General features: G+C 36.6%; 1 pseudogene; it reads right to left on the bottom strand.

Moving 5' to 3' along the window:
- Nucleotides 1-39,543: 39,543 nt before the first annotated feature.
- On the bottom strand, nucleotides 39,544-40,495 carry Pcbp2-ps9 (poly(rC) binding protein 2, pseudogene 9; annotated as a pseudogene).
- Nucleotides 40,496-72,089: the final 31,594 nt, after the last annotated feature.

Here is a 72,089-nt window from a genome sequence, read left to right as displayed (position 1 = left end):
AGGTAAAATTACCGAGATTATATCAAGGCACAGTTTGTTTACATAGGTATTCCAAGTTGTTCTCTGATGAATTAAAAAGTACAAATAAATCTCCTTTACTAAGATCAATTTTTAAAATATATACCATATGTTTTGGCTTACCCTGCAATGGGTTGCTACCCCTCTATATTTTCTCAATTAGGCAAAGATGTTTCCTGATTTTGTATTCAGTTGGGATCCCAGTGGAACAATTAGAGGGAAAGAGATTAACACTTTTCTACAAATTGTCATTTAACTAAGAAATTCACTTCTAAAAATAGGGAATGAATGGTGGGCATCTTTCTACTTTGTTTGAAATCTTCCTTATGACATTGCTTTGTACCATGGAATACACACAACTGTGATAATTTTAGTGGAGGTAAAAGGCAGTAATTTCTAGTATTTGCTAATTAACTCACAACATTGAACTTCAGCTGTCAACTAATTAGGCTATAGGGCTGACTGAGCTTTAGACCGCAGAGGAAGGATGGGGTGATCATAGGCTGAAAGGCATGAATGGCTTCTGTTACAGTAAGCCCTTTAGCCAGCTATAGCTATAGGATCTAATAGTCATTGTTTAATAAACACACTGTCAGGCCAGCAAACAGATAATTGATAACTTTTATCCTGTCTATTAACATATTTATTAAAAGGTGTTATTTTTGGATCACATTTTTTCTCTTCTGAATCTCTATGCAAGTCCTTTATAAGTTTTTCTTTCTATATTAGCTTTTTTCTCTATTGATATCTAGGGCTCATAAAAATTCATCTTCCTTGTGTGATTGCAAAAAAAAAAATTTGTCCTAGACTATTGCTTGTCTATTAACCATTTTTACGTTTTCTATTTACAAAGGCTTCAAATGTTGTTGTAGCTGAATTTATCTATTACTTCTATTATGGCACATTTATCCATACTCTGCATTAAGAAGGATATTACAGACTCATGCCCATAAATTTATTTTAAAGTTTTTTTACAGCAGTTCTAGCATTTTGATTTGTCCATTAACTATTTGGTTGAATTAGAGCTTCCCATTTTTAATGTATGCATTGAAAAATAGCAAACTTCAAAAAATTATACAATGTTAATAAAATCTTTAAAAGATGGTACAGAGTGAAGATGTAATTTTACAGCAGAAGACAACACAATGTGCTTAAGATTCTGTAGTTCTCTTTCTCTGTCTCTTTTTCTGTCTTTCTCTGTCTCTCTGCCTCTGTCTCTCTCTCTGTCACACACACACACACACACACACACACACACACACACACACACGTGTGTGTTCTTTTTTTCTCACAGATTTCAGCAAGAATCTCTAGACATAAGGGCCTAGGTTAGAATTTGATCAGATACCAACAATTACGTGGTTTGTTTAAGTTGACTCAGTAGAATTTTAAAGTTAAAAGTGTTTGGACCAAGAACAGACTCATGAGTTAATAAAACTTTTTTAGTCAATAAAAAAGCTCAGAGGAGTGTGTCTTGATTTTAGTCAAAGAATTCTTTGTCACTAGCTCAATGAGGCTATTAAAACTTGGAAATAAATACATCCTTAATTAATATGATGGATAATGTTAATTGTCAACTTCATTTTATTGAGAAGAGCATGTGATATTAATAAAACAAACCACCATGTGTGATGTCTTTTACAAAGAGAAATATGGGGAACAGATCACCAATGCCCACCACTTAGTAGGTAGGAGACCCATAAATAAAAGCAGAAGCCAAATGTACATCTTTAGGATAGCATTTTCTCTCCATGTTTCTTGGCCAGCATGATGTGAACTACATTGTCCCAGTCTAATTTTCTACCTTGATAGGCTAAAACCTTTGAATCCATGAACTTCATTATTTACTTGAGTTATATGCCTTGGGTATTTTGGTCACCAACAAACACACAAAAACCACATCTAAATGCATATACAAATATTTCATCAGTAACATATATGCTGTGCTTCTAATTAGAGTCTATACAGTAGTCATGACTGAACAAAAAGATATAAAAACATGATCCTAAAGAGTAATATGGCCTTGGTTGCCACAGGAGTGCATGTCCTGGAGAGCTAATTTGCCAGAAAATTAAATGGCATAAAAGACAATATAAGTCAGTATTTTCTGGCTCCTTTACCTTATAGGCTCAAAAATAATCATGGAAGGTGACTTCTAGAAATGAGTTTTATTATATGACAACAAAGATTGCTAAAAGAAAGAAAATAGAGTTCCTATAGAGCTGAGAGACATCCCAGAAATGAAGTTCCAAGTTGTGTGTCTACAGTGTACGTACATATTTGTTTAACATGACATTGGAGAGAAACTGGTTTGGTTCATATGAATGTGGGCTGATACATAGAGTTAGTCAGCCTGTCTTGTTGGTCCAACCATGAAGTGTCCAGGTATCTCTTGACTTTCTACTTTATCTTCACATACAAGGTTCAGAGAAGGATGATCATTGAAGACAATGAATATAGAGAAACTAGAGCAAGAACTACAACTCCCTTCTAACATTCTGACTCTCTCACTCAATCAGGAAAAAAGACCAGCTCCTGGACAAGGAGAAGGATTAGAATTGATTACAGTAGGGATCCCTGCTTTAAAATTGCATGATGTGTTTGTATCACTTGTTGTCTCTCCTTCACACACAGACAATAAACTTATTTTTTATCAATATGAGACTACCCAAGTAAACATAAATATAGAAGCTGATTTGAGATTATGTATTGGTGCTGAGAAGAAATTTAAAAGCATGGCGAATGGATAGTAGTTGATAAGGTAAGTGAGCTTTTAGTACAAGTGTATTTGAGGAATATTTTTTCTAGGAAGATGGTATTTGGAAAGAAATGTAATTTCATCTGTAGGATGGCACAGAATCAACGATATCCAGGCAAGCAAGTCCCTTGTGTCCTGATTAAGGAACATATGGCAGACACTGTTAGCTGGAGTGGTAAGCAAATCAGAGTAGAACTAAGCAAAGGAAAGGCTGGGCAAGAGAATTGTTGGCAATTGATGATGCAAAACCGAACATGGGCATCCGCCCCAGGTTAGTAGGACAGTGCAGGGAAGTTTGAGCTAAAAGAAATATGTGACCTGTTATATCCTTTACAGGACAAAGTAACTCTATATTTTTTGGTGGAAATTATACAACAATTAGAAAAAGAAATTGTACAAACTTATTTTTATAACTAGATTGTAAGTATCATATGCAAGATGTTTGATTTGGATAAATGTTTTCTGGATACATGTAAATTTACCCAGTGTATTTGACATCATTAAATAATTCATTCTTTTATCCATTCAGTTTTCAAAAATTATTGGATCTCTGCTTTGGTGTACCTTGCTAGATACTAAATGGTTAACAGAAAGCATGAGAAAAGATAGATAGGGAAATAACCAATATTTACCTTACTAGGAAATACTACCATATTAATACAAAACAAAAATATTGTGGAATTTCTAGAGAGCATAGAAAGTATATTTTATCAACTGACTTCTGTTTATTCCCATCAAGCTCATTCACACTCTTATTTAGAGTGGACTGTAGCTTCTCGCTCTCCCTCTTTGGCCAGCCACAATCCTGGGCATTTTGCCTTTATTTCACATTGACTGCTTTGTTGACTTCCATCTGTCTGGGCTTGCTCCAGCTGTTTGGTGGGCTTTGGAGAATTATTAAAGGGATTTAACTATCTGTTTACAGTTTATTAGAGAGAAAGTGTTAATTTGCTTCTTAGCATTTTTAATTAGCTTTGGAAACCTCTAAGCATCTTTGCAGTAATTCTGGGGAAACTCCTGTTTTGTACAGAGTGCAATGATCTAATTATCCTTTCAGACTTTCTGGCATAATCTGTTTCTTGTTGTATAAACTGAAGGAATATATAAAAATAATTTTTAAAAATCCCTTTATTTTTCTCAGTATTTTTCATGAATGACAATAGTTTAGTATTTATAGTTTGTCTAGGACTGTAGTTTTATAGTAAGGGTGTACAAACATACAACTTCATCACAAATTAACAACTTTGCTTTATTATAAACATTGCTGTTTCTGAAATACTGTTGATTATTGGATTTAATATATATATATATAAATCTTTAAAGATTTGTTTCTTATGAGATTGAACAAAGTGGAATTTCAATAGTAAAATGTCACTATGGAGTCAGACTTTAAATATAACTTGGAGTTTTGGTTTCAGATAAGTGAACAGTTATCGTGTTAAAAATAACTGTTACTTTGAAATATAATTTTTATTCTCATATATATATATATATATATATATATACCAAAAGAATAATATTTATGTATAATATATAATATGTATATTATGTGTATGTATTATACCTTCAAACTTTAGTTAATTTCTTTTTAATGAAGCTGTATATGATCTTATGCAGTTATTACAAAGATTATAAAGTACAGAGAGATGCTAAAAATAGGGAATTGTGAAATGACTTTAAAATGGATTTAAATTAGATACTCATGGGACAAGTATTAATTGCATTCCAGAGCATACAATTCATCCAAGAATATATTGGAATATCAGCTTTCTAAGATCTGTAATTATTTAGAAACTTATGATCGTGAAACACAATAATAAAAACATAAGCTAACTTTTAAAAAAGTTGGTCAAACATTACTATAAGTAGGCCATTTTGAAGAAGGTGGTCAATTGAGGACTATCAAGTTATTTAATTATAATATAACATAAAACCAATACAAAACAGATTCCTCCTGAACACAAATAACTGTTGTCTATGTGACACAGACCACAGACACACAGACACACAGACACACACACACACACACACACAGAGACAGAGAGAGAGAGACAGAGAGAGACAGAGAGAGAGAGAGAGAGAGAGAGAGAGAGAGAGAGAGAGAGAGAGAGAGAGAGAGAGAAACAGACACAGTTTGGAGGTTGCTTTCCCTGTTCTACATACATATATACACATGATGTAATTGCATCTGCACACACATATTAAAAACTCTTACATTTGTTTTTAAGGGAAGGAGGGTATTTTATTACAGAGTGAATAATTAAATTTTATGAATTAAAATATAAGATAAACAGAAGTTTCTTTAAAATATGGGAATTAAAATAGTAAACTGCCATAATAAAATTTCAAATTAAAAGAAGAGGAAATCTGCTGGTTAGCCCATTCAGTCAGTCTTATATAATTAATTTAAGTTCCATTTTCTTCAGTTAAAAATCCATCCTGTATGCAGTCATCAAACCCAGTCATGCAAGAAGTGCTTGCTGACAGGAGCCTGATATGGATGTCTTCTGATAGGCTCTTTCAGAGTCTTACTGATACAGAATAAGATGCTTGCAGCTAACCATCAGACAGAGCACAGAGATCCCCAGTGGAGGAGTTAGAGAAAGGATTGTAGGAGCCGAAGGGGTTTGCAACCCAACCACAGAAGAACAACAATACCAAACAACCAGAGCTCCCAGGGACTACACCACCAAAGAAAGAGTAGACATAGAGGGACCCCTGTCTCCAGCTCCATGGATGTTCTTCAGTAGCAGAGGATGGCCTTGTCAGGCATCAATGGGAGGAGAGGCCCTTCGTCCTGTGAAGGCTTGATTCCCCAAGTAGAGGAATGCTAAGGCAGGGAGGTAGGAGGGAGTGTGTGAGTTGGGGAACACACTCATAGAAGCAGGGGAGGAGGGATGAATAGGGGTGTGTCTGGCGGGGAAACCAGATAAGGGTATAACATTTGAAATGTAAATTTAAAAATCCAATAAAAGAAAAGAAAAAGAAGAGTACACAAGTTAAACCTTTGCTATCTTTTCAATATCAATTCTGTTATATAGTCAGAAAAGATAGAAAGCAACCCCTTTAAATAAAGAATCTGCTCTTAAGATTTCCAAGATAGTAAAGCCTAGGCACTTGTGCAATGAAATAACAAAAATACAAAAATATTTCATTTTATACTTCTAAGTACATTGCAAACATTTTATCATATTTTCAGCTTCTTTTATCTAACAGTTAATACAAATGAAGGGAGGTACACCTCATTACCCAAATGTCCTTCACTGGTCTTTTCCATGCTCTTGGACAAACACTAAGTTGAAGACCATGTTTAGCCATACCTGCCTGGCAATTAGCACCAAAGAATCATATTACTGTCAGTACTTCTATGATTGTTGTCTTGTTTCTGTCTGGGAAACAAACAGAAAAGAAAGACAGAATAAAGTTTGAGAAACGATTAGCTTGGGAGAGTTTTGGATGCAGAAGTATGTTTTTATTACTTGACAAAAGTATGCAAACAAAGTTATTTGCTGACGCTGTAAGTTACATATAATCTATGATTAAGTTTAGTAAAAGAAACACATGCATCAGAAAAAATGAGTTAAAAGACTAACTCTATACATATCAGAATCAGTTTTGGTGTTAAAAAAGTGATTTTCTGTATGCTAAAAATTTTCAAAACAAATGTATGTACTCTAAAATGTGAAAGTGTAGTGAAAACAACTATTTATTAACAACAACAATTATTTTTGTATTTAAAAATTATTTTTACCTATGGATACATGTGATATTCTCTGTTGCTGTTAGTACTTTAAGACTGTTAATACTTACAAAGATTATGTGAAACTGGTGTGTGTTTATGTCCTTGGTCTTGGGGGAGACTGAGCCAGAATCATTCTGTTTCACTTATGCTGATTTAAACATAGACTGTCTCTGTCATCTTAGCCACCCCACGAGAACTAGATTTAAGGTATAGATCTGATTTAGCTTTTAAAAATATTTATTTTATATTAATGCATGTGTGTGTTTGGTACATGCATGTGTCTCTCACCAAAGCCCTAAGAGGTTGTTGGATCCCAAGAGCTAGAGTTTCTGCAGGATAAATGAGTGCTGGGAACCAAGCAGTCTCCTGTGGTTTGCAAGAGAAGTATATCCTCTTGCCGTCAATTATATCTCTAGATCATGGCTTATCTTCTGACCATTTGTAAAAATTTTCCTATGTGGTGGTAGCAATGCCATTCAGTGATGGAGTTTTTGTCTAGCATATGCATGGCACTGGATTCCATACCCAACACTATCTTCCCTAATTACTTTTGCTGAATGTTAAATTTCTATTACATTTCAAAATAATAACTTAGCAAACAGTGGTAGAAAACTTTCACTCTAATAAGATAGAAAATTTGACGAGGTTGTATCCTATTGTTAAAAAGATAAACTAAGGGTTGGGGATGTGGCTCAGTGGTAGAGCGCTTGCCTAGCAAACGCAAGGCCCCAGCTCCGAAAAAAAAAAGATAAACTAAATAGATTATGATATATATTCCATGATATGTAAATGAGTATGACTGCATTTATTTTCATAGTATGTTCTAAACACTAAACCTAGTCGGGACAATTGAAAGTTTACTGAATTTAAAATAGTAATTAATAAAATATTATTTTTTTCAAATAAATCTCTCACGTCCAGGAAATGGGATTACTAAACAATAATAGAATTACAGTGTCATTAAAACATTTATATTTTTTTAGACATCATAGTATAGTAACACAAACAACGTATATAAAAGAATGCATATTGAAGATTTAATTTGCTAAGACAGTTCAAGGGGTTTTAAACTTCAGATTGCTAATGTCAGCACACCGTGTCCCTCATTTAGGAAACCCACATGGCTGTGACCTTGCACAGGTTCTAGAGATTAAATTATTAGGGTGAAAATATGGAATTCTGACTCTTTTCTTTTCATTACTGTTTACAATAAGTGATCCATCCGGTGTGACAGCTCTAACTTTGCAGAAAGTACAGTGGCATGGATAGAAGTATTCACTCTTTTTTGGGCACCTGTCAAAAATTTCAGCTAACAAGTTAAGAAATCCTATAATTATTTTCTTTTTAATTTTACTTTCTAAGTTCACTAAGAGTTCATAGTTTACTGTTTATGTGTCCAAAACTTGTATGTGCTAGGTAGGCCAGTACTTTTCACATCTATATGTTCTGACGTATATTTGAATAGAAGCTGTCTACAAAAAGAAACCTTTGATGGTTGTCCAGGCGATGATAAACTTATTCCATTTTTAGGAAAAGAGTACATATGTGACTCAATACACAAAGGATTCTAGGATTGTTAAGCGAAGTCTGGGTGCATAGGTTCTAGATTCCAATTTTTATTTTTTGTGAAGAGGTAAAGTTTTTGTTCTAAATTAGATTACCAGGAAGCTAAACTATACTTTATGATTGCCTGCTTCAGAACCACTTATGCTTTCCTTGATAATCTAGACACTCTTTTTAATAAAAAAACAAACAAACAAGATACACCTTTACAGTGTGCCAATGATGGTGTTCAGTGCTAATACACAGAGAACTCACAATATTAACACAGCAACAATAGAAATTTACATCAGTCAAAGTGAAGCTGGATCTGTTCTCCAGGCTCTCATGTACGCTGTTCTAACTGAATTTACTAAGCACTTCTAAATAAGCATATCAGCCTTTTACCTGCTAAAGAATGACAGAAATCCTCAAGGATTTGTTAGAACCTACAGCATGTGCCCTCTTGCAGAGGCTGGTACAGTAAGGCTGGTTTTATGTGTCCAATGTTAAGTAGAATAGAGAGTTCTGATGACTAAGAAAAATCAAAATAAAACAAGTCCTCTAATATTCCTGTGCGCAGCTATAGATCTGGTATCTTAGTCTATAAAATTAGAATTGGTCCTTGCCTAAATGTTGATGTGAACTCAGAAATATTATGCAGCTAAAGTAAAAACAGAAGCATAAATCCATTATGACTTGAAGTCTTTGGAACATAGATCTATGGATTACACCTAACATTCGTGGCTCTGTCTTTAAAAGGTGAATGAATTACTTACTTTTATCATTCTGTACTTTAGCTATCTGTGCAATCGCAGCATCTTTACTTCATTTTTTATGCTTTTGAAGTGAACATATGGAATCTACTAAATAAAAGCTCTAACTTTCTCTGGGTCACTAACACATCATAATAAGAAGCCCAAATATTTATTTTCACTTAATATTTAAAGCCAGTAAATGCTGGCTGCACTACCAAATGACACAATATTCTCATATTCTCCTCCCCCTCCCCCATCTAGTGTGTGTGTGTGTGTGTGTTCCTCCATAGAAAGCTCAGGATAGACTTTATGCTAAATAAATAAGGCAAAATCAAGAATGAAATTTAAATGACTAGCATTGCATCTGATTGGTGCCTCAGTTGACATTACATTCTCACCTGTCCAAATAGCTTCATTTCCATCTCCATGGTCATGCGCACCTTAAAATGATTCTGTATCTGGATTAATGGTAACACATCTTAATTAGTATGAACTATCAATCTTGGGTATTCTCCAATTAATTCTCTTCATAGTTGCCAGAGAAATCTTTCCCAAGAAGAAAATGCAGCAGCATGTTGCTTTCAGAGTGGTTAGTTCAGCACAACCTCCTGTAGCCTAAAGGATTGAAGTCCAGATTTGGAGTCATGCTAATATTTCTGGCTCTCATAGTGACCCCCAATCATCACTCTCTGATCTCCTTACACTCGATTCCTGAAGTTATTTAATAGCTCTCTGTTTTCCGGAATGTATATACTCCTCATTATTTATTTATTTTTTCCTTTTAACCTTCACACTTGCCTCCTCTACTGCATAAAAAGCTTTTTCCACTCTGGCCTTCCAATTTCATCTGTAATAACATTTCTTTTATTTCCAACTTTTATGTTTTTATCTTTATATTATGGTTATAGTTCTATCACATGTCTTATATAAATCAGTTTAATTAACTTGTTATTTTGATTAAATATCTTGGTTGGTGGAGGTTTTATTCTCTGCTTCAAGAAAGCCTGAGACTCATTTCATTTACAAATTTAGGGTTAATAAATAGAGGCATCCATACGCAGGGCCTCAGATCTGTGTTAAACCATGAAACGAAAGGAGCTGCCTACATGTCACATGCCTGACTTATGTGAATGTTAACATAGTGATTTAACAACTGTAATTCCTTAATTTTACTGTTGTTTCCAAGAAAAGTATGTTTTTCATAAAACATCTGGCTAAGGAAAGACATGAAACAGAAACATATTGCTTTAATGAACTGGAAAGTCATTGCCACACTATAAATCACATTTCATTTGAAAGAGTTTCATAAATTCATACCTACATGCAAATAAGGGACTTAGTCTTTAGTATGCATGGACAGCAAATATGGGTCTTCATACCAGATTCTTGATAAAAACCTAGATTGTTTCTATTCATTCTCTCATACATTCTTGGTTTGTAAATTATTTTTTGTTGGTCAATTATCACATCTCATTTAACAATTTCCATGCTTCCTATTTATCAATTATGAACTATTTTTTTACTATCTAATTCCCCTTACCTGTAGACAATAGGAAACACATTCTTTTTTCTTTAGTTATGATATGTTATGTTTCATGGAGCATAATTTGCCAGATTTTGTGATTTTAAAGGAAGTAAACTCCAATAAAACAATAAGTAATAATAATGATTATTATTGTCACCACCAATTCTAAGATTCCTGAATCATGTCTATATCAGGACCCTCCTTCACTTTCTAGCCCTATGATAAAAAATTTGCAAATAATTTTCTTACATTTGAACTTCGTTACCACTCTCATTTCTAAGGTCACAAACAAGAAATCCTAGTCATAAAATAAGTAATTCCTTTTCTCTAACACACCAATCATTCTAGTTTTCCTTTTAGGATCTGTATCCATAGAAACCTCCTTTGTATCAAAATGATTGATGCTGTAATAATATAAGGTTGTGTCAACAAAAATGGCATGCCCATGTCTTCCAGATTTTGTCATCTGAATTTAGAAATATGTCTCTAGCTCTGATTTTATTATTTGTAAGGGATAATGGAGACAGCAGTCATAATTAAAACTGCTCAGTGCCAGGAAGCATTTCCTAGAACAAATTTCTCTAGCTTTCATACTGAAAAACTTAGCATCTTAGGAAAACAAATAGCATATCAACAGAAAATTAACTGAAGACTTATGAAGGAATTTCAATAGAACTGAATTAACAAAATTGTTGTAGACATGATTTTTAAAGTTATATTCAGCAATCATGGAATAGTCATAGTCCAACAATTTTATAATTGCATACTCAGACACATGGCTTAATACTGTATAACAAGGCATTTTTGTTTTTTATATTATTTATTTTCATTTTAAATGTTGCCTTCTTCCCCTCTACAACTCCTCCAAGCCATAGCTTCCCTCTTTGCCTCTAAGAGGATACTTGTCCACCCAACCATCCATACCAACCCCATCACTCTAATGTCCCTCTGTGCTATCTGTTTGCTGGGGCTTCAAGCCTCTAAAGGACCAAGGGTCTCCAGTACCATTGATGCCAGATAAAGCAGTCCTTTGCTATATATGTATCTGTAACCATGGGTCACTCCATGAATACTCTAGTTGGTGGTTTAGTTCCTGGGAGCTCTGGGGGATCTGGTTAGTTGACATTGTTGTTCATCATATGGGGCTGCAATTCCCTTCAACTCCTTCAGTCCTTCCCCTAAAGTTCCCATTGGGATCCCCAGGCTCAGTCTCATGTTTGACTGTGTCTGCATCTGAATTAGTTGGGTGCTGGCAAGTCTCTCAGGGGACATCTATACCAGGCTCCTGTCAGAAAGCACTTCTTGGCTTCAGCAAGAATGCAAATTGTACAAAGCTTAAGTGAATGGATCAAGGACCTCCATATAAAACCAAATACATTTAATCTAATAGAAGAGAAAGTGAGGAAGAGCCTCAAACACAGCGTCACAGGGGAAATTTTCCTGAACAGAACACCAATGGCTCAGGTTCTAAGATCAACCATTGACAAATGGGACCTCATATAATTCAATAACTTCTGTAAGAAAAAAGACACTGTCAATCAGACAAAATGGCAACCTACAGATTGGGGAAAAAGACTTTTACCAACACATTATCATCTGATAAAGGGTTATTATCCCAAATATACAAAGAACTGAAGAAGTCAGATATCAGAGAATCAAATAATCCTGTTGTGAATTAGGTACAGTGTTAAGCAAGAATTCTCAACTGAGAAATCTCGAATAGCCTAGAAGAAACTAAAGAAATGTTCTCAGGTGACAGCAGATACTGGTAAGGTTGTGGAGAAAGAGGAACGCTCCTCCTTTATTCTTGGGATTGCAAGCTGGTACAATCACTATGGAAATCAGTCTGCCTGTTCCTCAGAAAATTGAAAATGGTTCTACACGAGGACCCAGCTATACCACTCCTGGGCATATACCGAAAAGATGTCCCAACATATAACAAGGACACATACTCCAATATATTCATGGCAGCCTTATTTATAATAGTCAGAAGCTGGAAAGAATCCAAATTTCCTTCAACAGAGGAACAACTTCATGAAATTCTTAGGCAAATATACAGAACTAGAAAATATCATCCTGAGTGAGGTAACCCAGTCACAAAAGAACACATGTGGTATGCTCTCGCTGATAAGTGAATATTAGCCAAAAAGAAGCTCAGAATATCCACAGTACAACTCACAGACCTTATGAAACTCAAGAAACAAGAAAATACACACCAAAGTGTGGATGCTATAGTCCTACTCAGAAGGGGGAAAAAGTAATCTCCTGGAAGTAGAGGGAAAGTGGGATCTAGGATGGAGAGAAGAGGGGAAGGAAAAAGAAGTGACCAGTTCAAATACGGGACAAGATGGGGGAAAAGTGCAGAGGGTCAGGAATTTGAAAGTAGGTGTATAGCTGTTGGGGGAGCGGGAACTGTGGGTAGCCACTAGAAATTCCTAGATGCCAACAAAGGAAAGACCATATCCAGTGGATTGTCAAGGCCTCTGGTTGAGGGATGGGTCCACCCACCCACTTTAAAAATACAAATCCAGAATTTCTCCTGTTAAAAAGTAATACGAGAATAGAGAACGGGGCAGAAACTGAAGGAAACCCGTCAGAGACTGCCACACCAAGGGATACATTCCATCTGTAGAAACAAAATCCATACACTTTGACTGATGCCAAGAAGTGCTTACTGAGAGAAGCCTGGTATAGCTGAACCCTGAGAGGCTCTGCCAAAGCTCAACCAATACAGATGCAGATATACAAAGCCAAACATCAGACTGAACAGGGGGACCCCAATGAATGAGTTAGGGAAAGGACTGAAGGAGCTGAAGGGGTTTGCAACTAGTAGGAAGAAAAAACAAGCAGAGCCCCCAGAGCCCCTAGGGACTAAACCACCTACCAAAGAATACAAGGGGGATGGGGCAGGGGTTGGGAGGTGACACATGGCTCCGTCTGGAAATGAACTAGAGGACTGACTTATCTGGCATCGCTAGGAGGAGAGCTCCTTGGTCCTATGGAGGCTAGATTACCCAGGATAGGCTAATGCTAAGGCTCTTAGGCAGGAGTGAATGGGTATGTGGGGGAGCACCCTCATACAAACAGAGGAAGGAGAATGGGATAGGTGGATTGCAGAGGGGAAACTGGGAAAGAGGATAACATTTGAAATTTAAATAAAAACTAAAAAAGAAATTTTCAACATATTTTGTCATCTAGGAAATGCATTTTCTTCATATCATTTAATCCACAGTATTTTGAGTTGTGTGTTCCTGCTAATGAAATATTTTAGATACATTTTCTTCTCTTTTTTTGCCACCAGGGTTAGTTGTACTGTTTCAGAGACCTTTTTGGTTGGGTCAGAGAAAATAATAGCTCTTTGAAAGTATAAAAATGTGATTTTTGTACTCCGTGTAGAAAAGGACACACTAGGGATACAGATACACAATGAAAAGTGTTTTATTCAGTGTAGATAAAAAAAGAACCTACATTGCAGTTATGAATAATTTAAGAAATGTAAAGACAAAGAATCAATTAAGCAAAGAGTTAGTTCTTTGTGAAAATCAACAAGACAAATAAAATCATATCCAACTAACTATAATACGGAGAAAGCAGATCCAGAGGATCAAAGGACATACTTTTAAAACATTTACTCCACTAAATTTGTAAACATAAAAAGAGTGAATAATTTTCTTGATAGTTACCACTTACCAAAAGTAAATCAATATCAGATAAATAATGGGTCTTGGAGGAATCAGGAATACAAGGTTAGACCTAAATATAATAATCACAATTTACAGCAAGCCTATCACCAACATCAAAGTAAATGGAGAGAAACTCAAAGCAATTCCACTAAAGTTAAGAATAAGAAAAAGTTGTCCACTCTCTCCATATCTACTTAATATAGTACTTGAGGTTTTATTCAGAGCAATAAGACAGCCAAGAGCATCATGTAGATACAAATTAGAAAGGAAAAAGTCACAATGTTCAGAGAAGGATTGAGTGAATCTAATGGGGATAGGAACTCCACAGGAAAACAAAGAGAGTCAACTTACCAGAGCATCTAAGGCTCTCAAAAACTGAGCCACCAACCAAAGAGTATACAATGGCTGGACCTAGGCCTCCAGCACATATGCAGCAGATGTACAACTCAGTATTTATGTAAGTCTCCCAACAACTGCAGTAGGGACTGTTCATAAAGCAGTTGCATGTCTGTGGAATCAGTTCCCCTAACTGGGCTGCCTTTTCTGGCCTCTGAGGGAGAAGATAAGCCTAACTCTACAGAGATTTGATGTACCAGGGTCGGAGAACACCCAAGGGTGCCCAACCCTCTCATAGAAGAAAGGGTAGAGACTTTATGAGGACTCTATAAGGAGGGATGGGGGCAGGGATCAGGATGTAAAATGAATAAATAAATCAAGTGATAAGGAAAGAATAAAGAGCTATGGAAATGAAAACTGCAATGCATTGGCATAAAAATAGACATATTAATCAGGGGCATCAAATTGGATACCAAGACATAAATTTAAAAATGCACAGATATGTGATTTTTTTATATACAGAGACTAGAAATATATACTGGATAATGACAACATCTTCAATAAATGGTGTCGGTCAAGCTGGATAAATGGGTATAGAAGAATGCACATACATCTATATTCATCACCCTGCTCAAAACTCAAGTCCTAGCTGATCAAAGACCTTACCATAGAACCAGATACACAAAGCGTGACAGACAAGAAAGTGGACAATAGTCTTAAATGCAATAGCACAGGAGACAGGTTTCTGAACACAAGTAATGTTGGCACTAAGATCAATTATAAATGGCACCTCATGAAACTAAAAAGCTTCTGTAAGACAAGGACACCATAAATAGGTTAAATGCCATCCCAAAGAAAAGAACAAAAAGTTTTCAGCAACTCCACATCTGTTATAGAGGGCTAATAACCAAATATATGTAAAGAATTCAAGAAATTAGATATCAAAATATCAAATAATTTAATTAAAGATCTAGTACAAATCTAAACAGATTTCTCAATAGAATTATCTCAAATGGCTGAGAATAACTTAAAGAACTGTTTAGCATCCTTAACCATCAGGAAAATACAGATCAAACCTACCTTGGAATTCCATTTTATACCTCTCAGAATGGTTAAGGTTAATAGAAAAAATTACAGCACATGATTGCAAGGATTTTCATATTGTACAAACACTGTAGAAGTCAATATGGTAGCTCCCCAGAATGTTGCGAATCATTTCCTGAAAACCAAACTTTATCTCTTTTGGGCATATATATCCCAAAACTTCTGTATCTTACAATTCACACAACCACAGAGGTTATGTAAAGAGGAGGTGTCTCAATGAGGAGGATGCAGGGATCTCATTGGGAAGGGGAAATAGAACAAATTCTAGGGGTTGATTTAAAGGTGAGGATTGTAGCAAGAGGTCTCATGTGGTGGGGGATGGGATGATAGCAAAATGTGTTTAGGGATAGGTGGCTCAAATTGAGGGGACTTGGAAGGAAATATGGAAACCTAGTGTAGTAAAAATCATTCTGGAATCTATGAAGATAATTTTACTAAGGACTTTTAGAAATTGGGGATATGGAGTTTAACTGCCTTTCTCTTCTAGCCAGTCAAAGTTTCCACTGGAATGAATGGGGTGAAAATCATTTGAATTGTTGGTCAAGGATACCTCATGGAAATCACAAAACAACTCAAGCTGATGCTGAGGCTGTTTTCTGCAAAATGATAATGTTGGAGGGGACATTGCTGGTCAGAACAGTCACAAAACTCATTGAATATGGGGAATTCAATTTGGCACCTACATGGAAGTTGGTTCCAACAGTCTAACCTCTTTGGTGTGGGAAGGGACTCATTCAGTTATGGAAAGAAAAATCTGGACACCAACATAGTCACAAAAGCTCTGTTCTACAGTCTTTCCTGATTGAAATTAAGCTATGTGACACTGTTGGTCTTCCTATGGAGTTACTATCCCTTTCAGGTGCCTGCAATCTTCCTCCTATTCTTCCATAACAGTCTCCAAGCTCCATCTACGGTTTAGCTGTGGATGTTTGCATGTGTCTGAGTCAACAACTGGGTGGAACCTCTCAGATGACATGTTCCAGTCTGCAAGCATAACAGAGTATCATTAGTAGTGTTAAGGACTGGTGCTTGCCCATGGGATGGTCTCAAGTTAGGCTAGTTATTGATTGGCCATTTCCTCAGTCTCTGTTCCCTCCACTGTGCCTGCATAAAATGTAAATAGGATAAATTTGGAGGTGAAAGTTTTGTGGTTACATCGGTGCATCTATAGTACCACTGGGGTTCCTATCTAGCTATACAAGGTGGCATCTTCAGGTTCCCTATCTCCAATGTAATAAGTGACAGCTAAGATCACCCCTATTGATTTTTCGGTGCCTCCCTTTTCCTGGAAATGCCATCCATCGCCTAACCTGGTCAGTTGTCAATTTCCATTCATTTTCATGGTCATCTAGCCATCTCTTCTGTCTTTACTCACCACAGATTATGAATCTCTCATTCCCTTGGACATCCTCCTTCCTCACAGTTCCCTTCCTCCATCTGCCTCTTATGACTATATTATTCCCCTTTCTACGAGAGATTCAAGCTTCTTTACTTGGGCCTTCCCTTAGTATGATATTCTCCCAAAGTATGATATTCTCAAGTTCCATTCATTTGCCTACAAAATTAGTGATGTCTTAGTATTTAAAAGTTGAATATTATTCTATAATGTAGATGTATCACCTGAACCATTGGAAGGGATGCTCTCCCAAAAGCTGTTGCCAATAAGTGGAATAGATATGTTTTATTAGCTGGGCTGCTTGTCTGTCCCCAGTGGGAAAGGAAGCATATAGCCCTACAGAAACTTAAAGTGCCAGGGTTGGGGGAAGGTAAGGGAGCCTCACTTGATCAGAGGAGAAGTGGAGGAGGAATGGGGGAAGGGTTATGGGAGAGGGTACCTGGAAGGGGAACCAGTGAGTTGGATGTAAAGTGAATAAGTAAAAGAAATAAAATTAACTAAAAAGAAAAGAAAACAATGCTAGGGCAATAGTGGGAGAGAACTTGTGAGAATAGACAACCAATGTCTTATTTGACTTTAAACCTACTCCATGAGAAGGAACTGATACCCAACACTGCTTGGGAAACCAAGAGTTAGAGACTATATAGCCCAAAGACCTAGGTAAAACTAAACATATATTGTAAACAAAACAAAACAAAAGCGAAAACAAAAACATCCAAACAAAGGAAAAACCAAAAGAAAAAATAGAACAACCTTATCCAATGATTCATAAATATACTGTGTTACACTCATAGATCAGTGCCTTAGGCAGTCATCATTAGAGAGGCTCCTTGTGGCAGCATATGCGAACAGCTACAGAGATCCACAGCCAGACATTACTTAGGAAGAGAGAGTAAATTGGAGGTCCCACCCATCAGAGCTCAGGGAATTCCTTAAAGGAGAAAATGGAAAGTTTCTCAGTGTCAGAGGGAATATAGGACACTAGAAGAAGATGGCCCACTGAATCATCTAACCTAGACATACATGTGCTCACAGAGATAGAGGTAGCAAGCCTCTAGCAAGATCTGTACCTTAGAGGGTCTACAGTTTATATCTGTTTATATCTTATATCTATTAGCTTAGTATTTTTATTGGACTCTCGATTATGTGAACCAGTATGTTTTGTGTTTTGTGTCTATTCTCAGATCTCTTTTTCTCCTGTTATTTTCCCATTTCCAACTTCACATGAAAGGTTTTGCTTCATCTTATGTACTTGCCATGTTTGATTATTGTCTTTTAGAAGCCTGTTCTTTTTTTAAGGAAGTAAAAAAAAAACAGTGTAGAACCAGAGGACAGGGGAAGTGGTGCAAAACGTGAAGGAGTAGACAGAGAGGAAACTATAAACGGGATATGTTGTTTAAGAACAGAATCTATCTTCAGAACTATAAGTAGAGAGTAAGTGAAGAACACAATTGTAAGTAGGTCTCTGGCCTCCAGGCACAAGTGTAAACACTTGCATGATATCTGTGTATATACATAGTCATGCACATATGCACACACACACACATACACACATACAGAAAAAAATTAAAGATACTGTTGACAGTGAGACATCAACAAACTTGGAAATCGATAGTCTGATAGCATATATTTTGAATCAAAATTTTAGTGACTTCCATTATGGGGTGCTACTTTGTAAATTGTCTTCATCTTACAACGTATTATGATAGAAGTACTTTATGATGTTAAAGGTTAACCTTATTTTCATAACTTAATATTAGAAGTAATTAACTATTTTCTTATAGGGACAGAAAACCACTTAAAACTACTAAAAAAATATGTTTTCTTTAGGCATCTAAATACATTTGGTCTTTGAGATATCCCAAAGCAAGTATGACAAAAATCATATAAAATAAAGACAAATGTTTAAATATGGAAGAGCACAGGTTATTTTACATGTTGATAAAAAACAAAAACATCTTTCCTTTACATAAACATGCTACAAAGGCAGTAAGAATTCATTCATCATCAAATATGCCTATACCAGGCAATGTAAAGTTTAAGAACTTCAGGTTTTTATCACTGAGTGTCCATGTCTGTGTATGGGGCTGGGTGGGTATAAGCATATGTTTGTGCTGCTTACAAATTTGGTAGGAATGGCCCCAGGGTCTATAAATATGCAAAAGGGTGTCCTGCTATTACATTCACCTGTGTGTATATGCCGAAATGCTTATTATGAGGTTTTTGCATGATAAATTAACGAATACACACATTATTTGTAGACATATGCACATAATTCCTTTGCTAGTTTTAATATTTATAACATTTTTGGCAAATTTTATCCTGGATTTGCATGACTGTGATAGGGAGATGCAATGATTTTTATCAGAAAGAAAATGCAACATGACAGCTACTGATTAAGTGATGTAAATATCATATCACTCTCTCTTTAAAAAGTATTATTTCACTATATATATCATATATTTTAAATACATGTATTTCACACACACACACACACACACACACACACACTAACCCACATTTCCTTCCCAAACATGCTTTTAAGAATTTTATTTGTAGTGCCCTGCATTTAATTAGGATTACTCGCAAAAGCATGAATGGATGGTATTGTTACTTAAGAAAGGGCAAAGTACCAGAAGTTATACTGGTGAGAAGCATGATTCTCGATTCGACTCCCACTCCAGGAACCATGAACTGTTTAGAGCCTCTCAGGAAGAGTGACAATGAGCCTTCTTCTTAGGATAACTGTTATGGTCTTGTGCATGTAGGTAGACACTACTGCTATGAGGCCATGACTGCAGCAGCTGTAGCATATCTACAAGACAGTGTTTAACCGAGTTCCTTCCCAATCTCTTCTTTCACATTTTTTGTAAGCTCCATCTTTTTTTTTTCTTCATTGAGAATTGAGCAGAGAGAGATATGCATGTGCTATATAGGGAAGTTTTCAACACATTGAATAGTTATGAATCTGCATAAACTGTTTACCCACTTCAGAAACTCTGATTAAAGCTAAAAGTAACACACATATTTGGGTATAAACATGAATATTTAGAAAGCAGTTTTAAAATGTCCATTTTTCATAGCACCAGAAGGGAGCTTCTTTTTCTGTATTATAATCCCCACCACATGCACTGGAATTTTATTGAGATTTATAGCACCAAGTATGCAATCTTTTCTGTGGATTGAGCCTACAATCTAATATGGAAGCTTTTATGACATTTATTAGACTATTGGACATAATTTTTTTGCTGGGCTGATATTGTAGCTTATTTGATTCACATCAGGGTAGGACTGTGTTGTCTGACACTATTCCTAGTGAGATAAAACTAAAGGTCTACTCTCTTAAAAAAAAGGAATTGACAACAGTCCAAAGTAAAGTTAGCCCTGAAGTCCAGTTGGTAAATTAATGAGTTTCTTGGAGTTGCTTTCAGGAATATCTGAAAGGTGTTACTTATAGAAGCAGAAATACCTGGAAAAAAACTGTATCACTACAGCTAAGACCACAACAGGTAGCAGGTATGAAAAGTTAGAAACATGGAATACACTGCACAAGCAGCAGTCAGATTAAGAGGCTAGAGAGTGCCCTTCCCAAGGAGCCCAGTTTCTCTGAGCCTCCTTCAGGCAGCTCAGCTTTTCTGAGAATCTCTTGAAGTCCTTATTGCTTCCATATGCTTGGGGAGTAAGGAATATGTTTAGTTTCCGATATTTTCTGAAGTTGTTGAGTTGTTTATATCTTGAACTTAAGTAGCTTAAGTGTGGAATACTTTTTTTAACCATACTTGGCATTTTTATTGGATATATTTTTCATTTACATTTCAAATGTTACCCCCTTTCCCTGTTTCTCCTCAAGAAACACACTATCTGATCTCCCCTCCCCCGATTGTATAAGAGTGCTCTCCCATCCACCCACTCCCTCTCACCTCCTGTTCTGACATTCCTCTACACTGGGGCATCCAGCCTTGACAGGACCAAGAGCTTTTCCTCCCATTCATGCCTGACAAAGCTATTCTCTGCTACATATGCTGCTGGAGCCATAGGTCAATCCCAGTGTATTCTTGGGATGGAGATTTAGTCCCAGGAGCTCTGGGGTGAGGGTGAGGAGTCTGGCTGGTATTATTGTCATTGTCATTAGCCCCCTTTAGATAACCATGTTCTTTTTAACTTCCTGAGTCTTTGGGAGATTTTCTCCAAGATGGAATGCTTCAAAAGAAACTGCTACAAAAACTAGCATTGAAGACTTTTCTCTCCTCTCCATAGCCTAAATTGTATCTTTAAACAATTATCCAAATTAGTTACAGCTTGATTTTTCTCTGTCTTACAACCAAAATGAATGGTCTTTTCAAGAGGAGTGTTTAATCATTTACTTCTTGTGGACATTAATGTGGTGATTTGAATGAAAACTGATTTCACAGGTTCATATATTTGAATACATGATTGCAAATTGGTAGAACTATTTGGGAAGGATTGGATGTGGCCATGATAGAGGAGATGTGCTACTCGGTTGAAGCTTTGCACTAGGTATATACTTGCACCATTCCACATGCAACTCTGTCTCCGACTCTGCCTTTGTTTGTCTCTGTCTCTTTCTGCTTCTCTTCTTCTGTCACTCTATTTTGCTCTTTGTCTCTCTGTCTTTTTGTCTCTATTTCTGTATCTGTCTCTCTAAGCATCACTCTGCTCTGTGTGTGTCTCTCTCTGTCTCCTCCCCCACCTCTCTCTCTCTCTCTCTCTCTCTCTCTCTCTCTCTCTCTCTCTCTATCTCTATCTCTTTCTCTCTCTCTTTCTCTCTCTCCTACTTGTAGATCAAGTTCTGAGCTCTTTGAAGTACTATCAGTCATGAATCATGGACTCAAAACCTTTGAAATCATAAGCCAAATTAAATACTTTCTTCTGTAGGTTGCCTTGGTCATAGTGTTTGGTTACAACAATATAAAAATAACTAGATAGAATTCATGAGCAATGTTCATATCCTATGTCATTTTGGTGGATTCGGTTTTGGTGGCTTCTTAGGCTTTCCTGATAAACAAATTATAAGTAAACATCCTATATCTGACATTGGGATTTTTATCTAATGGTACATATCCTCTGAAAGGAGCATTGTTTATCCATACAGGATTACCTGCAAACTCTTATTTTCTAACCTATACATTTTAGTTAGCTTACAAAATGTACTTTTCCACATAGGTTTTTGATCACTCTTCATTTTTAAACCATTTTCTCTCATCACTATTGTTCATAACCTAACCAAATAGTCACTCAAAACTTTCCACATACTGATTTCCATAATATTGACAGTATTCCAATCCTCCTTATTTTGTATCAAATAACTTCAAGTTAAAAATCAAAAATAATAATCTATAGCTAAATTCCACACGTGGAAGAAAAATACATGATTTTTTCAGATACTATACAACCCCACCCAGCATTGCTCCTTTGGTTCGTTCATTTGCCATTTCTATATATTTGTCTGTAAATCTCACTTCTGTGTTCTTCTCTTTATAACTGAACAAAATTCTATTGTTTAGATGTAACATATTTTAATTCAACTTCCCTCAGCTGATGGACATCTGTGCTGTTTCCATTTTCTGCTACTATGACTAGTGAAGCCAAGAACACAGATGAACACATATTGCTATAGTGGAATATGAGTCCTTTGGGTATACATCCTAAAACATGTACGTGGATTATATGGTAGGTTTTAGGCTTCTGAATGGCCTGCAGGCTGATTTCCATAAGATTGCCTCTCTCTCTCTCTCTCTCTCTCTCTCTCTCTCTCTCTCTCTCTCTCTCTCTCTTCATTTTCAGATGAATGGTGCCTTGTCTATCCTCAGGTCTAGTCATCTACTAACCTTGTTTTAATTCTTCCTGAGTTAAGTATTTGTCCAACTCTATTGTGGCCAGCATCCTCTTCCTTATGGACAGTTTTGTCCACACTCAGCATTGTTAAAATATGAGACTGAGAGAGCTTATAGTAAAGATTTTGCTATTTATAAATGTATAGCCAATAAATGCCCCAAGTACTGAATAAGTATAGTATAAAATGAAAATAAGTGAGATGAAGCATAAAGGTAAGTAAAAAAGTTACAATAGATATAAATAAATTATGCTGATATCAGAAAGAATATACTGCACACCAGTTAAAAAATAAACATGAAAGCGTTACACAGTGCTTTTGGTAGCTGGCTCAAAGAAATAACTCTGCTTACTGGAACAACAGATTGAATTTTACAAAGAGATAATTATTACTGATGGGAAATAACAGCTGTGCAGTAGCAGATTCAATCAGAATTTGCCCTCAAAAAAGAAAAGAAATGACTATATCAAAAACAATTTATATTACTTACTAAATCATCTTTAAAAGTCCTGGCCACAGTTATTTTAATCCCATCATTCTTTCTTTCTCATTAATTTCCACTTATCAAATAAAAGATGAAGAAAAAACTGAGTAATTGATGATTAAATTCTTAGATGCTATATTGAGAATTATTAGACTTTCATTCTCAACATTGCACACACACACACACACACACTCACACACACACACACACACACATGCCTGCATGCGTGCATACAGAGATGTTTGCATTGTTTTTATTTTATTACTTCAGCTTCCGCACAGCAGGTTTCTTAGCCCCTCTCCATTCTGTTCTCCTTTAAAAGGGTACTAACCCTAGTATTTGCACACTCTTAGGCATCTACAGGATTAGGCACATCCTCTCCTACTGAGGCCGTCAAAGATTACCTTTTGCTACATATCTGCCCGGAGACATGGACCAGGCCATGTGTACTCTCTTGGTTGGTTGCTTAGTTTATGGGAACACACAAGGAGTTCAGTTTAGTTGATACTGATGGTCTTCCTATGGAGCTGCCATCCCCTTCAGTTCCTTCAGTTCTTTCCCTAACCCCTTCACAGGGATCCCTGAGCTGCATCTGCCTCATTCAGCTGATGTTAAAGCCTTTCAGAGGATAGCCATGTTCACCTTTTGTTTGCAAGTATAACATAACATCAGTAATAGTGTCAGTGAATTGTGCTCACCCATGGGATGGATTCCAAGTGAGGCCTGCCATTGGTTAGCCATTCCTTAAGTCTGTGCCTATTTTTTTTAATTCTTCAATCATTTTTTACATTCCAGTCTTTGTTCCTTCCTGGTCTGTCCTCTGACTGTTCTCATACCTCCTCCTACCCCTATCTTCAAGAGGATAAACCCCAACTCCCAACTCCACTCCACCAGACTTCCCCTACTTCATGTGGTCTCAAGTTTTCCAAAGATTAAGTGCATCTTCTCTCACTGAGGTCAGATCGGGCAGTCTTCTGCGACACATGTGTCAGGGGCCTCATATTAGCTGGTGTATGCTGTCTGGTTGGTGGCTGAGTGTGTGAGGGATTACAGGTCTCCAGTTATTTGAGACTGCTGATCTTCCTATGGAGTCACCCTCCTCCTCAGCTTCTTCCAGCTTTTCCCTAATTGAACCACAGGGGTGAGCAGCTTCTGTCCATTGGTGGGGTATAAGTTTCTGCATTTGACTCTTTCAGCTGCTTGTTGGGCATCTCAGAGAGCAGCCATGCCAGGTTCCTGTCTGCAAGTATACCACAACATCAATAACAATGTCAGACATTGGGGCCTCCTGAGAGCAGGATCCCACCTTGGGCCTGTTACTGGACTTCCTTTCCTTCAGGCCTTTCTCCATGTTTGTTTCTGCAGTTTTTTCAGATAGGAGCAATTCTGGGTCAGAGTTTTTGACTGTGGGATAGAAATTCCATTATTTCACTTGATGTCCTGTCTTTTTACTGGAGACATACTCCCCAAGTTTCCTCTCCCCACTGTAGAGAATTTCATGTACGGTCCTTCCCTTTGAGTCCCGAGTCTTTCAAGTATCTAGTATATTCTAGAGGGTCCCCCTACTTCCTATCTACTGAAGTTTACTGTTTCTGTTATTTCTGCTGACCCTCAGTGCTTCAGTCCTGTTTGCCAAGCCGAATACCTGATCATGTTCCCTTTTTCCCTTCTCTGTCCCTTTGCCCACCCTGGTCCTCCCTCCCTCTTCCCTCAAGTGATTGCTTTCTTCTCCCTCCCAATTGGGATTGAGACAGCCTTATGTGGGGCCTTCAGATTGTTAACTTTTTTGAGTTCTATTAATGGTATCCTGGGTATTCTATACTGTAATTTTTATCTTTATTTTTCCTTTTATTTTAAAAATTCTTTTATTTATTTATATTCCAAATGTTCCCACTCCTAGTACCTCCTCCCAGAGTTCTTCACCTCACCCTCTTTGCCTTTGAATGTTTCCCCATCCTTCATCTCCTCCCCTCATGCCACATCCCTCTTCCCTATGGCATCCAGTCTCTACAGGATTAGGCACCCTGTCCCACTGAGGCTAGGCAAGGCACTCCTTCTCTGACATACGTGCCAGAGGCTACTGACTGGTCTCTACTCTTTTTTGTTCTGCATTTCTTTTAGACAGGAGAAATTTGGGGGCATTATATAAGTATCATATAAGAGTGAGTATTTGTCCCCTTCCTTCCAGGCTGGGTCCTTTCTGACTACTGGAGGTAGACACTTTAGGTTCCATATCCCCAGTGTTAGGCACTTCTGCTAAAGTCACCTACATTGAGTTCTTGAAGGCTCCCCTATCTCAGGCATCCAGGACTTACTAGAAGTTTCCCTCATATCCCACTCCCTACAGCTGTGTATTTCTTTTCATTTTCCTGGCCCTTTGGGCTTCTCTTCTGTCTTTCCCCATACCTAATCTGTCCCCCTGTTTCCTTTCCCCCTCTCTTCTTCCACCCAATTCCCTCCCTTTGCTTCCTGTGATTATTTTGTTCCTCTTTCTAAATGGACTTAATCATGTTCATTTGGGCCTTCCTTTCTGTTTAACTTCTTAGGGTCTGTGGTTGTATCATGAGTATTCTGTACTTTTTGGCTAATATTCAATTATTAATGGGCATATACATATTCTTTGGATCTTGATTACCTCACTCAGGATAATATTTTCTAGATCTATCCATTTGCCTGCAAAATTCATGTGGTCCTTGTTTTTAATAACTTAAAAGTATTCATTGTGCAAATGAACATTTTCTATATCTGTTCCTCAGTTGGGGGATATCTGTATGGTTTCGGTTTCTGGCTATTGAGAATGAATGAAGTGTTATGAGCATAGTGTATCAGGTGAGCTTGTGATATAGTAAAGCATCTTTTGGGTAAATGACTAGGAGGAGTATACTTGAGTCTTGGGGTCTTGAGGTAAAACAATTTCCAATTTGTTGAGAAACAAATTAATTTCCAGAATGGTTTTACAAATTTGCAATCTCATCAGCAATGAAGAATTGTTCCCTTTCTCCACATCTTTGACAGCATGTGCTACACTTGACTTTTTTATCTTAGCCATTCAGATTGGTATAAGGAGGAATCTCAGGGTCTTTTGACTTGCCTTTCCCTGATGACTAAGGATGTTGAACATTTCTTTAAGTGCTTCTTAGCCATTCGAGATTCCTGTGTTGAGAATTCTCTGTTTAGCTCTGTATAACTTTTTAAAATTGTATTACTTGATTCTCTGGAGTCTAACTTCTTGAGTTCTTAATATATTTTTGAATATTAGCCTTCTATTGAATGTAGAATGAGTGAAGATCTATTCCCAGTCTGTAGACTGCTGTTTTGTCCTATTGACAATGTCCTTTGCCTTATAGAAGCTTTTCTGTTTCAATTTATCAATTGTTGATCATAGAGGCTGAGCCATCAGTTTTCTCTACAGAAAAATTTCCCCTGTTACTATGTGTTCAAGGCTATTTCTCTTCTATTGGATTCACTGTATCCTGTTTTATCTTGAAGTCAAATACTATTGAATGTGGATTCTTCTACATACAGACAGTCACTTAGACCAGCGCCATTTGCTGAAGATGCCTTCCTTTTTCCACTATATGATTTTGGTTTCTTTGTCAAAAAACAAGGTTCATACATGTGTGGGTTTATTTCTGGATCTTTAATTCTATTTCACTGATAAACATGTGTGACTCTGTACCAGTACCATGCAGTTTTTATCACTATTATTCTGTAGTACAACTTGAAGTCAGGGATGGTGATTTCTCTAGAAGTACTTTTATTATTTAGAACTGTATGTGCTATCATGTGTTTTTTGGTTTTCCATATGAAGTTGAGAATTTCTCTTTCAATATCTCTAAAAATTGTTTTGTAATTTTTATGGGAATTTCATTCAATCTGTATAAATTCCTTTTGGTGAGATGGCCATTTTTACCCTTACCAATTCATGAACACGGGACACCTTTCCAATTTCTGAGGTCTTCTTAGATTTCTTTCTTTGGGGACTTGAAGTTGTTGTCATGCAGATCATTCATTTCCAAGTTATGGTTACACCAAGATACTTTATGTTATTTGTGACTATTGTGAAGAGTGTTGTTTTACTAATTTCTTTCTCTACCCATTTATCTTTTGTATAAGAGAGGATTACTGATGTGTATGCAGCCACATGGCTAAACTTAGTTATCAGCTGTAGAAGCTCTTTGGTAGAATTTTGGAAGTCACTTATGTATACTATCATATCTTCTGCAAATAGTGATACCTTGACTTTTCAATTTGTATCCTCTTGATTTGCTTTTGTTGCCTTATTTTTTTTTAATCTAGAACTTCAAGTCATCTATTGAATAGATAGAAGCAAGGATGTTGTATTGTATTGTGCCTAATTTTAGTTGGATGGCTTCCAGTTTCTCTCCATGTAATTTCATGTTGGCTGTATTTTGCTTTTGTTATGTTTACAAATGTGCCTTAAATTCCTGATCTTCAAGACTTTTAACATGAAGGATAGTTGGATTTACTGAATTCTTTTTAGCTTCTAATAAGAGGATCATGTGAATTTTTGAGTAATATAGTGAAATAAGTTGATGAATTTTCATATATGGAGCCAACCCTGCATCTCTTAGATGAACCTACTTGGTTGTGGTGAATGATGTTTTTGACATGTTCTCAAATTTTTTGTGAGAATTTTATTGTATATTTTGCTTCTATATTCATAAGTTAAATTGGTTTCAAGTTCTCTTTCTTTGTTGGGTATTTGTGTGGTTTATGTATCAGGTTAACTATGACTTTATAGGATGAATTAGGTAGTGTTGTTTCTGTTTTTATTTTTTGAATAGTTTGAAGAGTATTGGTATTAACTTTTCTTTGAAGGTCTGGTCAAACTGTACTAAAACCATTTGGCCCTGGCCTTTCTTTGTTTGTGAGTTTTTAATCACTGCTTCTAATTTTTAGGTGTTATGGGATGGTTTAGACAATCTACCAAATCTTGATATAACTTTGATACATGTAATCTGTATAGAAAATTATCCATTTCATTAGATTTTCCAGTTTTGTACATTATAGGCATTTGTATTAGGAACTGATGAATTTTTGAATTTCCTCAGCTTCTGTTGTTTTGTCTCCCTTTTCATTTTTGACTTTATTAACTTGGATACTGACTCTGTGTCCTTTAGTTAGTTTGGCTAAGGGTGTACCCATCTTTCTTATTTCCTCAATATATAAATAGCTCCTGCTTTTGATGGTTCTTTGTATTATTCCCTTTCTTTTTAATTGGTCAATTTTAGCTTAGAATTTGACCATTCCCTATCTTATATTTCTCTTGGGTGTATTTGCTTCTTTTAGTTCAAGAGCTTTCTGGTGTGATTTTAAGTTAGTAGCATAGGATCTCTTCAATTTCTTTATGTAGGTGTTTAGTGCTGTGAATTTTTCTGTTAGAACTGCTTTTATTTTGTCCAATAAATTTGGGTATGTTGTGGCTTCATTTTCATTAAATGATACAATGATTTTAATTTCTTTCTTATTTTTCCCCCAAGTCATCATAAAATAGAGAGTTGTCCAGTTTCCATGAGCATGTAGGCTTTCTGTTATTTCTGTTGTTATTGATGTCCAGCCTTAGTCCACTTTGATCTGATAGAATGCACATGGTTATTTCAGTCTTCTTGTATCTGTGGAAGCGTGTTTGGTATCCAATTATATGGCCAATTTAGGAGAGGTGTTATGAGGCCCTGAGAAGAAGGTATATTGTTTTGTTTTGGGGAGAAATGTTACATATCTGTTAAATCCATTTGGTTCATAACTTCTTTTAGTTTATCATGTCTCTGTTTAGTTTCTGTTTCAATGATCTATTGGATGTGTGTGTTGAGCTATAGTAAAAGTTTACTTTATGATTGTGGGTGGCCTTGCAATTGGAGCATAGATGATCAGAATTGAGAATTAATTTTGATTAAATTTTCATTTGATGTGTATTAAGTGTCCTTCCCCCTCTCTTTTAATTACTTTTGGTTGAAATTCTGTTTTATTGGGTATTACAATTGCTACTACAACCTTTTGCTTGGAAAACATTTTTTCAGATCTTTACTCTGTTGTAATGTCTATCTTTGTTTCTCTGGTCTGTGTCTTGTCTAGCAGAATTATGGATCCTGTTTGTATATCTAGTCTGTTATCCTGTGAATGTTTATTGGGGAATTTTGTACACTGATGTTGATATTAATGACTAATGATTGTTAGTTCTCAATGTTTGGCTGATACTACATATGTTATTATTTTTGGTTTTGGTTGTTGTTCTCACTGAGTTGCAAGGTGATTCATTTCCTGTGTTTTCTTGGGTGCCCTTTCTATCCTTATGTTGGAGTTTTTCCTCTAGTTTCCTTGTTGGTTGAGTAAAAAGATATTCCTGGAACTACTAATTCTCATTGGTTTGTTTATTTATCATTGTCTTAATAGATCTCTTTCACTCAATGATTGGTTGGTATTGTTGGTCTTATGGGGTTGAAAACCCCTTCAGCTCCTTCAATCCTTTCTATAACTCTTCCAATGGTTACTCCATTCTCAGTTCAATGGTTGGCTGTGAGCATTTGCCTCTGTATTTGTAATGCTCTGGCAGAGCCACTCAGGAGACAGCTATTTATGATCTGTTGATTGTATCATTGGGTAATCTGAGCTTTTGGGCTAATATCCAATTATCAGTGAGTACATACCATGTGTGTCTTTTTGTGATTGGGTTACTTTACTCAGGATCATATTTTCTAGTTCCATCCATTTGCCTATGGATTTCATGAAGTCCTTGTTTTTAGTAACTGAGTGATACTCTATTTTCTGGATGTATCATGTTGTCTGTATCCATTCCACTGTTGAAGGGTTCTTTCGAGCTTCTGGATATTATAAATAAGGCTGCTATGAACATAGTGGAGTAGTGTCTTTGCTATATGTTGGAGTATCTTTTGGGTATGCACCTAGAAGTGGTATAGCTGGGTCCTCAAGCAGTACTATATCCAATTTTCTGAGGAACGTCCAGACTGATTTCCAGAGTGATTGCACAAGCTTGAAATCTCATCAACAATGGAAGAGAGTTTCTCTTTCTCCATATCCTCTCCAGAATCTGTTATCACCTGAGTTTTTGATCTTAGCCATTCTGCCAAATATGAGGTGAAATCTCAGGGTTGTTTTGATTTACCTTTCCTTGGTGACTAAGGATGTTGATCATTTCTTTAGGTACTTATAAGCCATTCGATATTCCTCAGCTGAGAATTCTTTGTTTAGCTTTGTACCCCATTTTTAATACAGTTATTTGATTCTCTGAAGTCTACCTTCTTGAGCTCTTTGTATATTTTGGATATTAGCTCTCTATTTAATGCAGGATTGGAAAAGATCTTTTCCCATTCTGTTCGTTGTGGTTTTGTCCTAATGACAGTTTTCTGTTTCTTACTGAAGTTTTGCAATTGTACGAGGTCCATTTGTGGGTTGTTGATCTTAGAGAATAAGCCACTGCTGTTATGTTCAGGAAATTTTCTCCTGTGCTCACGTGTTCCCCACTTTTTCACTATTATTTTGAGTGTATTTGGATTTATGTGTAGGCCCTTGATTCACTTGGACTTTGCTCTGTACAGGGCATTAAAAATGGATCACTTTGCATTCTTCTACATCCTGACCTCCAGTTGAAGTAGCACCATTTATTGAAAATGCTACCCTTTTTCCACTGGACGGTTTTAGCTCCTCAACAAGCATTCTAAACGTTGGCTGGGACTTGGAATCATTTCTAAGTCTTTATAAGTCTTTTGAAACTTTTAGTATTTTATATAACCATAACTAATGAGATTAGTGTCTTTGAAGACAGGAACTCTAACTTGTATCTTCTATTACATTTTAAGGACTTTTTCAATTTTTTCATGTCCTGTCTTTGTCTGAGTTTTCCTAATACCTCTGTTATAAGGCATTGACTTTGGTTAAATTTCACTTACAAACACACATACACACACACACACACACACATTCACACACACACACACACACACACACGAACAAGATGGATTAAGGAAGCTGTGACTGATTATTGTTTAAAATACTGATATTTTTGACTCTTAATTTCAAGGCTTTAACCCAAAGATGTGAAAGGAAGTCATTTGCTACATACCTACCAGTTGCCATGTATTAGGAAATTGGCCTAGTCTGCAGTGGATCCAGTAAGTGAGGATTATTCTCACTACACCAGTTGCCTGCTCCTAATGACCCCAGGATAATGTACTGTTGTTAGAAAGAGCTCTTTCAGTTGTACATAGAGATTCTTTTCTCGACTCTTATCTGTTTCTACCTGTCTATGTCTCAGATCACCATCAGCATATATGCTATTTTTGTAAAGCTGTTTTAGAGGGTTTCTAGATCTCACATGAGTGAAAAAACTGTTAACCCTATGGCCTTCACTTCTGTATAAAGGCTTCCTATAATAATCGTCTAAGTTAACAGTTTTTCTCCTTGTTCTTTTCCCAAGAGTCATGGTCTCAGAGATGCTAGGCTCATTGCTAGCTTAAGGTAATCATTTTGTTTATTTTGCCAGATTGCATGAATGAGTTTATTCCCTGTAATTGATCTTATTTCTTGCTACAGACATAGATGAAGGTACTTAACCCCAGTATGAAAAGTTTTTTGGTACTTTTAGTTTTAGAATTCTGGATCCAAGTCAAAATCCTGTATTTGACCTTTCAGTTCTAACAAAGAGTGACAAAGCCCTTACCTGTCACTTCCACTGGGAAAAAACTGCCCTCTTCACACTCAGCTCTGCTCAACAATACTTTGTCTCTCCACTACTCTGAGGAATCTGCTCTTACACTCACATTCATTCCTACTTCAAATGCCTCACTTAAAAGACCTGTTTGATCAGCAGGTAAGATCAAAGGTGCTTTTCAGCTCAGTATTCCTCTCCTTCTTCCTGGGGACTTAACAAAAGACCTTTCTCTACTCTGGTTTGTAGAGCTTCCTTTCTTTATCTTCTTAACCCAAAAGTTACATAAACATTTAAAAAAGATTATATTATAATTGCTCTTATACAAAGGGATTTCAATCATGTTTAAGAAATTGAGAACCCCTATGCCAGCACTACAGATGATACTAAATAGAATACTTTCCCTTCACAGAAGAATAAACATGCCCCCAAAATGCACACTGAGCATATAACAGTTCTGTAGCATTGAATGAAAGAGATCTATTAATACCATGTTAAATAAACAGCCCAATGAGAATTAGTAGTTCCCCAAAACTTTCTAACAAAGAGAAAGAGACTATCAGATTGTATTAAAAAAATCCACTCTTTGCTACCTCTAAGTATTTCATCTCATGCTTTACAATAGATACTAACTTGGATGAATCGATAAAATAGAAGGTATTCCACGTAAATGGAGCTAATAAACATGCAAGCATGTTTATTATTCTACCACATCAGAAAACAAACTTCAAACAAAACTAGATAGAAGTGGTAATAAGGGACACTTTATACTTATTAATGGGAAAAATAATTCACCAACATAAATACACACTCTCTTACTTAGGGTTTACTTGCTGTGAAGAGACACCATGACCAACACAACTCTAATAAAGGCAAACATTTAATAGGGTTTGGCTTATGGTTTCAGGAGTTTAGCCATCATCAACAAGGTAGGAAGCTTAACAGTGTGGTGAAGGCAGTCATGGTACTATAGGAGCCAAGAGTTCTATATTTTGATCCAAAAGCAGCCAAAAAGATACTTGCTTCTGTACTGGGCAGAGCCTGAGCATAGGAGGCCTCAGAGCTCACCTACACAGTGATATACTTTCTCCAACAAGGCCACACCTCCTCTAATAAGGCCAGACATTCTAATAGTGACACTTCCTATGGCCAGGCATCCAAACACAAGAATCTATTGGTGCCAAACCTATTCTAACCACCACATTACACCAAACATAGAAACACGTAGTTTCATAAGTGAATTACCACTCAATTTAAGAACACAGCACAGTGAGAACTATTTCAGTAACCCACTGCATTAGTTTGAATAAGAATGGTCTTCCTAGGCTTGTGTATCTGGATGCTTGGTTCCCAGTTAATGGAACTGTTGTGAAAGGTTAGAAGATGTAGAAGATATGCTATTGTTGGAATAGAAGGGCTTTTACGGAGTACCTGTATCCCTGGATGTGGGCTTTGAGGTTTTAAAAGCCCATGTAGTGCCAGTGTTGCATTTCCTCCTGGCTGGTTGGGGATCATGTTGTAAACTCTTAGCCCCCTGCCTGCCGTCTTGCTGCCATGCTCTTATCATTATGGTCATAGAGTAAAGTGCAGATATTGTAAGCAAGCACCCATTAAATGGTTTCGTTTATATATGTTGCCTTCATCCTGCTCTTCACACCAATAAAGCAGTAACTAAGATACCCACTACTAACAATAGGCAGGTCATCCGGAAAAAAATTATACTAAAAAACTCTGGAGCAAAATGATAGCGTAGATCAAATGGCTCTAGCATATCTACCAACTATTCTAATCAGATGATAACGAGTCCCTGTTCTTCTCAGTAAACCACGACTTTTTCTTCAATATTGACCAGATAATAGGTTACAAAGCTAGTGTCAACAAATACAGGATAACTGAATTTACATCCAAATGTGGAATCTAACCAACATGAAATAATGCTGTATTTAAAACTATAGATGGTACACAAGCCCCCAGGGACTTGGAAACACATTGCACAAAGACATTCTGCCCAAAGAAAAATTTAAGAAAGAAAATTTAATATAGTACTTAATGAAAATAAGATCACATCTTACAAAAAACATCTATGGAAAATAAGAGATATCAAAGAGAAATAGTCTTAGCTCTAAGTGCTTAAATTAAAAACTTGAGAGAACTAAAATTACTAGCTCTACCACTTGCCTAGATTTATCAGTCTTTAGTATTTATGCAAATATTTTGCATCTTATTACAAAAGTATATTTTTATGCTCATTAATGCTTCCTTCTGAAGAGTTAGAGGATGAAAACAGCCTAGGCATCCAGCAGTTGATAGGTGAAAGATAAATGTGCTACATCCATACAGTAGAATGTTATTCAGATATAAAAACATAATTATAAAACTCGCAGGAAAGTAGATAGAATGCTTCTGATTGTGATAACCTAGACCCAGAAGGACAAATGTCACATATTTTCACTCATTGTTAGATGTTTTCTTTAAATTGTCAGTTGCGCACTTCATTTAGAATGTCCGTAGAGGTAAGAAAGGAGCTTTGTAAATGATCTTTAAGTAATTTCAATTAAGGGTAGATGAAATGCAGATTATGAAGGGTAAATGGGGAACACTAAAATATGAAGGACTATTGGAGTGAGGTCAGGAGAGAGGAGGGAACATGGGGAGGTATAAAATAATCCTGAAAAACTTTTGAAAATTATTATATAGAAATCATTACCATTGAAGCACCTTTAACTTCTCTCTCCTATATATATCCCAATACTTAAGGTGTTAAAATGGAGTTCCCCATAAAGAATATTTTACCTCTTTTAGATATTCTTGCTAGTGATGTCCCAGAAACTCCCAAATATTAAAACATTTTGTAATTTATATTTTTTCCAAAACTTAATGATATGACTGTCTTGCTGAATGCTACACATACTTATCTTATAGAACATGGCAAGATCAAATTGATACTAAGCTTGATGCTTCATTTTTAGTGGCTAACATTCATAGTGTTGTAAAGTGTTATACATACTACAGGAAGAAGAAATTAATCATCACACTTTGCCAACTATGAACCTTTAAGGTATAATAGTGGCTGGTCTGGAAATATACTGAAAGAAGTGTAACAGTGACATAGAGTCTCTGTAAGCAACTAACCAGCTCTGATTGGACTTAAGTCCTACCTCAGAAGGTGAAATCTATACCTGACATCATTATTGGGCCCAGAATACATAGCTCAGTATGTCATAGGCATATGAAAAACTCACTACTGTTTTGTTCCTACATGGACATATTATTAGACCAGCTGATAATGACTTAAAATTATACCCATAGATTAATACAGCATCTGGTTTTTACTCATCTGAAAAGCTTCTATTTTCCAGTAAATGGTGGTCAGCAGAGTGACTCACAATTGGCTAGTGTGAAGGAAATAAGAAACTTTGAATGATCATATCCAAATGAGGAATCAATCTGTATCACACCTGGTGGTAGTTTAAATGAGAAAGGCCTCCGTAGATTCATATATTTGAATATTTGGTCTCCAGTTGGTAGATTTTTTTTGGAGATAAGTAGAAGATTTGAGTTTGTTAGAGACAGCATGTCACTGGGAGAGAAATTTTGAGTTTTCAAAAGCTGATTATATTTCTAGATAGCTGTTTATGGTTTCTGCTTATGAATCTAGACATATGTTTTTTCTAGTGCTTCATTACTATGCCTGCCTGATGACATTTTTTCTGTCATTAGGACTGCGGAATTTAACTCTCAGAAACAGCTCAAATCACAAAAACTCTTTATGTTATAGGCTGACTTGTCAAAGTGTTATATCACAGCAATAGAAAAGTAAGTTAGATTCCCTCCTCCAAAGACTCAGAGAACATTGATGGAAACAAAGAACTCAGATGACTCAGAGAACAAAGGTGATGGATAAGTATAAGGAAGCATTATTTTCTTAATTGAACAAGGAAGCTCCATGTTTGAAATCACAGCCATGATTTGATATATTGTAAAACATATCAAATATTAGTAACATGAAAAATAAACATTCCCAGAAGTGTTCAACCAATTCACTCTGGTCCAAGACATATTTTTAGTTTTGGAGACAAACCTAGCTGATATATATTAGGTTTCAAAAGCTTTTTTGTACAGCTTTTATATCTCTTGGGGCTATAATTTTCCCCTCCCTCCTCCCTCTCCCTCTCCCCCCACCTCTCTCTGTCTCTCTCTGTCTCTCTCTGTCTCTGTCTCTGTCTTTCTCTCTCTCTCTCTCTCTCTCACACACACACACACACACACACACACACACAAATAAGACTATCAAGGATAACATCTAAGTATTTTTTTCATTTAGTCTCTCAGACATTACTTCCCATGTGCAGTTTTGCCTCCATCCCTCTGCCCTCTACCTCCTCTACTCCACCACCTTTTGCCTCCTCATCTACTCCTCTCCTGGTTCCCTTCAGAAAATGACAGGACTCCCAGGGATATCAACCAAACATAGTATATCAATATGAGGTTAGGCATCTCTCCTCATAGTAATGCTGGATTAGGGAATCAAGTAGGAGGATGGGGCTCTCAAAATTGGGCAAGAGTAAGAAACAGCCCATTCTTCCTCTGCTGAAAGTCCAGCAAAATACCAAGCCGCACAACCATATCATGTATCCTGAGGGCCTAGGTTAGACTCGTACAGGCTCCATGATTAACTCTTCAGTCTTGGTGAGCCTCTATGAATCCTGGTTTGTTGATTCTGTGAATTTTCTTGTGTCGTTAACCCATCTAGCTCTTAAATACCTTTACATAGACTGGATGTTTTCACATATTTTAAAGATAAAAGTTATCTCTCATGGGACCACCATTTCTAATCTATCATCAATGCTAATGTTAAGTTATGTTTATGTCTATTATAAGCACCTCAATGCAATTAAAAATCATCAGGCATGGTGTTTCATACTTGTGAAAATAATTCTATCAATCCATAATTTTCTCTGTCTGAAGAGCTATGATGCTAGAGTTTAATTATTGGCATAGTCCAATGGCTACCAAGAAGGGGCAGAGCACAGAGCTGAACTTGGGTCAGACTAATTTAGAGACTGAGCATTTCAGGTCACCTAAGACATGTAAGGTAGAGAGAAAATGATGCACGATTGACATCTGTCTCTGAATATTCACTTGGCAAGCTATGTTTCATCAACTGGTCCTTCAGATTCCAGAGAGAGAAATGTTTTTTTTTTTTTGTTTTTTTTGGGGGGGGGTTCTTTTTTTTTTTTTTTCGGAGCTGGGGACCGAACCCAGGGCCTTGAGAGAAATGTTTTAATGTGTTTACCAGACAGAGGGTATTCATCCAGTTGTTTATAGTTATGTCCTGCCTGATTTCTTTTCCTGTCAATTACTAAACAAATTAACAAACAGAAACAAACAAGCAAACGATCCTCAACTCCCTATGATAGTATGAAAAACACCTCATTGGTTTTAAAAAGCAAAAATTAGTTTTAAAATCTAGCCTTGATGTTGATTTACATTTATTACTTGCCCCTTATCTATTGAAAATTTTCAAAAATTAGATGAATTTGCTTTTAAATATAAGGTTTACTTTATAAATATTTCAATACACATTTGCAGCATAAACATATATAGGTGAACATCATTAAACAAAATAATCAAGTCTATGTTTTTCATATTCTCCTGGTAATTAAAATTCTAGATTGTGCTCTTTAGACATATATGTACTGGTTATATGGCAGCTCATGGGGCCAGTATTCCTTTGGGGATCTGTGATAGATGTGACAGAGGAGTTAGAGCACTGATCATGAGCTTTGGTGAAAGGCAAGGTTCATCCTGTAGCCCTTTGGAGATTGGCAAGTAGAAGACATGCTTTATGATACAGGAGACAGTAAAAATTGAGTATTGGTAATATGAAATCCGAGCTAACCTATGAATCTGTCTTTCTTGTAACAACAACAAAAAATTAGTTTCTGAAGGGAAATTTAGCCCAGGTGTATATTTGTACTTAAAAAGTTGTGATGTGTGTTTGGGAAAATATATTTGTGATTTATGTTTGTGTAGTATATTACATATAGGTGTAGATAAACATTTCACTGTGCATATACAAAGAACAGATGAGGACATGCATCACTATGTAACTATGTATCATTCTGAAACCTATTTCTCTGAATCAGTGGCTCTTGCTGAACAGAGTCAGCAAAATCCAATAAGCCTCCCGTCTTCACCCTCCACAGTACTGGTTAGAGTTCCTAGGACATGACGATGCTAAGCTTTTAAAATAGTGATTGGAGATTTGAACTCAAGTTTTCATGCTTACAGAGTCCCTATGCTACTATATAAATACATATATGTGCAAACAATTTGTTATTTGTCAATGTAAAAGTGGATCTTATATTTATTTTGACAGAGTAAGTAATAAATTGCTACAAATCTTATGTTTATCCATATCCTAGGTAGGAATTAAACCTTTTCGGTCTTAAGATCTCATAATAGGTAATAGATTACATAGATGATTTAATAAATTAAATCAACCTTTGATTATTTAGGCTTACAAATAATTTTTCTCAAACATAATTCATTTCATCAGGATATTTCAGCTTCTGTCTACTAAAATTTTATCGTACATTTCTTATAGAAGTAGTACAATTTTACTTTTATTATGGTGAAGTAGTTCACTTTAATGTGCATGTTAGAATAGCACATTAGCATGCTCTGGATTTCATCTGTGGGTGGTATTACAGGTAAATTCAGTTCTAATTCAAACATTCTTGGTGACTTTTTACTGCTCTGCCTTGCAATTTATCTTAACTGTATTAACTAGAGTAAAATTCCCCAGAGGTCTCCCACATATATAAAGACACTAATGTCATAAGTCGTCAATTTGTGGAAAATGAATGTGCTGAGATGCCACTGCGACTTGGAGGACACAGGACATGGCAGGGTCAATGCCGCTTCCCCATCCCTTTTCATTAAAACCAATCATTATTAATTGGGCAGTCTGTAACACTGTGGTCCATTCTAGACAGCCATTATTATAGATTTGCGAAGGTCATCCTGTAATGTATTATCAACTTACAGTGTATCTTAAGATGTGAAAAGGGGCATAAAAAGGAAAAGAGGGATCAAAAGCTTTCAAAGACATTTTTATTTCAATGTTAGATCTTTCACAGCAGACTCCCCTTTTCTCATTAACTTTGAAAACTATAATTTCTGCTTTTTTCTCAGTTAAAATTTAACTCTGATTTAAGTATTTTGTTAAGTCAAGGAGAAATAGTATAGAATAAAACATACTATATAATCAGTATTAAGATGTTTTAGAGTGTTTGCTTTATCCTGTCCAACTTTTAAATATGTTTGAACAATTACTGGCATTAAAGAAGCAAACTGAAATGTATTAATAATCCATCCACTCTTACACTTCCATGAAAAACAAAAATCCTGAGCCAAAAAATAAAAACAAAAAAGGGGAAAAGCTTATAAAACTAAATATGAATATCTCAGGATAACTGCTGAATATAGAAAGGAAATAAAACATCTTAATTCAATGAGTAAATGATAAGGTGTATAGAATCAGAAAATTTACAAATTATTTAAAACCTGCAATCACTAACTGTTCAGAAACTACACAGATGGATCATGGGTGGTGGTGAACACCAGAAGGGATTATGGATGAATTTGCTCTCTTCTAGAGGCTCTCCATGCCACCTGTCTCTGAGGAAAGCCTGACATTGATTAGATACTGAGCCAAGATAATGCTGGCAGCAGATTCAGTGATGGTAGCCTGCTGATCAGTAGAAACTACCAACAACTGGGTTTTGCCATTCTGATCTGTCTGCCCTAGACATTTGATAGATAGCATTGATTTTGGTGCCCTGATGCCAGATTATGCAGCCAATCAAATCATTTTGAATGATGAGTTCATGAGAAGTGTTTGAACAGATGTACCGAAACCTGCCCAACAACTTTTCACCTCTGGACACCTGGATTCAATGCCACTGAATACGGTGTTGCCATGGGTCATGAGGAAAATGAGACTGTTGCATTGACAACTGGTGCAGTTTGGTCAAATCTGGCAGTGGAATGGCATACTGTCCTTGAATGTTATAGGCCTCCATGGGCCTCAACCCTGACCTGGAGGGACCACTTCTAGAAGTGGTGTGGGGAAAGCTCGTACTGTCACTGCCTGTGCTGTACATGTCATGACAGCATGCAAAGAGGACTGAAGATCTGTAGGGCACCGGCTAGTAAGGTATAGTCATGCCCTTTGGAGATGATGGGGGCGGGTAGGACTCCAACAAGACCATGCAGATCTGTTTTATACACTCAATGATGGATTGCAGAATGTCAGCAATAGTGATTGCCCACTCAGTTGAACTAGGGAGCATATCCCTTGCCACCGGACCAGCTTTTCAATAATCATACCAAAGGCTTTGAAGATGGCATTATTCAGTCCAGCCGAAGGAATATTCTCTTAGGACAGACAATTCCCTTCCGATGTTTTTACCTGCACCAATCTCCTCACACATCTTAACAGATTCTCCTTTCTTTTTGATGATACTGTCAACTTCCTTTCCAGGCATAAGTAGCCTGATGGTGAGAATGGGCGTCAATACACCTTCAATCACACTGGTATCCATGTCTAGCAGTTACAGGGAGCTGGACTTTGGGTGGTCAAATCTTTGGTCCCTGGAGACATGAGTTGATTGAGGAGAAAAGAGGAGCAGGTGGGGAGGGGAAGAGCAGGAGCCGGGGGGCAGAACAATAGGGGCGGGAAGGAAGGCGAGCCCCCCACCCTAGTGGGCATGAAGGAGTTGGAGGAGGAGGAAGGGGGAAAGAGACCCCAGGGCACATGGAGGGCAGCAGAGAGCAGTGGTCAGGAAAGGACACAGGCTACAGCTCTGGCTACTGCCTTTGCTGGTCTTAGTATTTTTTTCCTCTTTTTAATAAGTTAAAGTCTATTTGTTTTCTATTCAGCTATGTAGAAATGTTTCCTACTTTATGGACATACTTATTCTTGTTTCTAATATTGAATAACATTTAGATAGCACAACAGTGAATGAGTGATGAGAATATGATAGAAATTACTGGAGACTCGTGATCCCAAATTTTGAAATTTTTCTCAAGGAAATGTGAAATAAAAAGAAGAACTTGGTGGTGATTGTATTTTTATCCTTTTTTCCCCTCACTTACTAAAATCCTTGCTGATTTTTTAGTTTTATACAATTTGATAATACTGTGTTTAAGTTCATTTCTTTTATATATAGGACTAAAACCATATATCATATATATTCACTTACATCACACTCGCTGACTCTTCCCAGTCATTTCCTCTTAGATTACTTTGCTTTCCCCCACCTCATTTTCTACTCTGATCAGATTTGGCCAACTGCCATATCTCACGACCCTGGCACATCAAGTCTCTGCTGGGCTAGGCACACCTTCTCCCACTGAGGTCAGACAAAGCAGCCCAGACAGAAGATCATATTCCACAGAGTGGAATAGTTTTTGAGATAGCCCCTGCTGTAATTGTTCAGGACCCACTTGAAGACCAAGTGGTACATCTGCTACTTACATTTAGGGAGGCCTAGGTCCAGTCCTGTATGTATCTTCATTAGTGGTTCAGTCTCTGACAGCCCTTGCACCCATATATGTTCTTTGGTTGGTGGTTTAGTCTTTGAAAGTCCCTTGTGGTCCAAGTTAGTTGACTCTGTTGGTCTTCTTGTGGAGTTACTATCCCTTTTGACCAGCTATCATCCTCCCTATTCTTCCATAGGAGTCCCCAGGCTGAATCCACTGTTTGGATGTGGTTGTTTGAATCTGTCCAAGTCAGCTGCTGGGCGGAGCCTCTCTGAGGACAACTTTTTGCAATTCTATCTGTAAGCATAACAGAGTATTGCTAATAGTGTCAGGGATTGGTACTTGTCTATGAGATGGGTGTCAAATTGGTTATTGGTTGTCCATTCCCTCATTAATTTTATCCTTTGAAGGAACTGCAGTTGTTTGAACTTAAAGGAGTTTCATTAAGTTTAGATGATGGTCAGAAGTTCCTTGCTTGAAGTCTAAACTACTAGAAGTAGAGTTATTAAAAAGGAACGATTGGAACTGTTCTCAGATACAGCTCTCTATTCAGTGTCTATTGTCTTCAGTTTCTATATATAGTACTCAGCTAGGATTGGAATATGGTAAGAGTCCAGTTCTCCAAACATCATATGTTGAGATTTAATATCTACTGTGAGCTATGAAAAATAATTAAATTTAAATGAACTTGCCTGTTCAAAACTAGGTTCTATGAAAGCTTAATGTCAAGATAAGGTCAAGTGGAGAAGCAGCTATAATTGAGATCTAGTGCTGTTATGGAATGAAGTGAAGGGATCTGTTATGTACACACACACACACACACACACACACACACACACACACACACACACACAGACACACATATACGAGAGGGGTCGGATCTCCTGTTACTTGCTGCACGATCCTCTAACTGGACTATACCAATCATATAAAGCTAACCTTGAAAAGGAATCCTGAGCCAAAATCAACATCTTACTCACAGCTTACCTTTGTAGCAGTATATTCTCAGCAACAGAAAATTGACTGAGACACCCAATAATTATGTTGTTGTTCTGTGCCTCATGGAGTCAAGAAGAGTCACAGAAAGACTATTAAAATCCTATTGTTTTTGTATAACTGGCTTTGTTTTGTTTCTTGAATACCACCATCTTCTGAATTCTATGTATTCTATCCTTCAGCAATTTTTACATAATATAAATGATGATAAGAAATAGAATTAAATTTTTAATATTTTAAAGCTGTTCCCTGGAATACAGGTACTCACAACACACATACCTAATTATGCAAAGCTTTCATTAGATGACACCTTTCTGTCCTCCCTTTTTCTTTGAACATACACAAAATTCTTTGGATTTTTATTCTATGTGTTTTTAAGAAAAGTCTACTGTTTGTGCCTCTATGGTGTACTGCTTCTTTATAAAAACTATCACCCTTTATCACAAGTCCTGTACATACTAGTTTACTGGTTTGATTTATATAAATATATAAATATATGGAAACCACTGTAATAATTGGAGACATTGCATTAGAACTAGAATCATGACACTGGAGAAGATGAAGAGGAAGAAACACAACTGTACAACTGCAATTTATCTGGGTACTCATCATGGAAGAATAGTTCTGAGTGGCATCAAAATCAAGTGGACACCTACAGTTTGAATCCAAAGGAGTATAAGGTTCATCCTAAGGGGTTATCAAAGATCCAGGCCTTCCTATTGTCATTGCATGGTTTTATGGAAAAGTCATCACATTTACTATTTATATTTTACTGAGATACTGATTGGGGTACACTTGGGCCATGGGAAGTGGAACTATTGGGAAGTAAGTACTTGTTGAAATAGGTGTGGACTGGTTGGAGGAACTATGTCACTTTGTAGGCAAGCATTGAGGTCTCCTAGTGTTCAAGATTCACCCAATGTGGAAGAGTCACCCCTCCTGGCTGTCTGCAGAAGACAGTTTCCTTTGAGAAGCCTTCAGATCAAGATTTAGAATTCTTTAGTCCTTCATCACCATGCTTTCTGCCATAATGATAATAGCCTGAATCTCTGAACTTTTAAGCCAGCTCCAATCAAATAATGGCCTTATAAGACTTGTCTTTTGTGTCTTCACAGCAATAAAACCCAAACTAAAACAGAAGCTATGCAGTAATAACTGACTGTTAGTATTATAAGGCCTTCACAACAGTTAAAATTTAGCTTGACTGCAATTGTGCTAAGCGAAACACAAAATAAGTCAAATATTGTCCCTTTTCAAAATGTTCCTAAAGTCGGGGAAGGCTTTAGTATTGGGTGAGCTGTGTATTTTAAATTATTTGGCTGTATTAAAATATGCAGTGTCTATACTGACACTTGAGGCACATACATGAAGAGAAACATAGAACTACTATTCAAATACAAATTTCCTTTTTTAATTTTATGAACACCCCCACCAAAATCCCAAGACCCTCAACTTAGCATTTCTCTACAAGCGGACACGTTAAGACAGATTATCATTATTTGGATGTTTACATATGACATTTTGGGTGTGACATCAGAATGGAATGGACACACATTCTGTATTGATTATACGTTGTTTCAGGAAAAATATCGATAGTATGATTTTCCTTCGATGATGTGGATGAGGTGGGCATCATGTACATGTTACTGTCTACAGACCAGGTAAGAGGGTATGGTATTATTTCTCAGCTTGATATCCTACCAGAGAAAATATATCTACTATACTCCAGGTCTTTCTTATCTAAGTAGTCACACAGTCAAAGGACAGGAAAGGCATTTCGATATCTTGCGATCTGGAATGTATACTCTTTGATCTTGAATTAGAGGACCCTCTCTGCTTCTAAATATAATTTCCTTTTACATTGCATTTTGTGAATGATTGTAAGAAATAATGGTGGCAACTATGGTAAATGAGCTTGCCATTGCCTTCTCTCATGCCACTATGGTTTTCCCCTCAGTCTTTCCTACCATTATTCTACTTACATGTCTCCTATTCTGATTGTGAGATCATAGATCACATCTGTTTACTCTTCTAGCATCACAAAGTCCAAGCTATGGATTCTTGCTTGGCATCCTGATCTTCCACTTTCACATCTAAATTAGGTATGACAAGTATGATGCAGGTTGTATCTCTTCTGCTCATTTCTTTTTAAAAATAATATTAATTAATTAATTTATTTATTTATTTATTTTTATACTCCAGATTTTATTCCCCTCCCGGTCCAACTCCCCCCCCCGATAGTTTCACATCCCATACCTCCTTCCCCTTTTGTCTCAACAAGGATGTCCCCACCCCACCAGACCTCTTAACTTCTTGGGGCCTCCAGTATCTTGAAGGTTACCTGCATCTTCTCTGACTGAACCCAGACCCTGGAATACTCTGCTTTATATGTGTATCTCAGCTTGTGTACGCTGCCTGGTTGGTGATTCCTGTGTCTGAGAGATTTTGGGGATCCAGGTTAATTGAGACTGCTGGGACTCCTTTACGTTTGCCCTCCTCCTTGGCTTCCTCCTGATTTTCCCTAATTCAACCAGATGGGTCAGCAGTTTCTGTTCATTGGCTGGGTGCATATATATGCATCTGACTCTTTCAGCTGCTTGTTGGATCTTTTGGAGGGCAGTCATGATAGGTCTCTTTTTGTGAATGTCCCATAGCCTCAGTAATGGCATCAGGTCTTGGGGCCACCCATTAAGCTAGATTTTTTCTTTGGCCTATGGCTGAACCTTCTTTTCCTCAGGCTATTCTCCATTTCCATCCCTGCATTTTTTGCAGATAGGAAGAATTATGGGACACAGCTTTCACTGTGGAATTGCAACCCACCCCTCACTTGATACCCTGTCTTCCTGCTAGAGTTGGGGTTAATAAATTCCCTCTCCCCACTATATGGAATATTTTCTAAGGTCCACTTTTTGAGCCTTGAGAATCGTTCATTTACCAGATCTCTGTTACATTCTTGAGGGTACTTCCAATCCTCCTTCCCACGGTTGCCTCTTTCCATTCTTTCTGTTGGCCCTGCGGACTTAAATCAATATCCCACACCAAATGCTCATCCCCTCTGCCCCTACTCCCATCCCCTTTCCTTCTCCCCCCCCTTTCTGGTTGCTTTCTTCCCCCTTTGAAGTGGACCTGAGGCATCTTTACTTGGGCCCTTCAGTTTGTTGAGCTTTTTGAGTTCTGTGGACTGTAACTTTGATATTCTGTACTTTTTTTTTTGCTAATATCCACTTATTAGTGACAACATACCGCACATGCCCTTTTGGATCTGAATTACCTTACACAGGATGATATTTTCCTGTTTTATCCATTTGCCTGCAAAACTCAGGATGTCTTCATTCTTAATAGCTGAGTAGTATTCCACTGGGTAAATGAACCACATTTTCTGTATTCATTCTTCTGTGATGGGACATCTGGATTGTTTCCAGGTTCTGGCTATCACAAATAAGGCCTCTATAAACATAGTGGAACATGTACCCATGTGGCATGGTGGGACATCTTTTGGTTATATTCCCAAGAGTAGTATTTCTAGTCTTTAGGTATTTCTATTTCCAATTTTCTGAGGAACCTCCAAATTTATTTCTAGAGTGGTTGCACCAGTTTGCAATCCTGACAGCAATGAATGATATTCCTCTTTTTCCATATCCTTGTCAACATGTACTGTCACCTGAGGTTTTGATCTTAGCCAATCTGACTGGTATAAGATAGAATATCATGGTCATTTTCATTTACATTTCTCTCATCACTAATGACTTTAGGTAGTTCTCAGCTATTTGCAATTTCTCTGTTGTGAATTCTTGATTTAGTTCTATACCTCATTTTTGATTGGATTGTTTGGTTTTTTGGTGGTTAGCTTCTTGAGTTCTTTACATATTTTTGATATTAATCATCTATCAGATGTGGGGTTAGTGACAATTTTTTTTCCAATCTTTAGGATGCTGATTGGTCTTATGTACTATGTCCTTTGCCTTACAGAAGCTTGCAACTTCATTAGTTCCCATTTCTCAATTCTTGATCTTAGAGATCTTGTAGTCCTGTCTGGGAAATTTCCGCTGTGCCAATGAGTATAAAGTTCTTTCCCACTTTCTCTTCTAATAGATTCTGTGAAATCAGAGATCTTAGAAGATGGAATGATCTCCTATGTTAAAGGATTGGCTGAATTAACATAGTAAACATGGCCATCTTACCAAAGGCAATCTGCAGATTCAGTGCAATTCCCATCAAACTCCCAACAAAATTCTTCAAAAACATGAAAAGAGCAATTAACAATTTCATCTGGAAAGGCAAAAAACCCTTAACAATTCCTAAGAATAAATGAATGCTGGGGGAAACACCATCGCTGACCTCAAGCTCTACTATAGAGCAAATGATAAAAACTGAATGGTATTGGTACAGAGACAGACAGGTTGATCAATGGAATAGAGTTGAAGACACAGAAATAAAACTACACACTCACACACACTTGATCTTTGACAAAGAAGCCAAAAATATACAATGAGAAAAAGAAAACATCTTTAATAAATGGTGCTGGTCTAACTGGTTGTCTGTATATAAAAAATGAAAATACACACATATTTGTCACGATGCACAAAGCTCATGTCCAAGTGGATCAAGTACCTCAACACTTGCAACTTTTAATATTGTATTTTTGTTCTAATTATTATGTGACAAAGGGATTTCTTTTCTGTTTTAACTATTTGCTGTTCTGTAAGATTCTTTTATATTTATAGGCATCTTTCTCTTTAGATCAGAAATTTTTTTCTACGATTTTGTTGAAAATATTTTCTGTGTCTTTGAGCCAGGAATCTTTTTCTTCTTCTGTTTATATTATTCTTAATTATTAGCTTTTATAGTATCTCAGATTTCCAGTATATCTTATATCAGAAACCTTTTAGATTTAACATATTCTTTGACTGATTTATCATTTTTATTGTACTTTGTGTGCCTGAGATTCTCTCTTCTATCTCTTTTATTCTGTTGATGGTGCTTATATCTGTAGTTCTTGCTCACTTACCTAGATTTCCATCTCTATTCTTTCCTCAGTTAATATTTTCTTCATTTCTTCTATTTTCCTTTTCATATTTTGAAACTTTTATTTGTTCCTTTCACCTGTTTAATATATTTTATGGATCTTTTTCAAATATCTATCAACATCTACTCTAAAAGCCTCCATTATTTTCATAAGATTGGGTTTAAGGTGATTTTCTCCCACTTCAGCTGTGTTAGAATATATAGGGCTTGTTGTGGTAGGATGGCTGGGCTTTGGTGATACCATATTTCCCTTACAGGTGTTGATTGTGTTCTTACACTGGACTCTACTCATCTAGGTTCAGGATTGTTACAGGTATAGGTGTTGGTTTCTGTGTTTATCTTTGTTATATGGGTGCTTTTTAGATGTTTTCCTCTTGATTTCTGTTTCCTCTCTGATCTTTTGGGCTCGATGGTCTAGGAGTCTGTTGTCCCGCAAGACTTCATGCCTATTAAGGTGTCTCCACTGGGCTTTTTGTGGTCTGAGTGACATCAGGGATTTTAGGTGCCAATTCTGCCTCTGAAGTTTTGAATACCTTGTTTCCTTTGGTATTCTGAATACCTGCTTGGTCTAAGGGGTTCCTCATACGCTGTGGCTTCCAATAAAGCAGAAGGCTGAAGTTGTGGGCTAGAATATGAAGGACAGGGGAAGGAGTTGCCATCCTGTTGGCAGATGTTGGTTAGACATTTTTCCAAGTAATTAATTTAATTTATTATATCCAAAATTCTGCCCCCTCCAAGTACTCCACTCACAGTGTCTTCCTTATCCCCCTTCCTCTGAGAGTGTAGGCTCCCCTGGAAGTCCTCCACCTTGGCACATCAAGCCCCTGCAGCCCCACTGATGCCAGAAAAGCCAGATTCTACAGTCAGGCAACAGCTTTATAGACAGCCCCCTTTCCAGTTGTTGGGGGACCCACATAGAGACCGAGATGTATGTCTGCTATGTTTTAGGGGTCTCGATTCAGTCCGTGTATGTTGGCTGGATGTTGGGTCAGTATCTGAGATCGACCAGCGGTTCCTGTTAATTGAATCAGTTGGTCTTCTGTGATGGCCCTATCCCCTTCAGGGACTTAACTTCTTTCACAACTTATTCATAAGACTCCTTGAACTCTGCCCAATATTTGTCTGTGGATAACTATTTCAATCAGCTGATGGGTAGAACCTCTCCTAGGACAGTAATGTGGGGCTACTGTGTGTAAGCACAACAGAACATCACTAATAGTGTCAGGGATTGGCGGCTGCGCATGGGATGGATCTTGGACTGGGCAGGTTATTGGCTCTCTTTCCTTCATTCTTTCCTCCATCTTAGTCCCTGTATTTCTTTTAGACAGGACAAATTTTTATATCCAAAAATTGGGGGTGAGTTGTTGACTTTGTTGTTCCACTTTAGTCTTGCCTGGCTAGAGGAGGTAGCCTCTTCAGGTACCATATCCCCACTGCCATGCTCTCTAAGGTCATCTGAAATGACCCCTGTGACCCTCCCATCGTAGGTCTCTGGGGCTCCCTAGAGATTCTCCCACATACACACTGCAGATTTCCATTCATATTCCTGGTCCTCTGGTCCTATTTTCTCTCCCCTGATTCTCCATATCCACACTTCCCTTCCCCACCTCTCTCACACCCAGTTCCCTCCCTGCCTCTGTCTCCAATGACTATTTTATTCACTCTTCTAAGTGAAATTTAAGCATCCTCACTAGGGCCTTCCTCCTTGTTTCACTTATTGGGGTATGAAGGGGTGTATCTTGGGTATCCTGTACTTTATGGCTAATTTCTACTTATCAGTGAGTACATACCGTGCATCTCCTTTTGGGTCTGGGTTATCTCACTAAGGATAATATTTTCTATACATTTTTCTGGAAAATTCATGATGCCTTGGTTGTAACTAGCTGAATAGTACTCTATTGTGTAAATGAATCACATTTTTATATTCATTCTTCTGTTGATGGATATCTGAATCCCTTCCAATTTCTGACTGTACATATAAAGCTGCTACAAACATAGCAAATGTCTTTGTGATATGATGGAGCATCTTTGGGTATCTTCCCAGGAGTGGTATAGCTGGGTTTTCAAGTAGAACTATTTCCAATTTTCTGAAAAATCACTGGATTCATTTCCAGAGTGGTTTTACAAGTTTGCAAACCTCCCAGCAATGGAAGAATACTCCCTTTTCTCCACATTCTTGCCAGCATGTGCTGACATTTGAGGTTTTTGTTTTTTGTTTTTTGTTTTTTTATCTTAGCTATTGTGATTGGTTTAAGATGGAATCTCAGGGACATTTTTGATTTACATCTTCATGATGATTAATATTTTATATTACTTGTGGCTACTGTGAAAGGTGTTGCTTCCCTAAATTGTTTCTCTGCCTGTTTTTTCATTTGTGTGAAAGAGGACTCCTGAGATCTTTGAGTTAATATTGTAACCAGCCACTTTCCTGAAGTTGTTTATAAGTTGGAGGACTTCTCTGGTGCACATTTGGGGTTGTTTTGTATACTATCATATCATCCATGAATAGTGGTTGGACTTCAGGAAGTGTTAGCAGGGATCGGGTAGTGTTTTACCTGGATTCTGGAAAAGCAGAAATATTTTGCCAAAGTCATGCGCTGGAATCCAAAGCTGTGGTTTCTTATGCTGATCTCTTTCTGTGTTTAAATGTTGCACTAAAGAATTTATGCTTAATCCCCAATTTAACTCTAAAAAGCTATCATTTTAAATAGATGTCATTATAATCCTCATTTTAAAAATAAAATCTAGCATCAGCCAACTTCAATAACTTAGCCAGAATTACATAATTGTCATATGGTGATATTCTGGGGGGAGCAATTACCTTAACTTTTAGAGAAATGTTAAATAAACCACTCACAAAAGCCACTAAGCTCGATACCCTAATAATGAAGACCACCTCCATACCTACACTCTCAAATTTTAACTCATACAAATATGTTCAGTAAATTAATTTAATTACTGTAAAATTAAAATTAATAAAAACTGAATTGCATGTGTAATTGTTTTCTTTTCAACTCATCTTTAAGGCACTTTAACTTTTATTTGTTTTTTTTCTTATTAAACATAATCATTCATATCTATGCAAAGCAGAGAAGTAAGTCCTGGACAGATAACTAAAGTAAAGATGATCTTTTCTGAGCTTGCCACCCTAAATTATAATAGCAATTTACTTGTGAATTACCCATAGAGAGGTTGCTGGTGAACCATGAACAAGGAGTGCAGCTACATTTCCCTTTGATGCTCTGTTATTTGTACCACTGCTGAGTAAATGCAATCCTGACATGTCCTGTTTTCCATGTATACTCCAATTTATACCCGGGGTCAATCATTTTAATTACATAGCACATTGCAGTTCACACAATTTAGTTCCAGGTGACAATCTCCATTATATTCCCTTGCAAAAGTCCTGGCAAATGGCTGCACCACAGTCTACATGGAAATTTTAGCTTGCGTCTATTTTGCTTTCAATTTTGGATGCTTATATCAGTAAAGAAAATAATCTGAAGAAAGAATAGTGAGTGCTGGTGTAAGAGGAACCTTTGGGATACTAAAAGACTTTGTGCATTCTGTTTAAATTGCCACAAAATACGGTGTTTCTGAGGAATTTTATTGCTATTCAATGCAATAGGAAACAGCCAGGCAAAGTAGTTAATTTAGAGGGTCAGAGTGGACATGTGAAGTATCAACCCCTGCCAAAATTATAATCTACTGCAAACAGCTTGCTGTTTTCTGCTTCATCTAAAGAACATACTGCAGGCAAGGGAGATGCTAGATCAATGGGAATACAAGTGGGTCAGTGTGTAATGGATTAGAACTCTTTGTTTAATCTTCAGAAGATGACTTTATTCCTTGTAGTAATTATGTTAGATGTCTCCTGTGAATAGGTCTATTAATAGGCTTAATTCAAAAGCTGATGGAGGTAGCGACTTCAGGCAAAATCACAATAGAAACTATAACCAATTATTTTGACACATTTTCAAGGTCAAGTAGTAAATAGAAAATATTTTTGTCATATTAGAAGCTACTACTCAGACCAATTTTATTATATATCACCTACACAAGTGTATTATATTTTTCCCATCATTTATTGTTTTTATTCATATATTTATTGTCTCAGTCAATTTTAAATAAAAAAAATAAAGCAACAAGCAATAGAGTATAAAGCAACAAGCAATAGAGAAATAAAGCATAAGCAGAGAAACCATAAATTATATATACTTCAAGCATAATATTTGATTCTCAATGATTTATTTCTGAAATAATAAACGTAATCAAATATAGTCTTCCACAAATATTAAAGTGTGGTCCCTCAATTTGCCCACCTTTCAGAAGGTATCATTTTAAACAGTGCAAATGTTGTGACATAACCATGTCAGTAAAGAGTATTTTTATATGTGAGATTGGTGATCACTTTACAATTAGCTACTGATTTTCATAGAAGGCAAGTTTCTGATTTCTCCTCTATCAGTCTATTACTGAGATATGCACACACATCTGTTTATGTATTTTCACAGCAACAGGGAAAACTCATTTGCTCCTGTTTTATGCTCAGTACTGAGGCTTTTTCTCATATCGTCCTTGCTTTCCTGAACTGGGGTTTGTTGTGGTTTCTGGGATCTTGTCTCTTTTTAAGATAGTCTACCAGTGGGATTTTCAGGTCAACTAAGTCTTAGATCTGAAGGAGGCCTTCCAGTGTCTTTTAGGGGTTTGTTGCCATACCACAGAAAACAGTGAGTCTGGGGCCTATTCCTTGTTCTATTGAAGATAGTATATCTTTGATCTTTAAAATGTAGAAAGCAGTTTTTCCCAAAAGAATGTGATTTTTCCCATCATTTATTGTTTTTATTCATATATTTATTGTCTCAGTCAATTTTAACTAAAAAAAAAAAAACAGAAGAGTGAAAAATGACTCAGAAACAAACTTTGAATTATGCTTATTTTTAATTTGTAAGTATTTGTTTAGTGTTCCTGAATATAGTATACTTTATTTCCTTGTTGATTACATTATTTTCATTTTAATTTGATTTTTTTATCTAAACTTAAAATATTATCCACCTTCCCAGTTTCCCCCAAGAAGCCACTATCCCATCCTCCAACCCAGTGCCTCCATGATGTTACCACCTACCCATTCACCCCTCCTTCCTCCCACCCTGGAATTCCCTTACACTGGGTAATCCAGCCTTCACAGAACAAAGGGCCTTTCCTCCCATTAATGCCTGAGAAGGCCATCCTCTGCTACATATGCAGCTGAAGCAAGGAGTTTCTCCATGTATTCTTTGGTTGATAATTTAGTTCCTGGGAGCTTTGGCGTGTCTGGTTGGTTGGTCTTGCTGTTCTTCCTATGGGGTTGCAAACCCCTTTACCTCCTAAAGTTTTTACTCTAACTCCTCCATTGGAGACCCTATTCTCGTTCCAATGGTTGGCTATGAGCATCTACCTCTGTATTTGTCAGGCTCTGGCACATCTCCTCAGAAGAAAGCTATATCAGGCTCCTGTCAGCATGCAATTCTTGGCATCCCCAATAGTGACTGGGTGTCAATTCTCAATCTTAGAGAATAAGCCATTGGTGTTCTGTTCAGGAAATATTCCCCTATGCCCATGTGTTCTAGGCTCTTCCCCGATTTCTCTTCTACTATTTTCAGTGTATCTGCTTTTATGTGGAGGTCCTTCATCCATTTGGACTTGAGATTTCTACAAGGTGATAAGAATGGATTGATTTGCATTCTTCTACATACTGAGCACCAGTTAAACCAACACCATTTGTCAAAAATGCTGTCTTTTTTCCACTGAATGTTTTATCTCTTTTGTCAAATATCAAGTGACCATAGGTGTGTAGGTTCATTTCTGGGTCTCAATTTTATTCCATTAATCTACCTGCCTCTCTCTGTACCAATACTATACATTTTTTATTATGATTGCTTTATAATACTGCCTGAGGTAAGGGATGATGATTTTCCCAGAAGTTCTTTTATGGTTGAGAATAGTTTTTGATATTCTTGGTTCTTTGTTATTCCCCATGAATTTCTAACTCTATGAAGAATTATTTGGAATTTGATGTGGATTGCATTGAATCTGTAAATTGCTTTTGGCAAGATGGCCATTTTCACAATATTAACCTTGCTAATTCATAAACATGGGAGTCCTCTTTATCTTTTGAGATCTTCTTAGATCTTTTTCTTCAGAGACTTGAAGTTCTTGTTATACAAACCATTCACATGCTTGGTTAATGTCACACTAAAGTATTTTATACTTTTTGTGACTATTGTGAAGGGTGTTGTTTCCCTATTTTTTTCTCAGCCTCTTTATCCTTTGTGTAGAAGAAGGCTACTGATTTGTTTGAGTTAATTTTATACAAAGCCATTTGCAGAAGTTGTTTATCAGGTTTAGAAGTTCTCAGGTGGAATTTTTGGGATCGCTTCAATATACTATCATATCATCTGAAATTAATGATACTTTGACTTATTCCTTTCCAGTTTATATCTGTTTGACCTCTTCCTTTTGTATACTTACTCTGGCTATGACTTTTAGTACTATATTCAGGTAGGGCGAGAGTGGACAGCCTTGTCTACTCCCTGGTTTTAGTGGGATTGCTTCATGTTTCTCTCCATTTATTTTGATGTTGGCTACTGGTTGTTTATATATTGCTTTTACTATATTTAGGTATGAGCCTTGAATTCCTGATCTTTCCAAGACTTTTACTATGAAGGGTTGTTAAATTTTGTCAAAAGCTTTCTCAGCATCTCATGAAATGATCCTTTTTTTTTCCTAGAGTTTGTTTATGTAGTGGTTTATGCTAATGGATTTATTATACTGAGCCATCCATGTATGACTGGAATGATTCCTACTTCATCAGATGGATGATAATCTTGGTGTGTTATTGGATTCAGTTTGCAAGAATTTTATTGAGTATTTTTAAAACAATATTCATAATGGAAATTTGTCTGAAGTTACTTTTCATTGTTGGTACTATGTGTGGTTTAGGTATATGCATAATTGTGACTTCATAGAATGATTTGCACAGTGTTCTCTCTTTTTATTTTGTGGAATAGTTTGAAGAGTATTGGTATTAGGTCTTCTTTGTAGAGCTGATAGAATTCTGCAAAACAGCCATCTGATTCTGGGCTAGTTTTGATTTTGAGGTTTTTAATGACTGCTTCTAAATCTTTAGGGGTTATGAGACTGTTTATATGGTTTATCTGATGCTGATTTAAATTTGTTACCTGGTAACTTTCTAGAACATTGTCCATTTCATCTACATTTTATGGTTTTATTGACTATAGGCTTTTATAGTAGGATCTAATAATTTTTTGATTTTCATCAGTTTCTGTCTCCCTTTTCATTTCTGATTTGTTAATTTGAATACTGTCTCTGTGCTCTCTGGTTAGTCTGGCTAAGGGTTTAGCTATCTTGTTGATTTTCTCAACAAGTGTACTGGTTTTGTTGAATATATATATATATATATATATATATATATATATATATATATATATATATATATTGTTTCCACTTGGTTGATTTCAGCCCTGAGTTTGATTATTTCCTGCCATCTACTCCTCTTTTGTGTATTTGATTCTTTTTGTTCTAGAGCTTTCTGGTGCACTGTTAAGCTGCTAATATATGCTTTTCCAGTTTCTTTTTGGAGGCACTCAGAGCTATGAGTTTTCTTCTTAGAACTGCTTTCATTGTGTTCCATGAGTTTTGATTATGTTGTACCTTCATTTTAATTAAATTCTAAAAAGAAGTTATAAATTTCTTTATTTTATGCTTGACCAATTATCATGGAGTAGAATATTATGCAGCTCCCATGTGTATGTGGGCTTTCTGGTGTTTTTGTTTTTATTGACGTGCAGCCTTAGGCCTTGGTCATCTGTTAGTATGCAATGGATTATTTGAATCTTCCATCCATTGAGGCCTGTTTTGTGACCAATTATATTGTCAATTTTGTAGAAGGTACCATGAGCTGCTGAGAAGAAGGCATATTTTTTGTTTGTAAGATGAAATGTTCTATAGATACCTGTTAAATCCTTTTAGTTGAAAACTTCTGTTAGTTTCACTGTGTCTCTCTTAGTTTCTGTTGCCATGATCCCTCCATTCATGAGAGTTGTGTGGTCCAGTCTCCCAATATTATTGTTTGAGGAGCAAGAATATATGCTTTGAATTTTAGTCTAGTTTGTTTGTTTGTTTTCCTGAATGTGGTTACTTTTGCATTTCAAGCATGGATGTTGAGAATTGAGAGTTCCTCTTGGTAGAATTTTCCTTTGAAGAGTATAAAGTGTCCTTTCTTTTTTTTTTTTTTTTTGGTTCTTTTTTTCGGAGCTGGGGACCAAACCCAGGGCCTTGCGCTACCTCGCAAGCGCTCTACCACTGAGCTAAACACCAACCCTAAAGTGTCCTTTCTTATTTTTTTTAAAATAACTTTTGGTTGAAATTTGATTTTATTTAATATTAGAATGGTTACTCTAACTTGTTTCTTGGGACCAGTTGTTTGGAAAAAAAATTTCCAACCTTTTACTCTGAGGTACTGTCTGTCTTTATCACTGAGGTGCTTTTCCCGTTTGCAGCAAAATGCTAGGACCTGATAACATATCCAGGCACTTAGTCTGTGTCTTTTTTGGGGGAATTGAGTACATTGATGTTAAGAGACATTAAGGAAAACTGATTGTTGCTGTCTTTCATTTTTGTTATTAGAGATGGAATTATGTTTTTGTGGCTCTCTTCCTTTGGGCTTGTTGCAAGAAGATTGATTTCTTGCATTTTCTAGGGTGTAGTCGCCCTCCTTGTGTTGGAGCTTTCCATCTATTATCCTTTGTAGCGCTGTATTTCAGGATAGATATTGTATAAAATTGGTTTTGTCATGGAATATCTTGGTTTCTCCATCTATGTGTATTGGATATTTTGCTGTGTATAGTAGCCTATGCTGGCATTTATGTTTTCATGTGTTCTGTATAATGTCTGCCCAGGTTCTTCTGGCTTTCATTGTCTCTGGGTAGTAGACTGGTGTAATTCTCATAGGTCTGTCTTTATATGTTACTTGACCTATTCCCTTACTGCTTTTAATATTCTTTGTTTTGGGCAGTTTGGTGTTTTTATTATAATGTGACGGGAGGAGTTTCATTTCTTGTAAAGTCCATTTGGAGGTCTGTAGTCTTGTATTTTCATGGGCATCTCTTTAGGTTAGGGAAGTTTTCTTCTACAACTTTGTTGAAGATATTTATTGGCCCTCTAATTTGGGAATCTTTACTCTCTACTATACCTATTATCCTTAGGTTTGGTCTTCTCATTGTGTCCTGGATTTCCTGGATGTTTTGGTTTAGGAATTTTTTCCATTTTGTATTTTCTTTGTCTCTTGTGTCAATGGTTTTTATGATATCTTCTGCACTTCTCTCTCTGTCTCTGTATTCTCTTGGTGATGCTTGCATCTATGAATCCTGATCTCTTCCCTAGGTTTTCTATCTCCAGCGTTATATCCCTTTGTGCTTTCTTTATTGTTTCCATTTCCATTTTTATATCCTGGATTGTTTTGTTCAATTCCTTGACCTGTTTGGATGTGCTTTCCTATATTTCTTGAAGGGATTTTTGTTTTTCCTCATTAAAGACTTCCACCTGTTTACCTATGTTCTTCTGTGTTTGATTAAGGGGATTCTTTATGTTCTTCTTAAAGTCCTCTATCACTATCATGAGATGTGATTTTAAATCCATATTCAGGGCTTGCTGTAATGGGAGAAATGGGTTCTAATGATGCCAAGTATTCTTAGTTTCTGTTGTTATGTTCTTGTGCTTGCCTCTTGCCATCTGGTTTTTTCTACCTGCCCTTTCCTGTGATCCTGGTTGTGTCTGAACTCCTTAGAATCCAGCTGTCTCTGTTATCCTATGATTCTGGGATCCTGTGATCTGGAGATCCTGGGTTTGTCAGAATTCCTGGGAGTCTAGCTGATTCTGAGATCTTGAAATTTTGGCATGACCAAGCTCTTGAGAGCCTGTTGTGTCAGAGCTCCAGGACCCCAGGGTTTCTTAGGGTGTTTCAGGAGCATGTGGGTAGCCAGAGCCCTGGGTTTGAACCAGATACAGGAACAAGCTGTAAGGAAACCCTGTCTGGTTTTGGTTTCCTTGGTTTCTGTGGGGGTTGCAGTTATGCTGGATGTTGGGAAAGATGTTGTGGCCTCTGCTGTGATCTTGAGGGTATCAGAGGTCAAATGCTCCTGGTTGGGTCCAGTCTCTTGAGATTTGAGCTTCCTCTGTGCTGCTGTGATCTTGGGCATTTCTGAGCACCTCTGATCCTGGGTGAGTTAGAGCCCACGGGAGTCAGGCTCCCTCTGGATGTTGTAAGAGTGGCTGCAGGACCAGCCAACACTCAGTGCACTGGTTTTGACAAGAAAGAACTTGTGCCACTAGCTGGACAGGAGTTCCTGAAACTCTGGGTCCTGAGGGGTCAAGTTACTCCCAGTGTTGGATGTTGGGGCAGTTGTTGTGGCCTCCTCACCTCTAATCCTGGGCATGTTGGAACACCTGAGGGTCACGGTTCTCTTAGGTATTGGGGGTGTGGGTGACGAGCCAGTGCCCAAGGTCTGCTTAGGGCACTGATTGAGACTGTAAGGGTTATTTATTTATTTATTTATTTATTTATTTATTTATTTATTCACTTTTCATTCCAATCATAGCTCCCTCCTTCCTCTCCTTCCTGTCCCACCTCACATCACCCATTCCCTCCTACCCTTCTCCCTGGGCAGGAAAGTTTGGTATCCCGTGGGTACCAAACTACCCTTGCTCATCAAGTTACAGAAGGACTAGACACATATTCTCCCACCTAAGCCAGACAGAGCAACCAGCTAGGGGAATAGGATCCAAAGGTGAGAAACTATGTCTGAGCCAACCCACATTCTAATTGTTAGGAAACCCACACAGAGACCATGCTGTACAAATTGATTATTTATGTATAGAGAGCCTAGGTCCAACTCATGAATGCTCTTTAGTTGGTGGTTCAATAGCTGGGAAACTCCATGGGGACAGGTTAGTTGGCTATTTAGGTCTTCTTGTGGTGTCCTTCACCTCTCCAGCTCCCTCAATCCTTCCACTCTTTCACAAGAATCCCCAAGTTCCACCTAATGTTTGACCGTGGTTCTCTACCTGTGTTTCCATAAGCTGCTGGATGAAACTTCTCAGAAGAATATGCTAGGCTCATGTCTGTAAGCATAGAAGAGTATCACAGTGCAAGGGGTTAGCTCTTTCTAATGAGAAGGGTCTCAACTTGGAACAGTCATTGATTTCTCATATTCTTAATCTCTGTGTATATCCCTGCAGACCTTGAAGGACACATTTGGGGTTGAAGGTGTTGTAGGTGTGGTCCTGTCCCCCTTCCTCCACTGGAAGTCTTGCCTGGCTATACAAGGTGGCCACATCAAACTCTGTATCTCACCTAGGTATTTCAGCTAGGGTAGTTCCCATAGACTCATGGTAGCTTCCCCCATCCTAGGACTCTAACTCATTTCAGAGATGCTCACCACCACCTATTTTCCTTCTCCTCCCCAGCCTGCCCCCCTCCCCTATCTCCACACTTGAAAGGAGAGAATGTTAATAATTAAGTTTTGAAAAACTTACTCATATATATATATATATATATATATATATATATATATATATATATGATTCTCTTTGGATTGCCAAGTTTTGGCGAAAACGTGATTATATAAATAATTTCAAGGTAAACAATAGCATAACAACTGATGTATTTGGATGAATGCAGTAACCAATAACATTTGAAACATTTTCTCCAAGTAGAACTGTAAACATTCCATGCACATGTACTTATTCTATAATAGCAAACTTAGGTCACGCAAGTAAAGTTTAATGCTTATATAAATACTATTTTATCTGTTAGAAGATATGGTAATATAGGTTAGATAAATTACATTGTGCTAAAATAAGATTGTATGAAAAACTTTATCCCTCAATACTGCTCTCTCTCTCTTTATGTATATATATATATATATATATATATATATATATACATACATACATACATATATATGTATATATTTAAAAGAGCATTATTGCATAAACTATCTTTTTTTCTAGCTTTTGCTGCAGACCTGTTTGGTTTCAAATATCGATGTCATATGGCTTACCTGCAACCCTGTCTCCTGAGACATCTGATTCCTCTGCTTTTCTAGTCTCTGTGAATCCTTTAACTCAAATAACATTCATGTACATACACTCATATATACATATGCAATTTACAAATAAAATAAAATTGAATATTTATTAAAGAGAACATTTAAAATTATTTTGTGTCATACATTTAATTTTTGGTCTATTTAATATATTAAACATTTATATATAAAGAGCAAAAGAGAAACAATAAAAAGTATGAGTATCATTTTTACTTCCTTGCCTCCTACCTAAATGCTGAACTCCAAAATGCTAAAATATGAGAGCCATCAAATGTACAAAATCAAATACAATAAAGATTGCTTCTTAAAAATCAGCAATAATACATGCATAACATATCCAAGACATAAAGACATTAGTTTGTTTAATGGCTTACTTAAATTAAATTCATTTTAATAAAATTTAGAACCCATATGCTTTATATAGTGAAGTTGGTTTAACAACATTTTAAGAGTAGATATTAAAAGAAATTCTACATCTGTGTCATATGTCTGATTTTGTTCTTTTGCTTATGAATGAAACAACTATTCAATTGGCGCAGATATTTGTATAAGTAATATTCAGTTATCTGAGTATTTTTAGAAACATCTGGACATTTAGAAGCTGAACTCAGATAGGCCAAATGCCAGTGTGAAGTACATAGAATGTGTTTATTTTTGGGATATTATTGTGTAGTAATTTATGCATACATACCAAGATTCTTTGCTCAAATGAAAGCACACTCAAGAACTGAACAGTTTAATTGAGTTTATGCAAACCCGTTCAATTATAATTTGGCCCAAATGTTTAATTAAAGTAAATGGTGGTGTTGAAATAAAACCATTGGAATGAAAAGACGGCTCATTAACTGATGTTATACTCAAACTAATATAATTTCTAAATGTATGATTATTATTCTCCTAACTATAACATGAACATGAAGAATGTTTCATTATATTCTATAGCATGTGTCCTAAGAGGATAGTAGCTAGCTATATGTGCTAATTAAATCACTGTTTTCTGCTTAAAGGAAAAGAACTCTTTTCCTTCAAGTATTATGCAGGTATAAACTGTATTATAATTATTACATTAATATATATTTGCTATATTAATTGTATTATTAAACATAATTTGTATATATTTGATATAACTTTCTTTGTATAGTGAATGGTTTTTTTATTTGAATGGGAATAAATCAAGAGTTTTGAAAAATATCACCAACTGAGAAGTATGTACAATTTTTGTTGACTTCGAAGCTAACAGTTTGGTTTTCTAAAGTATAGAGAAGCTGACAGAAGACATGAGATTGCTTAAACAAAGACAAAAGACATTATTATCTCCAGTCAAAACCATAACTGAAATAAATAAGTTTTCATGTGCTCCCTGGCTTACAGTTCCCTTCCAGTGACATCAATACACACTCCAGTGGGGTGCTTTATGGAGAGAATCATGATCTCTGCACTTTATGAGCTTGCAAGAGTTTCTAGCAAGCAGCAACCAGTTCAGCTTTCCCAAACTTGGGAGGGACGATTTGACATTTCTTGTCAGATAATTGGCAGTCTGATTAATTACATGAATTATTCAGATACAAAAGAAGAAACTTGTGTTTGGGCAGCACAGATCAGATATGGAGAGACAACACAGCTTGTTTTAGAGTTTTTTCCCTCAATTCCTAGAATCATACAACTTTCGTGGAATCATCTAACTTAGATTCTTTTTAAGGCCTAAGCAAAATATTAAGGCTTAGATGGAATGTTAAAGATCATGTAAAATGTTAAGGCCTAGGTAACAGTTACCTGGCTAGTCTGCTATTATAAGGAATCTTTGTCATAGTTTCTGCTATTTCTAGGAAACCTTCTAATGCCAAGTGGATTTCATATTCTGCTATGTTCTTTGCTCTTGGAAACCAATCAGGGTACAAGTCATTAGAACTGTTTTTATAGTCACCCACAATAAGCTTGGAATTGAACCAAATGTCCTACAGTACTTCCTGAAACTGTTTATAAGCTTTTATAGTGTAAGCTACTCGTGAGACAGACCTCAATATAAGACAGACACCTGCACCAATATAAGAAACTATTTGGAATAAGACTTCCATTTTGAGTAGTGGTTGAGTAAAGTTTAAGCTTCTAAGACCTTCCTGAAACTGACATCCTACGTGCCAGAAACAGACATGCATGTAGGTTATTGACATCCTGGTTCTATTGGCAAGTTAAGACATGAAGGTTAGACAATTCCCACCCTGGTTAACAAGTTAAGACATGGATGTCAGACAAGGCAAGTTACCTACCATAGTTGAATACCCTAACCAATAGAAACTGAATAAGTGTATAGAAAAAACATGTTCTTACAGAAATCTCCCATTCCTAAATCCTGATTGGTGAAATAACATGGCAGAGATGTTTGTGAATCTTAAGCTTAAAGGCCATGTAGGATCTTAACTCAGTGTCCTGGTTCAGTTCCCAAATCTGGACTGTGGCCCCGATCAATCAGTCCTGGAATGTGTGCTCGATAACTATCTCTGTCTGACTGAAATTGGCTTCTGTGTGGTTTGTGAAGCAATTCCTAAAGCCCAATAATCCTCATATTAATCTTGTTTTATCCTGCAATATAAATAACACTGTGGAAATCTTTACTACATGGAGGGATTGAGTACAAGGTTTCACTATGTACTACATGGTGGATAAAATGTGTTCTTTTAATAGTAGTACTGAATGCCACAGAAAGGAACCAATCCCTGACACTATGAATGATATTCTGCTTTGCTTGCAGATAGGAACCTAGCATATGGGTCTCTGAGAGGCTCCACCCACCAATCAATGAAAACAGATGTAGAGACTTACAGCTAAACATCGGATGGAGCTCTGAAGTTTTGTGGAAGTTTTGGGGGGAAATTGTGGGAACCTAAAAGAATATGGACTCCATAGGAAGACCAACAGACTCAAATAACACAGACACTTGGGAGCTCCCAGAGACTGAATCTTCTAACAAAGATTGAGCATATCTGGACCTACATTCCCACACACATGTTGCAGAAGTGCTGCTTGGTCTTCATGATGGTTCCCCCAAAAACTGGAGCAGGGCTGTCCCTGAATCTGGTGCCTGTGTCTGGATCAGATTTTATCTTTCTGACCTCAGTGGAAGAGGATGAGCCGAGTCCTGCTGTGACTTGAGGGATGCTCAGGCATGCATGCGTACATGTGTGGGTGCGTGTGACAACCAGGGGAGCTCCCTTTTCTAAGGGAGAGAGGAAGAGGACGTTAATAGAAAAATCTGTGTGAAGGGGTACTGAGAGGAGTGGCAAGAGAGATTTTGGGATGTAAAGTGAATAAATAAGTTAATTAATAAAAAAAATCTTAGTGTGCTTTAAAAATGTTTACCCCTCCTTTCTCACTTAATAGGATCCAAACAATGTAACATGTAAGTTCAATGTAAGTGAACATCTTTTTCAAATTTTCACTGGGGCGGCTCCATCACCTAGAAGTATGAATCTATCTTGTCCAGAACGTGAAAATTTGAATGTTTCATGTGTAGAATAAATGGAGTTGACAGAAAATCATTTTGACAGGAGAATTGACCTGGTTCTGAATAACATACCATATTGTGTTATAAGTACAATGAGAAACTAAAATGGACACAGATAATTCAAACACTGTAAAAGTTTAAAGAACTTCAAAAGAAAAGTGAACTATCTGTTTTTTTTAACGAATGAAATGAGATATCAATTGCTTTGTACATTGACATTTATTATAGACAGTGATCTGGCATCAGGAAGGATACAAATTTTAAGGTATATGAATTTTGTGAGAATGACTCAATAAGTACCCATTGGGAAATGCTAGTTGCTCTCATAAAGACGAGATATTATAGGATACAACACTTGCTAAACCAAGACTGCTTAACCCAAAGGTGCTAAATTATACTCCACACTTTGCCCTTTCTATCCATCTCATTACTAGTGCAACTCCAGGTTCTCCAAACTTTCTTCTAATCTGGACAGCATACAATCCTCAGAATAAGGTGAATTTTCAGTTCCTCTCTCCTATATATTGTTCAAGCTTCTTGTCCCCTTACAGCTGCATTTCTTGCCTGACTTTTTTTCAGTTTTACAATGAAGGCTTAAACTAACACCTTGATTTAATTTTCTTTTAGAGAACAAAGATTTCAAAATGTTGGCTAGGATCACTTTTATATTTCCATGGTGTATGTTCAAAATCATACCCAATATAAATTAATAGAGTAACTTCATGTAGCTAAGTTTAGTTTTTAGTGAAATTATTGGTAACCAACCATTTGATCGATCATATTTAAAAGGATCCATTTATGCCATTTTAGGACAATGTTTAGAATGGACTTGGAAATTGAAAACAAAACACCTAGGAAGCGCAAGGCCCTGGGTTCCGTCCCCAGCTCCGAAAAAAAGAACCAAAAAAAAAAAAAGAAAACAAAACAAAACAAAACAATCCCTGGGCATAAATTATTCTGAATTTCTGCAATCAATCAATTATTTCTGATTTTTAAGCTCAACAGCTGATATCAATGTATAACCAGTATTTATTATTACAATTGGGCATTTGCTATTGTCTATACTATACAAGTAAATTATTGGCTATGAAAGATTCCTGGATATGTTTTATTTCTATTTTCTACATTCACCCATATTAAGCAAGGTAAAAATTTACTTCATATCATTCCTTTGGAAACAGGTTTCGGAAATTATTATAAATAAGAAAAAAACACCTTTCATAGTTTTACACTTTTTATTTTTATTGGATATTTTATGCATTTATATTTCAAATGTTATCCCCTTTCCAGGTTGCCCTCTCTCCCATCCCCCTCCCCCTGTTTCTATGAGGATGCTCCCACCCACTTCCACCTCAACACCCTGGCATTCCCCTACCCTGGTGAAATGAGCCTTCACAGGACCAAGGGCATGTCCTGCTATTGATGACAGACAATGTCATCCTCTGCTACATATGTGGATGAAGTCATGGGTTAAAAATGCATATCATAAAGATATAATGTAGAAAATTGTTACTGCTAAAATTCTAACAAATAAAAAGAATTTTTATGCTAATATACATTCTGATTTTTAAATAAAGCCTTCTTACAGCTAGTTAGTCCACAGCAGTTGAATTTATGTCCTTCTTGATTTGAAAAACCTTTTTTTGCTGTTCACATTAGTGGAGATGGGTAATCCGTTCAGTTTGTCTGTAGCACTGCTGACTGGAAACACAAGAAACATCAACACATCAAGTATTTATCGTACATCTGGAAAGAGCAGCTCCTCCCTGAGTTACTTCTCAATTATTAATGAGTGCCCCATAATGAGCTAGAATTTTAGTTAGACCAAGCTCCTATTGTCCCTTAAAGCAAGTAGAGTGTAAATGTGTTTACACTTGCTTATGTGAACCTTGAAGACTTGCAATGGGCCATACTGCATTACCAGCTATTATATTCCACCCAAATGAATGTAAACTGTCATTTGTATAGTAATTTTCAGGCCTTGGTGGCATGCTGGAGTTACCTTTCTTAGAGAGGCATTCTAAATTGGCCTTCAGCTCACTGTGGGTGTTAGGACTTTCAAAGCTGCCAGGTGGTTAAACTGTACTGCTTAAGTAGAGAAGAACAGGTAGACTCAGAAGAACTGCCTCCTTTAATAATTTACTTCATAGCCAGTGGAATCTGGAAAGAATATTCTTAAATTTCACAAAAAAAATGTTTTCATCAAAATGCTTCTTATTGAATTTCCATAAAATATGTGAATTTTATGATGATGTACAATGTTTATATGCTGTTAGAATATGAAAATTAGTCATCTTTAGGAACCTAAAGTGCATATGCTGTTTAAAATTAGCATTATCATGTATAAGATTCATAGCTTATATTTACACATGCATACTACATACATATTATGTATTCATGAAGATATATATTATAATGATTGTAATGTATACATATGATATAGATAGAAAAGACATATATTTTATAGGTATAAATATATGTCTGTTTATATATGTATATATATTTACAATATATAAAGTACATTCATTGTGGTGCTTGAGCCATCTCAACTTTCAACATATACATATATTATTGCATTTATTTAGGCTTTGATTTAATCAGGTACAGAGACAGTCAAAGAATAAAAGGGTAGGTATTTATGACTTACTGAATATGAGCTCACTTGCCACAATACATAGTATGTGAGTACTGTGTTCTGAAGCTAAAAGGAACATAGTCTGTTAGATGGCTGCTTTTTTAATCATCTAGGAACATAAATCTTCACAAATAGGTAATATGTGTTTTTATTATTACCCCAACATCACTTTTTTTCTTCTTCAAATTTCCCCAATCACATATGAACTTTCCCAGTTTTATCTTCTATGATTATGTGCTGTATTTACTCTGATATTTATCTGTATTTTTTTGGAGTTTTCATGAATTTATATTTTAATTTTGTATTGTTCACCCTCCCAAAGTTTGATATGAATTTAGCTTCCAAAAGGACATTCAGACAGGTATATTATGAAATCAGTACATCATAATCAATACATTTGGAAGTAAAGATGTGTTAAATACATTGGTTTAATATAAAACTGAACTGCAAATAAATATAACTGTAGGAGTTCAGGAGTCATATCACAAACCACACAAACACTGATCTTAGTCAGACAGGGATGGTTTAGTTAATGCATACTAAGCTTGAACAATAGGACTACAGGTCAGTATTCAGGGGCTGAGCTATAGCCACAAACATCGCTCTCTTTTTTAAAACATTTTTTATTGGATGTTCTTATTAACATTTCAAATGTTATTCCCTTTCCTGGTTTCTGGCTCATAATCCCCCCACATCCCATTACCCCTTCCCTTTCTATGAGGGTGTTACCCACCCATCGAGCCACCCCTCCCAATCTCCCTGCCCTGACATTCCCCTACCCTGGAGGATCCAGCCTTGGCAGGACCAAAGCCTTCCCCTCTCAATGGTGTTCAACAAGGCCATCCTCAGCTACATATACAGCTAGAGCTGTGGATCTGCCCATGTGTACTCTTTAGATGGCAGTTTAGTCCCAAGAGCTCTGGTTGGTTGGTATTGTTGTTCTTATGGAGTTTCAAAGCCCTTCAGCTCTTTCAAGCCTTTCTCTAACCCCTTCAATGGGGACCACATTCTAAGATCAATGGTTGGCTTCAGGCATTCCCTTATGTATTTGTCATGCTCTGGCAGAGCTCCTCAGGAGACAGCTATATCAGGCTCCTGTCAGTATGCACTTCTTGGAATCAACAATATTGTCTGGGTTTGGTGGCTCTATGTATATGAGCTGGATCCCCAGGTGGGGCAGGCTCTGAATGGCCATTCCTTCAGTCTCTGCTCCACACTTTGTCTCCATATCTCCTCCTAAGAATATTTTTGTTCCCCCTTCTTATAAGGACTGAAGCATCCTCACTTTGGTCATCCTCTTTGAGTTTCATGTGGTCTGTAGATTGTATCATTGGGTAATCTGAGCTTTGGGGCTAAAATCCACTTATCAGGCAGTGCATACCAAGTGTCTATTTTTGTGATTGGGTTACCTCACTCAGGATCATATTTTCTAGTTAGATACATTTGTCTATAAATTATATGAAATCATTGTTTTTAATAGCTGAGTAGTACTCCATTCTATAAATGTACCACATTGTCTGTATCCATTCCTCTGGATTCTTCCCAGGTTTGGCTATTATAAATAAGGCAGCTACGAACATAGTAGAGCATTTGTCTTTGATGTATGTTAGAGCACCTTTTGAGTATATAGTTAGGAGTGGTATAGCTGGGTACTCAGGTAGTGCTTTGTATAATTTTCTAAGAAACCTCCAGACTGATATCCAGAGTGATGGTACAAACTTGCAATCTCCATATCCTTGTCAGCATCTTTTGTCACCTGAATTCTTGATCTTAGCCATCTGGCTGGTGTAAGGTAGAATCTCAAGGTTGTTTTGATTTACCGTTCACTGATGACTTCTTAACAACCATGAATCCTCCAAACAAAGCAAACAAACACAACACTACTACAGCATAAACCATATATTCACTGTCACACACTGACCTTAGTTAATACATCACTCTCATCTATGCAAAATTGTGCAGACAAAAACAAAACAAAGAAATAATGAGTCTACCTGATTTTTATAAAGAACATGAAATTAACAAATATTTACAGAAAATCTCTTTGAAACATAAAAGAATATACATTTTCCTCAAGACCTTGTGGAATGTTCTCTGAAGTTAATCACATACTTGGGCACAAAGCAAATCTAGAAGATACAAGATAATTGAAATAACTCCCTGAATCCTATCAGACAATCATGGATTTAACTTGGATGTCAATGACAACAGAAACAATAGAATGGTTACAAACACAAGGAAATTAAACAACTCTCTAATGAATGAAAACTGCATGGGGACAGAAATAAGGAAGATTAAAGTCTATCTAGAATTCATCAAAGTAAATCCACTCCACACACAAACTTATGGAAAGAATGAAAACAATGCTAAGAGGGAAGCTCATAGCTTAAGTGTCTATGTAAATATTTTGGAGACATCTTAAACTAGCAACTTAACAGCACACCTGAGGGCTCTAAAACAAAAAGAAGTAAGTGTATCCAAGAGCAGTAGACAGAAAGAAATAAACTGAGAGCTAAAATCAATAAAGTAGAAACAAAGAGAATACAGAGAACCAACAAAAAGTTGGTTCTTTGAGAAAATTGGAAGACAGATAAACCACCCAAATTATCTAAAAAACACACATAGAGAGTGTACAAATTAATAAAATTAGAATGTAAAGGGGGGGCGATAACAACAGAGGTTGAAAAAATTAAGGGAGTAACAAGGACATACTTTAAAAACCTGTACTCCACCAAACTGGAAAAATCTAAAAGAAATGATCATTTTCTAGATAAGTACTACTCACCAATAAGAACAGATCAACAAGTTAAGTAGATCTACTACACTGGTGAAAAAGAATCCACCACCAAAAGTTTTCCAACCAATAACAGCAATAGATGGTTTTAACACAGAAATACACCAGAATCTCAAAGAAATAATAGCAATACTTCTCAGATTATTTCACAAAATAAACATAGAAGTAATATTGGCAAATTAATATTATGAAAACCCAGTTATCTTGACACCTAAAGTACATAAGCACAGACATACACACACACACAGGCACACACACACACACACAAGCACACATGTACACACACACACACACACACACACACACATGCACACACATGCAGACCAAAATTGAAAAAAAACACAAAGATAATTACAGGCTAATTTCTCTTGTGGACATAGATGCAGAGGTTCTCAATAATATATTTATGAACTAAATCCACGAACTCATCAAAATGATCATCCACCATGATCAAGTCTCCTTCATTGCAGAGAAGCAAGGATTATTTATTATATGAAAATTTGTCAATGTAATCCGGCAAAATAAGCAAACTGAAGCAGATTAAACAAAAGCCTATGGTCATCTCCTTAGATACAGAAGAGTCCTTTGACATCTCCAGTACCTATCATGATAAAAATTCTTGAGAAATTACAGCTACAAGGGACATACCTAAACAGAATAATAGAAATTTATAGGAAACCTACAATAAATATCAAATAAATGCAGAAAATCTCAAAACAATTACACTGAAATCAGAAATGCAACAACTATCAATTCTGTTCATATTTAGTATTGTACTTGAAGTTTTAGCTAGTGCAATATGAGCACTCATGGACATCAAAGTGATAAAGTGATACACATATACATATATACATATATGCACATATGTATATAATAGAAAGTAAGAAGACAAATTTTCATTATTTTTAGATAATAGATAGCATATTTAAGTAAGTTGAACAGTTCCATCAGGGAACTACTGCAGCTGATAGATACTATATCTTGGTGTGACTTTAACCAAGCAAGTGAAAGATCTGTATGACAAGAACTTCAATCTCTGAAGAAAGAAATTAAGGAATATCTCAGAAGTTGGAAAGATCTTCCAAGCTCATGGATTGGAAGAATTAATACAGTAGAGATGGCCATTTTGCCAAAAGCAATCTACAGATTCAATGCAATCCCCATCAAAATTCCTACTCAATTCTTTATTAGAGATAGAAAGAGCAACTTGCAAATTCATTTGAAATAACAAAAGCCCACAATAATGTAAACTATAGTCAACAATAAAACAACTTCTGGGGGGATCACCATCCCTGACTTCAAGCAGTATTACAGAGCAATAGCTATAAAAACTGTATGGTATTGGTACAGAGACTGGCAGATTGATCAGTGGAACAGAATTGAAGACCCAGAAATGAACCCACAAACCTATAGTCATTTGATTGGTGACAAAAGAGCTAAAACCATCCAGTGGAAGAAAGACAGCATTTTCAACAAATGGTGCTGGTTCATCTGGAGGTCAGCATGTAGAAGAAGGCAAGTCAATCACTTCTTATCACCATGTACAAAGCTTTAGTCCTAGTGGATCAAAGACACCACATCAAACCAGACACACTCAAACTAATAGAAGAAAAAGTGGGGAAGAGTCTCAAATACATGGGCATTGCAGAAAATTTCCTGAACAAAACACCAATGGCTCATGCTCTAAGATCAAGAATTGACAAATGGGGCCTCATAAAAGTGCAAAGCTTTTGTAAAGCAAAAGACATTGTCATTAGGATGAAATGGCAACCAACAAATTGGGAAAATATCTTTACCAATCCTATATTTGATAGAGGGCTAATATCAATACACAAAGAACTCAAGAAGTTAGACTCCAGAGAGCCAAATAACCCTATTAAAAATGGGGAAAACATTCTCAGGTGAGGAATATTGAATGGCCAAAAAGCACCTAAAGAAATGTTCAATATCCTTAGTCATCAGGGAAATGCAAATCAAAAGAACCCTGAGATTCCACCTCACAACAGTAAGACTGGCTAAGATAAAAAACTCAGGTGACAGCAGATGCTGGCAATGATGTCGAGAAAGAGAAACACTCCTCCATTGTTGGTGGGATTGAAGACTTGTATAACCAATCAAGAAATCAGTCTGGAGGTGAACATTCCACTACCTGAGGACCCAGCTATATCTCTCCTGGGCATATACCCAAAGTTGCCCCAACATACAACAAAGACACATACTCCACTATGTTCATAGCAGCCTTATTTATAATAGCCAGAAACTGGAAAGAACCCAGATGCCCTTCAACAGAGGAATGAATACAGAAAAAGTGATATATCTACACAATGGAATATTATTCAGCTATCAAAGCAATGACTTCATGAAATTCAGAGGCAAATGGATTGAACTAGAAAATATAATTCTAAGTGAGGTAACCCAATCACAGAAAAATACACAAGGTATGCACTCACTAATAAGTGGATATTAGCCCAAATTCTCGAACTACCCAAGATACACTCCATAGACCACATGAAGCTCTAGAAGAAGGATGACCGAAATGTGAATGCTTTACTACTTCTTAAAAAGGGGAACAAAAATATTCATAGGACAGGATAGGCAAGGTTTGGAGCAGAGAATGAAGGAACAGCCATTCAGAGCCTGCCCCATATGTGGCATATACATATATGTGTGTGTGTGTGTGTGTGTGTGTGTGTGTGTGTGTGTGTGTGTGTGTGTATACAGCCACCAAAACTATATAAAATTGATGAAGCTAAAAGTGCATATTGACAGGAATGAGATATAGATATCTTCTGAGTGACACACCCAGAGCAGGTCAAATAAAGAAGTGAATGGCTAGCAGCAAACCGTTGAATTGAGAACGGGACCCCCATTGGAGGAATTAGAGAAAGGATTGAAATACTTGAAGGGGCTTGCAACCCCATAAGAACAACAATGCCAACCAACCAGAATACTAAAGCACTACCTCAAGTCTATACATGGACTGACTCATGGCTCCAGCTGCATATGTATCAGAAGATGGTCTTTTTGGGCACCAGTGGAAAGAGAAGCTCTTGGTCCTGCCAAGATTGGACCCCCAGTATATGGGAATGTCAGCGGCGAGTGGGTGGGAAAGGGGGGGTGCATGGGGAAGTGAACATCCTTATAGAAGAAGGGTAAGGAAATGGGATAGGGGGCTTATGTTCAGGAAAGGGAATCACATTTGAAATGCAAATAAAAAAATCTCCAATTTAAGAAGAAAAAGAAAGACTGTGCTTCAAACTCTGCACTTTGTTTTCTTGTCTCTGTGTTTCTTGCTTTCTACTCCCAGAAGGTGCTATAATGTGGGATAAGAAAGGCACTGAACTATAGGAATAGCAATATGTCAACAGGCATCGTTTTATTGCTCTATTTATGCTAAGTTGTGTTTAGCAGAATAGTAGTATTGTTGGATTTTGCCCTAGGCCCATAACTTATCTTGTCATTGTATACAAACCAAACGTGTGTTTAAGAAAAAAAATCTATCTAACTGTCAATATAATACACACACACACACACA

Source organism: Rattus norvegicus, chromosome 6, assembly GCF_021556685.1.
Source record: "Rattus norvegicus strain SHRSP/BbbUtx chromosome 6, alternate assembly SHRSP_T2T, whole genome shotgun sequence".
In the NCBI taxonomy this organism is placed as follows: domain Eukaryota; kingdom Metazoa; phylum Chordata; class Mammalia; order Rodentia; family Muridae; genus Rattus; species Rattus norvegicus.
Note: the sequence above shows the minus strand (reverse complement) of the source record. Positions and strands in the feature narration are given on the sequence as shown.